The 66,957-nt window shown below is 54.0% G+C and overlaps 5 protein-coding genes and 1 non-coding gene across 12 annotated transcripts in view; 1 reads left to right on the top strand and 5 right to left on the bottom strand.

Moving 5' to 3' along the window:
• Positions 1–4,522, bottom strand: part of Mucl3 (mucin like 3) — a 6,890-nt gene extending 2,368 nt beyond the window's left edge. Inside the window, exons 1-2 of the mRNA XM_050131789.1 lie at positions 4,383–4,522; positions 1–55 (exon numbers count right to left, since the gene is read on the bottom strand). The exon at positions 1–55 is cut by the window's left edge and continues 673 nt beyond it. Coding sequence (XP_049987746.1) covers positions 1–55; positions 4,383–4,512 — 185 coding nt within the window. The 5' untranslated portion in view covers positions 4,513–4,522. The remainder of the gene's footprint in view (positions 56–4,382) is intronic.
• Positions 4,523–8,502: 3,980 nt separating this feature from the next.
• Sfta2 (surfactant associated 2) lies at positions 8,503–9,483 on the top strand. Its single transcript, XM_050131788.1, has 3 exons — positions 8,503–8,825; positions 9,013–9,101; positions 9,238–9,483. Exons 1-3 carry the CDS (start codon positions 8,765–8,767, stop codon positions 9,322–9,324), a joined length of 237 nt encoding a protein of 78 aa, XP_049987745.1. The 5' UTR covers positions 8,503–8,764; the 3' UTR covers positions 9,325–9,483.
• A 7,685-nt stretch (positions 9,484–17,168) lies between these two features.
• Positions 17,169–28,087, bottom strand: Vars2 (valyl-tRNA synthetase 2, mitochondrial). Its single transcript, XM_050131775.1, has 29 exons — positions 27,578–28,087; positions 27,386–27,467; positions 27,197–27,297; positions 26,834–26,955; positions 26,687–26,753; positions 26,493–26,590; positions 25,219–25,300; positions 24,990–25,109; positions 24,563–24,674; positions 24,020–24,108; positions 23,128–23,218; positions 22,912–23,039; positions 22,732–22,835; positions 22,436–22,517; positions 21,745–21,821; positions 21,590–21,665; positions 21,357–21,462; positions 21,198–21,268; positions 20,975–21,100; positions 20,786–20,890; positions 20,630–20,698; positions 20,462–20,540; positions 20,243–20,370; positions 20,017–20,169; positions 19,258–19,464; positions 18,026–18,137; positions 17,737–17,912; positions 17,509–17,631; positions 17,169–17,438 (listed from the first exon to the last, which is right to left on the bottom strand). The coding sequence occupies exons 1-29, from the start codon at positions 27,776–27,778 to the stop codon at positions 17,343–17,345; spliced, it is 3,183 nt and encodes a 1,060-aa protein (XP_049987732.1). The 5' UTR covers positions 27,779–28,087; the 3' UTR covers positions 17,169–17,342.
• A 140-nt stretch (positions 28,088–28,227) lies between these two features.
• Gtf2h4 (general transcription factor IIH subunit 4) lies at positions 28,228–33,650 on the bottom strand. Of its 2 annotated transcripts, none has more exons than XM_050131776.1 (14): positions 33,493–33,650; positions 32,407–32,549; positions 32,040–32,144; positions 31,185–31,316; positions 30,873–30,969; positions 30,652–30,740; positions 30,385–30,496; positions 30,197–30,265; positions 29,951–30,034; positions 29,627–29,759; positions 29,340–29,470; positions 29,127–29,174; positions 28,902–28,980; positions 28,228–28,513 (listed from the first exon to the last, which is right to left on the bottom strand). In XM_050131776.1, the coding sequence occupies exons 2-14, from the start codon at positions 32,544–32,546 to the stop codon at positions 28,341–28,343; spliced, it is 1,392 nt and encodes a 463-aa protein (XP_049987733.1). In that variant the 5' UTR covers positions 32,547–32,549; positions 33,493–33,650; the 3' UTR covers positions 28,228–28,340. The 2 variants fall into 2 exon arrangements, with proteins under 2 accessions (XP_049987733.1, XP_049987735.1); XM_050131778.1 differs by having other exon boundaries at positions 28,366–28,513; positions 29,627–29,808.
• LOC126494423 (small Cajal body-specific RNA 20) lies at positions 32,759–32,890 on the bottom strand. Its single transcript, XR_007590004.1, has one exon. It is a non-coding gene; the product is annotated as a small Cajal body-specific RNA 20 (non-coding RNA).
• A 5,725-nt stretch (positions 33,651–39,375) lies between the features above and the next one.
• Positions 39,376–60,247, bottom strand: Ddr1 (discoidin domain receptor tyrosine kinase 1). 6 transcript variants are annotated; one of them, XM_050131752.1, is made up of 18 exons: positions 60,227–60,247; positions 51,316–51,445; positions 51,120–51,222; positions 50,551–50,779; positions 49,151–49,298; positions 48,836–48,935; positions 47,752–47,938; positions 47,409–47,655; positions 46,097–46,180; positions 45,855–46,006; positions 45,148–45,313; positions 44,323–44,433; positions 43,162–43,406; positions 42,702–42,829; positions 41,779–41,997; positions 41,164–41,398; positions 40,393–40,542; positions 39,376–40,304 (listed from the first exon to the last, which is right to left on the bottom strand). In XM_050131752.1, exons 2-18 carry the CDS (start codon positions 51,401–51,403, stop codon positions 40,164–40,166), a joined length of 2,733 nt encoding a protein of 910 aa, XP_049987709.1. In that variant the 5' UTR covers positions 51,404–51,445; positions 60,227–60,247; the 3' UTR covers positions 39,376–40,163. The 6 variants fall into 6 exon arrangements, with proteins under 6 accessions (XP_049987709.1, XP_049987710.1, XP_049987707.1 ...); XM_050131753.1 differs by lacking the exon at positions 60,227–60,247 and adding an exon at positions 58,581–58,602; XM_050131750.1 differs by lacking the exon at positions 60,227–60,247 and adding an exon at positions 57,125–57,273.
• Between the last annotated feature and the right edge of the window lie 6,710 nt (positions 60,248–66,957).

Raw genomic sequence — 66,957 nt, 5'->3', positions numbered from 1 at the left:
TGATCAGATGTTGAAGGTTCACCGGTCTTCTGAAGTTCCTGAACTGTGTTAGCACCTGTGGAGAGAGAGACAGATGAGGGGCTTCCCTACGATCTTGCCTGCCTTGTACTAGGCATCCTCGGGATGCACAGCTGTCTTCTCTGGAAGGCTCATTAGAATACCGCACTGTTTAACCCCATTCTCACCTCTAGCCGCGGAACTTTTGCCCAAACTGCACCTTCAGCAAAAATGTAGTCTCTCTCCTTCCCCACACCCATACCTCAACTTTCATCTCAGCCTTCTGGCATCTCTCCTGGGTCCTCTTTAGATCTAGTGTCTCTTGTTGGTTAATATGGTCTCTCCCTCATACCCTGTGCGACACGTTTGGACTCTTGTGGTCCTCCCATTGGCTGACACATTCTCTGTCAAAAGCATCGTCATTGACTCCTCCAAAAACCTTTCGCTTGCTTGTGTGCCGGTCAACATCTACTTCCTACCACACCTGCCTCGGTCTCCCTTCCCATGGAATTGCTGAGAGGAAAGGGAATTCATGTCAGAATCTCGGTCTTTCCGTGGCATCCCAGTTCCATTCCAGAGGTGACAATGTGAGAAACTGAGGCACACTTCAGGCAGAACTTTCCAGGTTAGAGGTTGAGAGAGAAGGATGAGGTAGAAGAGGATGGGAGAGGAAAATGGAGACTTCCATTCGGGTGCTGAAGTTTGGTCTGAGCGAAGGGAGGTAGTTCAGCCCTTGTTTCTACCCTCATTGGGTCCCCTCTTTGTACCATGTCTGAGAATAGATGAGGGAGACTCGACAGAAAATGGTTTCTCCTGGCAGGTCCTGGCAGCGGTGAGCAATCAGCTGGATTCTGGGAGGGGTTCTGTTTAGGGACAGGGTGTGCAGGAGAACACCCTTATCAGCAGGCAGATATGGGCCTTAGTGAAAACACAACTGGATAGGGACAGATGTGTCTCTGACGCTGACCAGAAGAACGAGAGCCCGGAGATTACCAGGGAATAGAGAGACATAGCTGAGATTGTGGGCACTGTTAGCTCAGGGTGGCACCCAGGCTCAGGGCTGATTCCCAGTAGTGGGAGACAGATCCACCTGCCTTCCCGCTGGTGAGAATGGGGGCTGGGAACTCAGTCCTAGGAAGTGTGGGAAGAGCGGACCAGGAGGTGAGAATAGAGAAGCCCAAGTCCCATGAGCTGCAAGGAAGAGGCCTCACTGTCCCTCTGATCTCCCTTCCTTCGAAAGCATTCTCCTCTCAGTGGATTGGGAGCATCATTTTCCAGATGCCACGGTGTAGATCCAGACTGCCCCTAAAGGAGTTAAATACCTAGTCCCGAGATGGGCACTGCTGGGAGGTGATGGGACCGTTGGGAGGCGGGGTCTTATAGCACATTCCCTGGGAGAGACTGCTAGGCTACCGGCTCCTTTCTCTTTCCTGTTCCTGACCAATCAGGGAATGGCGTCACTCTGTCCCATGAGAACGGGTTGCAATGGGCTCAGAGCACCAGGGCAATCATCAAAAACTATGGCCCCAGACAAAACCTTTGCCTTCATAAGTCCATAACCTCTGGCATTTTGCTACAACTAGGGAGAGCTAACACAGCAAGCCAGGCACCTGATACCTTCACAGGTATTCACTCACCACAGCTGAGCTTCCAGCCCTCACCAGGCTCTTAGAAGCTGCCAGTCTCCCCGTTTTTCCATCTGTGGAACTGGAATCTCATGGAGGAAGTGCCCCCCCCCCCCCCCGCTTAGCAACAACAACTTTTGTTCAGTATTTCCTATAATCCTCATTTATTTGCCCCAAGGACCTTTTGCAGGTGAGAACTATCTTCTGTTCTCCGAGGGAACGGGGTTCAGAGTGGTTAGGTAATCCCTGGGATACCCAGCCAGTAAGAGGTGGAGTCAGGATTTGAACACACATCCTGGGATGCCAGCCCCAGACTAGGACTGGTTAAGACCTCAGCACCGACCCTGTGAACCCGGTCAGGCTCTCTGGGGAGGGGAGGGCCCTGCTGCAGCTTACATGTTTGTTTATTTAATCTTTTTCACAAACCCACGTTTTTACAGGTGGGGAGGAAGCTGAGATCTAACTACCCAGGCATCCACTACCCAGGCGTCTACCACCCAGATGTCCACTACCTTCCATGCTTCAAACACGCCAAGGGCTCGATAGAGACCCACAGAATGAACCAGTGAGCCACTCATGGCGGAGAGTGCTGAATCCCACTGCCCTTCAGAACTGAGGGACAAGCTTGAAGTACAGGCTTTGTCCCCATCAACTTTGTCCTCACTCAGGTAACCTCAATACTTGGAACTCAGAATAGCAGCTTCCAATAACAGGCAACATTTTAAAAACTTACTGAATTGTCAGAGGAAACTGCTGAAAAGACTTTAGAATGCCCACTGCCTTCCACTAAGCACATTAAGAAACACACACACAAACACACACACCACAATTTGTGGCTTCCACGGGCTAGAAGACTGAGGAGTGACATCTGCTCTTTTTAGTGACTTCCCGAGGTGAACAAGCAGGAGGAAGATGGCTATCCATCAAGTCTGGGGTGGGTGTCAGCTTTTTTATTTATTTTGAGGCAAGTTCTCACATAGCCTAGGCTATGAAGTTTTTTGATCCTCCTGCACCTACCTCCCCAGTGTTAGGTTTACAGCTGTGCACCACCACAGTGTGGGGAACCTTACTCAGGGCTTCAAGCATGCTTGCCTAGAACTGCACCATTGTAACGACAGCCCCAGCCCCTCTTCCCACATCCCCTGTCTGAACTTCCCTGGGCAGGCTCTGGAGTTCTGTGCCCTACCTGAGTCTGGGGACCAACAGGTCCTGTGGACAGATGCTGGACCACATCGGAACAGTCCAGGGGAATTTGCCCACCTTCTTTTTCTGCCATACACAGTCATGTGCCCCAACCCTGGTCCAGACACACACACACACACACACACACACACACACACACACACACACACACACACTTGTGTGCACATGCCTGTGTACCCTCCAGTCTCTCCCCGCATCCTGCCCCACCAATATCCAAGGGCACTCCCCGACCTCACCCATCATCACTGCTCCACCCAGCCTTCTGTCCTGATGCAAATCTCCAGGTGACTAGGGTGAACTTGCTCCCCTGCGCCCCCTACTGGTTTGTTGCACTCGTGCAGCAGCTTGACACCCAGGTGGGCATCCATTGGCACGGGCTCTCTAGGGCTGTGCCGCAGGGCTGTCTGGGTAGGAGCACGGGCATCAGCCAGGACCCTCTGGGTAGGAGCAGGGACGTCAGCTCAGGATGCCGACAGAGCACGCTGTAGAGGTCTGTCAGAGGCGCTGAAAGAGTCTCAGCTTCCAACCCTGCCATCCCACGGGAACCCCAGCAAGACCCCGAGCTCAGGGCAGGAGCCCCAGCTCAGTTTCGCCAGGTGAGCCTATTGGAAGAAGGTGCTGCCCGCCATGCCCCAGAAGTACCCACCCCCAGAACTCTGGTTTGAGGATCTCGCATCTGTTAGGGAGGTAGGAGTTCTGCACTTTTGTCTACATGATAAAGACGCCCCTGTAGACGTCCAGGCCCCATCAAAGTGTCCCCTGCATTTGGCATCTCTACTCCCTGTCCCAGCACTGTTTGTTAACTAAGTGAACTGACCTAACGATGCTACCTCCTTCCCTAGCGTCTCTTGTGTGCGGCAAACTTTTCTTATCCAAGTCTTGGGATATTTTTCACCTATCAGATGGGGACAGAACCTCGTTGAGCTGCTGTGAATTATTTATTAAATGAATAAATATGGGTGAAATGCCAGAACCATGCCTGTGCAGAGTAGGCTGTACCCCCATCACGAGCACAGGCTGTCAGCATCCTTCCTGCTGTATCATTGACAGGTGAGCTAAATGGCTGAGTCAAGTGGGTAAGCTGGGTCTCTCTTGAACCTTCCGGAACCCATCCTGCGCTCTTGCCCCGCAAAGACCCCCAGCTGTGTGACTCCTCCGCTAGAAGATGGAGATCATTGACCCTCTGGGGGATTAAGGAGACACCGGCAGAAGCACCACAAGTGTCAGTGGGTTCCTTACCTGTGGTAAGTGCCCAGGATGTGCGAGCTCCCTCCCCTGTCCCCCTAGAACTAAAGTCCACACAGCATCTTTATGTAAGCTTGAACCTCTAGGCAGGTGTAGCCCCCCAGACCATCTCAAAAGAAACGGAGCGGAATTGAGATTCCTCTCCTGCGTGTCGTGAACACACTAGGCAAAACCCTTCACAGCCATTTGTGCCGCTCGCCATGGTTCATTGCTGTGGCCGACCATCCAGCCCCATCCACACCAAGAAATAAGACCTTCGTGATTTCTATCCCCTATAGAATGGCGACCCCTTTACCTCTCTGAGCATCTTACCTGCCTCCCAAGAAGCTGGAAGGAAGAAGAGGCAGCAGAGGAAGCCAAACGTGGAACAGAGACCGCTGGTCAGTTGAGCCATGTCAGAGCTAGGAGGCCACTGAGGGACCACGGACCAGGGACCCTTCATCTTATAAGGGGTCAGGTTTGACGTCACGGGGGCTGGGGCTACTCTGAGCTAAGCCTTAAGCAAATGGAGCTGCCCCACCCATAGGGGTGCCCTGATAATGGGAGACCGCAGCTGTGTCATGAGCTAGGAACCTGGGTTCCACCAAAGGCGTGGGATCTGGAGACTCAGAAGGGATCTGGGTGGGGTAGCCAGGCTGCCTCCTTATCCAGCCCCTGCGGAAGGAATGGCTTGTATGGGGTGGCCTGCAGGCTCTGAGCCAATTCTTGTGTTCTAGAGGGATTGGACAGGGCACTGGACAGGTCCAGGCTCTGGGAGGAGGCTCATACTCACCCTCCTGTGTCTCTAGCGTCATCCAGCCCCACGCCCCTAACTCACACATAGCCAGCCACACTTTCTGCCCTGGGTGGAGTGTCCCCAAGTCTAGGTGAAAGAGCAGGGAAGGGGGCAGCCCTCACGTGGTCCATGACACACAGAAGCTTCCATTGCGTAAGGACAGGCTGTGGGGACAGCTGAGGCAGGGAACCCCAGGGCTGACATCACTTGTCCCCTCTGGGGACATCTGTCCTTCCTATGCCTCTCCTGCCATCCCAGGAAGCAGCTGCCTTGACCTCAAAGCTGCATCTGCCCCTGCTCAGAAAACTGCACCTCCTATTTCTAGACTTTCTGCCCCCCTTTCTCCTCATTGAAAAGTCTCAGTTGTGGGGCTCAAGGGGGAATCACCTTATATCCCCTATGAACCCCGTACCTGAGACTTCACTCTTTCCCTACCTAGAGCAAGTGTTAGCTTAGAGACCAGCTCCACCAAGGTTCTAGGAGAGAGGAGCCCCTACCCCTCCCTACAGCTGATCTACTCGAAGGCCTCCTACACTGTGAGCACCCTGGGGCAATGCCTTTGTCGTCACCCCCCCCCCCCACATCCACATCCCCAGTCTCTGGGGCAGTGCAGCAGACAGCCAGTCAGCGATTCGTTGCCAGTGTGGGGATGTGGCTCAATGGGGAGTGATTGTGTAACTCCAGCACCCTAAAAGATGTGAGTCCCCTGGCGGGATGGAAGCAGAGCCGTTGCTCCCTAAGGGAAGTGGGCAGCAGAGGGGATAGCGGGACCTGAGATCCTCAGGGAGGGAGCTGGGGCTGGGGCAGCTGAGGCTCCTGACGACCAGTGGTCCAGCATGAGTAGTGCCTACGCCCTTAGGGCTGGATCAGGAAAGGAGAGAGGTCAACTGCCATTAACTCAATTAACGGGAGATTAATGAGCCTCTGCGGTTGTGCCTAAGACTGCCGGCTCAGAGCTGGGCAGCCTGTGAAATCACAGCGAAGCCTGCAGGACGAGGACCCTCTCCCTGCGGCTCCATCCGGACCCTAGAGCCCCTGACAGCCTCCTTTTCCACTTTTCTTCTACGCCACGCTTCCTCTAGGGTCCCTAGCTCCAAGACACTGGCTCCCTGTGGAAAAGGCCAGTTTTGCCTCCCCAGGGGAGACTCGGCAATCCCAGGAGCATCCATGTCACAGAGATGCGTGCTGTGGGTATCTAGCGGGAAGAGACTAGAGATACTGCTGGCCACAAGAGTTTCTATTTGGGAGTAAACTCCAACCGGTGCCTGTGAACAAACACCCTCCTCCCACTGTGGTCACAGCTCACAGAAGACCCAGCTGTCTAGAGAGGAGGAGCCCGGCATGGGTAGAGGCCAACAGACTCTGTTTCTAGAATAACTCACTAACCGCTGTTCTTTTAAGTATGTTTTTTCATGTGCATGCGTGTTTTGCCTGCATGTGTGTCTGCAAAACAGTTGCGCAACTGGGGGCTGGAGAGATGGCTCGGTGGTTGGGAGCATTGCCTGCTCCTCCAAAGGTCCTGAGTTCAGTTCCCAGCAACCACATGGTGGCTCACAACCATCTATAATGAGATCTGGTGCCCTCTTCTGGCATACAAACATACATGGAAGGAATGTTGTATACATAATAAATAAATAATAAATCTTTAAAAAAATAAAAAAAAAACAGTTGCGCAGCACCCATGGGGGCCAGAATAGAGAGTTGGAGCCCCTGGGATCGGAGTTAGGAGTTACAGACAGTTGTGAGCCATCATGTGGGTACCTGGAATCAAACCCTGGTTCTTTGGGAGATCAGTCAGTATTCTCAGCCTCCCCAGCCCTAGGCACTCAATTTATCTTTTTAAATTTTTTTGTTGTTTTACTTGGCTTAATTCTCTCTCTCTCTCTCTCTCTCTCTCTCTCTCTCTCTCTCTCTCTCTCTTTCTCTCTCTCTCTTTGTGTGTGTGTGTGTGTGTGTGTGTGTGTGTGTGTGTGTGTTTTGCTTTACTCCAAACTGGTCTTGATTTTGCTATGTAGCTGAGGATAGCCTTGACCTCATGATCTTTCCCCTCCCACCTCCCATGTGCTGGGCTTACAGGCATGTACCACCATACCTAACTACTAAATTGTTTTGTTTTTAAAGATTTATTTATTATGTATACAACATTCCTTCCATGTATGCTTACATGCCAGAAGAGGGCACCAGATCTCATTACAGATGGTTGTGAGCTACCATGTGGTTGCTGGGAATTGAACTCAGGACCTCTGGAACAACAGTCAGTGCTCTTAACCTCTGAGCCATCTCTCCAGCCCTTGTTTTGTTTTTTGAGACAGGATCTTGGTATCTTAAGTTGGTTGTCCTGGAACTCATTATGAAGACCAGGCTGGCCCCAATTGGTGACTCTCTTTCTGCCCCTGCCACTTGGGTGCTGAGATTACAGGAAGACACTACCATGCCTGGCCCAAGATGGCATCTTAAGATCAGTCACAAGAGGTGTTGACTCTGTCTGAGTCGAAGGCAGGGGAGTCAGTCATGGGAGCCTCTTGTGAGAACTGACGAGGTCAGCGAAGCCATCTTGTTTTTCAGATGAGGGCAAACGGCGCGTAGCCATTTCAGCCTTACCTGTCATGAGCATTGCTGGCAGTCAGATGGTAGCAATGTAAGGGGTCACGGCTGCACCCCTAACTCATCTCCCCCAGAACTGGCATGTCTGTGAGATGAAAAATGAATAGGATGTCCTGATATGGAGGTCCGGGGGCCAACTGCCCGGATCTGGGCTCTTGCATGGAGTACTGCTTCCTGTGACCACCCAGTCGTCAGGGTTCTTTGCTGAGCAGGAGTAGCGGTGATTAAGATGCACTCATGTGATGCTCCCAGGGTCTCTTTGAGGTAGAGGCTGCTCCACCCACGGCTCAGTTCCCGCTCTGAAGAGTGTGCCCTCAGCACACAGCACCAGCTTGCAGCAGTGGTTCACACCTGCCACACGTTGTTACCGTTTAGGAATTATCATTGGTTCATTGGTAAAGTGTTTGCTGTACAAGCACGAGGGCCTGAGTTCTATCTCCAGCACCCACATAAAAAGCCCGGCATGGGGGCTGGAGAGACGGCTCAGGGGTTAAGAGCTCTTGTTGCTCTTCTTCCAAAGGACCTGATTCCTGTATGGTAGCTCACAACTGTCTGTAACTCTGGTTACAGAGGGATCCGATGCCTTCTTCTGGTCTCTGTGAGCACTGCACACACATGGTGCTCATACACACATGCAGACAAAACATTCACTCACAGAAAACAAAATAGAAATAAAATCTCAAAGATGGAAGCTCTCCGCTGCCCAGGTTTCCCACCTGGCAAGCCACAGGAGACTGGGCTGTCAAGACACCAACCCGGTGGCGCACGCCTTTAATCCCAGCACTTGGGAGGCAGAGGCAGGCGGATCTCTGTGAGTTCGAGACCAGCCTGGTCTACAAGAGCTAGTTCCAGGACAGGCTCCAAAACCACAGAGAAACCCTGTCTCGAAAAACCAAAAAAAAAAAAAAAAAAGACACCAAGAGGGACCCCGTGAGGCCCCACCCACCCCTCCCTTTGGGGTGCGCATTCCAGAGCCCTTCTCTGGCAGGAATGATGACCTCTAAGGACGGTTAATCATTAATCCCTCAAGAACCTCTGAGGGACCCAGGCTTGGGTGGGGCGTGGCACTTGCAGGAGGGCCCCCACTTGTCCCTACCTCTCTCCTCTGAGGTCTGAAGCAAACAATGGGGGGGGCACTCCTTCACATTACCCAGGAGCCAGTGAGTGGCCCTCTCCAGGGTCATGGGAACCACTCTGGGAGAACTGGAAAATCCAGTTGCCGGGTCTCTTGGTGCCCCCCACACCAGTGCTGAGGGCCCAGGTAGAGTGGCTGTTTCCCTTTCCCTTCTGCCGTGGGAGAAGTGAGGTAGCCACAATGGGGTCTTCGATGCCCGTCTTCCTCCTCCTGGCGCTCCTCAACACCTCACATGCAGCAGGTGAGGGCTGGAGGGTGGACATGGAGGTGTGTGTGGGGGGATTCCTTGGTACTGAGTCCCTGATCTGATGGGGCAGCACTGGAGGAAAGGGAGTCTGGGGCGGAGGCAGGGGAATGCCCCCCCACACACACCAGGAGGTATCATGACCCTGACTGCTGGGCCCTGAATCACATTTTTGGTTTCCCAGGGCCAAAGGTTATTCTGAAAGTAAAGCTGGCGGAGGTTTTCCAGGCCAAGGCCTCCCAGGACTCCAGCTTCCTGGGCATGCTCCAAAAGGTAGTTCTTAGAAAGGGGATGGGGTGCTGGGTGCTTCTCTGAGCTCCTGCGGGTCTCTGCTCGAGCTGCCTGAGTCACGGGGGGGGGGAGTGGGGTACCATCTGCAGCTCATCCTCTACTCACTTTTGTTCCCCAGATCTGCCTCCTCCTTCACCTCCCATCGGGGACCAACATGACCCTCCATCACAAGGGGCCACTACACCATCTCACCTGCAGAACCTGAGGGCAGCTGAATTCAGCTTTCAGCTTTGGGGAGTGGGTAACGGAAGTGAGCCGGCCTTGACCTAGCAGGCCCTCACCGTACCACATGCTAATAAACAGGTGGGATCTAATGACTGGCCTGGTGTGTGCAGTGGGTCTGTGAGCACAGGACATGCCAGCGTCTGGGTCTGTGAGCACAGGGCACGCCAGCGTCTGGGTCTGTGAGCACAGGACATGCCAGTGTCGCTGACTGATTCTCTGGTTCGCTGAGCAGAGGTGCTAACTCTCTCTGTATACCATGGAAGCCTAGAATATTAGGAGTGAGGTAACTTAGACAACAGACAGAGTAGACTCCAGAGGATGGATCGCAGAGCCTGCCATGCTGTAGGTGGTCACATTTGGGACAGACTGATGTCAAGAGTTCAAATCCTGCCAGGTACCCAGAGGTGTCTTCCTATTTTTACCCGACTGCCTCCCTCAAGATTATCTTGAGCTGGGTCTAGAGGTGATCCCAGCACATGGGAGGCAGAGGCAGGCAGATCTCTGAGCTTGAGTCCAGCCTGGTCTACAGAGCGAGTTCCAGGACAGGCAGGTGTGGGACCCAAGCAGCAGTGAGACCCCCCCCCCCCCGAAAGTAGGCCTGAGTTTCTGTTTACCCTAAGCAACACCTGACTCCAGGAAAGACCACAAACTGAGACCACCCATGTACCACCCAGGAATGGACCAATCAGCATCCAAGGGGACAGTACCTGCCTTTCCAACCACTGTAGATAGGATTGCCAGGTTCCTTAGCCCAGCACACATCCATCCCTTTCACCCAGACACCCCTAGACAAATGTCACCCAACCAGGGGTCCTGAACCTTAGGAATCTCCTCACTCCAACTTCTACTATGATGAAAACCCCACCCCAACTGGGCTCGGAGCGCTCGGCTCTCTTCGCTGCCTCAGACAGACTAAGCTCAAGCTTGAAATAAAGGCTCTTTGCCTTTACATACGGGGTTCAGTCTCCCTGGTGGTCTTTTGGGGGCCCCCATGATCCGGGCATAACGCCAAGGCTACATAGTGGAACCCTGTCTCAAAAACGGACTAAATCCTGTAACCTTAGACCTGACTGACCCCTTGGGAGGGTTGGGATGACTGCTACTGTCCTTCCCGGTCTCCACCCATGCCACGGTCACCCCACATAAGAGCACGATACTCCAGGAAGCCGAGGACGCACAGACGGGAAGGAAGCAGAAGCAGACATTGTGCTTTGCCTCTTTTCTCCTCTCTGGCTGTCTTGGAACATGTAGCATCAAGGAGAGGTAACCCATAGGTCCCCGGGGGACCCCGGTGTTCTGTGACTTGCGCTTGGACTGCCCCAGGAGGGAAGCGGCCCCCACGGGTCAGGCGTGCAGACTCCAGGTGAGCTAGGGGCTTGAGGAGCAGACAGACGTCTGTTCTGTCCAGCTCCTAGTGCTCAAGGCCTGGGATCATCAGCGCGTAGCTTCTGGATTCTTTCCCTAGAGCAGTGGAGATAACGCCTTGGGGTTCACCTTAGCTGTGAGGGGGACAAGGGAAATGAAAATCTCCCTGGGGTGGGGGTTTCTTGTTCCCAGAAGACATTGCAAGAAGAAATGGCAGGATGGCATGGGGGCGGGGCTTCTAAAAAGGGCCAATAGGTGAAAGGGGGCGGACCCAGAGACCTTATATAATACCCAAGCCAGCTCCCGTTAGCGATGATCAACTTTGGGGCTGTTATTTTTCTGATTCTGCAGCTTCGTGTTTTATCTTTCCCCGGTGTTCAGTTCTCCAGGGGACACACTCAGCAGCTCCTACATGACCAGCTAGAGATTTCTCTCTTGAGAACCACGGTGGCGGGTTAAGTCACCACTCCTAAGCAGAGACAAGACAAACCAGGCCCCAAGGTACTGGGGAGGAAGGGTTGCAGAGGGCAGGTTCCTCACTCAGCACACCTGAGAAAGGACCATGGGGTAGGGCCTTAGCTTTCTCATCTGCCTGGCTCTCGGGCCCTCGACCTAAGTGCGGGCACCTGGAGGTGGGCTGTATGGGGGTAGGGAAGACTCAGCTTTACCCGAGCGTTAGCGCCTGCGTTTGTGTGCCTGCGCCCCGCAGAAGCCAGAGCCATCCGCTGGAGTCACAGGCAGTTGTGTGCCCCTGACTTGGGTGCTGGGAATGAAACGTGGGTTTTCTGAAGAGCTGGGTCGTTTCTCTGCACTGCTTCCTAAGCTGTTGTAACTTTGGAGAATTCAGAGCGGTCTTGACGCAGAGGAAAGAGGTGGCAAACTTGCTTTGAGTTGGAAGTGTCTGAAAGTCGAGGCAGCGACAGGTGAGGCGGTCAGGGGTCTCTTAGGGGCAGGAAGGCTTTGTTGCATGCTGGTACCCCGACGGCTTTTGTTGTTTGTTCAGAACCCACATGGCTACTGTTGAAGTAACGGGACAAATGACCTCTCCAACCTACCCCATCCTCTAAATCAGGATCTCCCCCACGCCAGACATCCCCCACCCCAAGCCCTATTGTGTGTGCGGTGCCCCCCCCCCCTTGCTGAGACCCTGAACTTCGAGTGTCCTGTGGCCGGAAAAACAGGCTGTAGGGCTGTAGGCGTGGTTTAAGGGTTGAAGGCTTGCCTAGTCTTGCACAGGGCCTGGGTTCCATCCCCAGCACTGAGGTTTGCAGCAGCCCAGGGTCAGATTCTAGCCAAGCTGCTAGCAGTAACTGCTAGGCTCGGTCGGCTGGGGGGTGGGAGGCTCGGTCGGCCGGGGTGGGGGAGGTGGGGGGCTCGGTCGACCGGGGGAGGCTCGGTCGACCGGGGGAGGCTCGGTCGACCGGGGGAGAGGCTCGGTCGACCGGGGGAGAGACTCGGTCGGCTTGTGGGGAGGCTCGGTTGGCTTGGGGGAGGCTCGGTTGGCTTGGGGGAGGCTCAGTCTGCTAGGGGAGGCTGGAGCTGCGGCTTCACACCAGCTCTTTCCACCCCACATCTCCAAACCTCTATTTTTTTCCTCTTTGCTGCCTGTTTCTGCCCCGTCACACCCTAGGCACCTACTTTTGTTTTTAATTTCCAGTTGCTATAACATAAATAGGCAGGGGGGGAAAGCCTTCTGTATTCTCTAGGTCACAGGTACATGTGTTGAATAATTCACCCCAGGTGCTGAGCTTGCTTACAGATTATAGACTTGAGGGGGAAAGATGGTTCGATGGAATGTTTACTCCGGTTTTGTTTTGAGTGGTTTTTTTTTTTTTTTTTTTTGGCAAGGGAATTCATTAATCTGAATAAACCCCCCCCCCCTTTTCTCTTTGGTTCTATTGAGAAAGGAGAGGGTACAGGTACCCATACCAGGTCAGTAAAATCCCAAGAGGATGCTCTGGCAAGGTCTGGAAGACGGTTCAGTGTCTCTTGCCTACAGATGGCACTCATCAGCAGAGGTTCCCATGATCCTTCCTGGGACTCTGATCGTGGGTCTAAGAAGGGAACACCTGGTGTTTTTCTGCACACAGACCTGACCTCAATATAAACTGGAGGACTTTTTTTTTCCTAAATGGCCTCTAGTAGGAAATATCAGTATGTAAAAACCAAAAGAGAGGTCTGCACCTGTGCTTGGATGCTGGCGTGGGTGAGAGCTGGCTGGTGGGGGGAGGGGTTCCTTGCTGGTGAAGTTTGATAAACTGTTGCAGAATGTTGTCAATTAAGGAGGCGCTTTCCTGGCTGCACCAGAAACAAGGGGCACAGTTAGGGTAGCAGGGACTGCTGGCTCATGCAGGGTCGCAAAAACAAGGAGGCTAAAACAAGGAGACTAGCAGGGCCCTTTGAGCACCCACAGTCCATCCTTTCTAGGTTCCAGTTTCCCGGTTAGAGGGGAATGTAGCTTCTGACGGACTACCCTGTTCAGCCGGTCTTTTCCACCTCAGGTGCCATTCCTTAGTCAGCCTCTGTCTGGTCACTGTGGTGAAGGAGGTTGAAGGACGGCCTCTGTCTGGTCACTGTGGTGAGGGCAGCTCTGGAGGATGGCGGGAGGCCGGCCTCTGTCTGGTCACTGTGGTCGGGGCAGCTCCAGAGGTTGGAGGATATGACTAGTCTAGTTGTCAGGAGTGTCCTTTTGGTACCCATGTTTGTGCCATGGGCCCTTCTATCCTTGGGACCGTGACTTTTCCTCCCAGTTGGAAGACCCTGCCCCTCCAGGCGTAGTTTGAGGTCACTTTAAGGATCCCGCCCTGTGACTGCTTTCTGCCTTAAACCCTTGGCCTCATGACGAACAGCCAGTTCCTCTTAGTAAGTGGGCAGAGTGACTGGCAAATGCTCTGGTCTGGATGCAGGCCCAGCATGTCTGAAACCTTGCAGGCAGAATGCAAAAGAACTCATGCATGCAACCCGTTTCAGTGATACTAATCTCAGGTGTGGCGCTTGAATAACCAGTTCTCTCCAAAAGCCTCCAGCCTGCATGTCTGGGGACCAAACAGGAGGTGGGCACCATGGACACTGTCAGCTGTGGCTGATAATGAAGCAGTAGGCTTGGCAAAGACCAACGGCCATTCTCCTTCCCTAGGGCCGTGTAACTGAGCTGGTACCTGGCGCCTAAGGAACACCTCCTGCCTCCCTCTGCAGCTCGGCTGACTGTATGATGATATTCTATCCGACATGATGCGGGGGGGGGGGGGGGGGGGAATATCCTTGAGGAAAGGGTTTCCATTCCAGAGGGAAGTCCAGCCCTTCAAAGAGCCCCACGATACAAACCTCTGTAACGACATGCTTTATAACCGGACCCCTGCAGCAGCCGCTAGCCAGTTTGAGGGAACTCCTGCAGTTGAGTAGCTGGCCATGGCACAGCTTCCTACCTCACCCCTCTACTTTGGGCTTTCTTTTGTGTGCCCCATCTCAGCTTTTCTCTGAGGAACACTCTTTCCCAGCCACCAACTTGGCTATTCTTTTTTTCTCTCTCTCTCTCCTTTCTCCAGTTTATTATGAAAGCATTGCGGTGACTTGTGCAGTGACATCATCTTAGAGGAGGGAAACGGTTCCATCCAAACAACTCTCCAGGTTTTCTGACAACAAAGAACAAAGTGGGGCTGAGATTGGAGAAGGGGATAAACCGAGCGAGCGCAGACAAATCACACAATTAAACTAAATGGTATCCCTGAAAAGAAACAGCTAGAGAGGAGGCCTGGGTACTTATTTAAAATGTTCACCAAGCTCCAGCGATTGTTTGCTGCTGTTTACAGTCATGCTGAGTAAGCCACAGCTAAGTGGGAGTCAGCTGGACTCAGGTGTTAATGTTTGCATTCTATTTCTGCAGTCTCGCGAAAGCAAAGGTGACCACAGGTAGAAACTGGATTCTTGACCAACAGTGTCGCGTCAGCATGCAATGAACGGGTTTGTTCTAAAGCGGTCATGGCTGTTGATGACAAGAGGCTTTGTATTTTTATATATATATGGCACATCTTTTGATCGTTGTGAAAACAAGTTTTTTTGTCTTTTTTTTTTTTTGGTTTTTCGAGACAGGGTTTCTCTGTGGTTTTGGAGCCTGTCCTGGAACTAGCTCTTGTAGACCAGGCTGGTCTCCAACTCACAGAGATCTGCCTGCCTCTGCCTCCTGAGTGCTGGGAAAACAAGTTTTTTTGAATGTTAACTATTTTCTGACACTTTGGAGTTACTGGTGAGCTCTGAACACCAACATAAAGCTATTGGCATGATTAAATGTCTCAGAAATATCTTGGCCAAGGGTATAACCAGCTCCTCAAGGAAATATTCCCCCAGCCGCCACGGTCACCTGGATCTGACCACAGCAAGTCACACATTGGACTCTCATGAGGTGATCAAGTGCTCAGATGGGATCCAGTGCTGTTGGGGACTGCGGACCATCAGACCCTGAGTTTCCTGTAAACAACTTGTTTTCCTCTGCTCTGAGCAGCCTGCAGCTGCTCTGGGCATGAGACCCTGATGGCAGGGGAGTGATTTCTGGTGGGCCTGCAGCTGAAAGATCCCGAGAGCTGGGGTGTGGCCAGAGCCCCTGAAAACCATAAAGGCATTCTAGTTTCAAGGGTGCCCCGTGTCTCAGGGCTACAAGGTGTGTCTATGGATGGTAGACAGATCCGCCCATCCACCCAGGCAGTGAGAGGCAGATAGTCGAAAGGGTCTGAAGTATTTCCAAACGTTTGCGTTTCTGTATTAGCCATAAACTTGTGTGATCTGTCTGCTGTCGTGATTCCCTGGAGTACAGTACTCTCATGGAAACAAACCTTAAGAGCTAGCTACAAGCAACGTAACTGTTTTAACTTAGTATCCTCGTCCACATAGTCTCCCATAAACAAGTCGTTTGTATCTGATTTACCACCCATTCTAAAGAGTTCCCCGAGGTCATGAAATTGCCCAAGTACATCCCCACACAGTGACCAGACATGGAACCTCTGCAGGTTGGATTCCTTTGTCAGGATTTCTTTAGCTTTCCTGCAGGCTCTTGACCTGGGACTCGGAACGCTGCTTATGCTCGCTGCACTGGTCCAGCTCCTTGGTAAATAACTTATTGTCCGTGATGATGAACCAGCTGCCGCTCTGCCTTGCTCCGGTTGCTCCGGTGAGCGCGGCCCCTGCACCTGGGCCACAGGCCTCCACGCCCCATGCTTTGTGCGCCCCCTGGTGGATGCTAGGCGCTAGCACCTGCCCGGCTGGCCCACTACTGAGCCACTCCTCCTCTGCTCTCCCTCCCTCAGGACTTTCTGTAATGGCAGCCGCCCCAACTTGGCTATTCTTTTTTTTTTTAAATAATTTTTTTTTTAAAATTTACTATGTATACAATGTTCGCTCTGCACGTATGCCTGCCCACCAGAAGAGGGCCCCAGATCTCATAGATGGTTGTTAGCCACCATGTGGTTGCTGGGAATTGAACTCCAGCAACTCTGGAAAAGCAACCAGTGCTCTTAACCTCTGAGCCATCTCTCCAGCCCCCAACTTGGCTATTCTTGAACCTCCCAGAAGTCTTTGCTTAACCCCATCTAAGATTCTTGACCCTTTTATATTTCAACACACTCAGTTCCCTTGTCTTCCCTTTGTCCCTCGCGTTTGGTGACTTTTTAAATTTTTGTCTGCATTGGTGTTTTGCTATGGATGTTGGGTTCCCTAGAACTGCCATGTGGGTGCTGGGAATTGAACCCGGGTCCTCTGGAAGAGTAGTCAGTACTCTTAATTCCTGAGTCATCTCTCTCCAGTCTGCATTTGACGACTTTTAAATTCACTATCACCCACCGAACCCAGAGGGGGGAAAATCAGGAGACCCGTCTGCTTTCTTCCTTTGATAAGCATGCAGACGCATGACAGCAACTGGAGCTAATGTGTCAGGCGGCAGCCGAGTCCTGCCCTTCTGCCCAGCAATAGGAGCACGCGTCAGAGCAACCGTCATGTTTGAAATGTGGTTACTGCAACAGAAAGCGCTGTACCGGAGCCGGGGTGCCGGGTCAGCTAGGCTGAGTCCCTGTTGGTGAGCTGGGCGAGTTCCTTCCATTCCTGGCTATGTCCAGATGAAGCTAAAGCCCACAGGAGTGGGTTCTTAATATCAGGAGTGACAGAAGACCCAGCCACAGAAGGCTCAACACAAACATCTACCCTGAGCCCCTCCGTGCAGAGGGGCTGAGCAGGCTCTGAGTTTCACTGAGGTGAGGCATTTGGGTGCAGGTGGCTGCCGGCATCTGCATGGAACTCAGATACTGAGTACGTCTGTGCTCCCCAGAGTCCTTATCGCCCTAAAGCCCAGAAAAATATCAGCCTGTAGGCACAGGGTCACCAGGACCCTGCCTCTAACTTTAGGGAACCGTTGGGACCAGTGTCACACCAGAGCGCCAGGGCAGCCGCCCTCTTCCCAGAGCGAGGGAGAGAAAGGATCACACACGGTATATTGGGGGTTTCATCATTTTATCTCCCTCTCCTCATTCTTGCGTCGCGGGGACTTCAGGTCTGCTTCCTTTACAAGACAAGGAAGGCACACGAGGTCACTTCTGAGGCCGCGCTGCACCACAGGTCTGGAAAGGAAGGCTGGCACGGTACAAATGGGGCTCAGAGCTTCCTGGCGCTGGGCGTCTCTTCTATCAGTTGCTGGAGGTGGGAGGCTGCTTGGTCCAGCTTTGACAACTCCAGGCGGAGGGAGGAAAGCTGGATGAGGAGGAGGATGAGAATGGGTGAGCTGGCTCTGCACCATCCCCACCAGGGCTTCCTCACTTACCCTCTGCTGCCTCTCTGCAACCCCCTCTGACGCAGTCCGATTCATGAGGTCAGTGAGCTGTTTCTGTAACTTCTGCCTCCGGGCAGCGAGCCGAGGTAGCTGGCTCTGGGCGTCCACCAGGCCCTAGACATCGGGAGCGAGGGCTGAGACACTGGCAGCCTGCAGCTTCCACCCTGAGACCCTCCCCTTCCATCCTCTTCTGAGATCCCTCCAGTTTCCTCTGCTCACCTGCAGCTCCATGTAGATCTTAATGGTGTCATTCAGTGGGGCGAGGGCCCAGCTGGAGGGAGCTGCTGCCCCTGGGGGCAGGAATCCTACAGCCCCACAGTGGCTCAGGGTGCTCAGGGGCTCCAGGAAGGGCTGGAATAGGCCCTGTTCTTCTGGATCTGAGCTCTGGAGCAGCACTAGTGGAGGCAGGGACAGTGAGTCAGGGTCAGCAAGGCCATCAGCTCCCACCCCACCCTTGGCTGCCCTTCCCTGACAGCCCCTTCACGACGACACCCAGGACCAGCCTCACCTTGGGGTCGGGCTTTTGTGAGCTGGTAGGTGGCTCGGAGGGCCCGCAGTGCCTGGACAACCTCTTGGACCCTGGAGAAGCAGCGTTCCAGCTGGGGCTGGCGCCAGGACTCCTGGTGAGAAAACCCAGAGTCAGCATTGCTGCTGCTGTACCCGCTCCACCTGCAGGAGCAGGGCAACAGGTGAGGGCACCGCCATCCTCGGGAATGCACGACCAGTAGTTGATGACTGTACTCACTCTGCAGTACCAACCAATCCCCACTGGGCGAGAAATCCAAATACTATCAAGGCACAAAGCCCAGTGTCAGGTTCAAATCTAGAAGTTTTACTTTGTTTGAATATTCTGCAAGCATGTACTCGGTACAGCATATGCATGCCTGCGGGATCTCTTAGAACTGGGGTTACAGTTGAGGGCCACAGTGCGGGTGCTGGGAATCAAACCCTGGTCATCTGCAAGAACAGATGCTCTGAGCTGCTGAGCCACCTCTCTAGTCCTAGACTCCCCCCACCTCTTTGTTTTGTTTTTTTTGAGACAGGGTTTCTCTGTGTAACAGTCCAGGCTGTCCTCGAACTTACTGAGCTCCAGCTGCCTTTGCCTCCCAAGTTCTGGGGTTAAAGGCGCGCACCACCACTACCTGGCCTTTCCCCTCTATGTAGTCCTGGAACTTGATATGTAGACCACGCTGGCCTCAAACTTACAAAATCCTCCTGCTGCCGCGCAGTGGTGGCGCACGCCTTTAATCCCAGCACTTGGGAGGCAGAGGCAGGCGGATCTCTGGGAGTTCGAGGCCAGCCTGGTCTACAAGGGCTAGTTCCGGGACACGCATCAAAGCTACAGAGAAACCCCGTCTCGAAAACAAAACAAAAAAACCAGAATCCTCCTGCCTCTGCCTCCCAAGTGCTAGGATTAGAGGTACGAATCAATTTAGTGAGACAGTATAGAAACAGTAGTGCCCGACATGGTGGCACATGCCCTGAATTCCAGCACTTGGCAGAGAGGTAGGCGGGTCTATACAGTGAGCTCCAGGACAGCCCAGCTACATAGAAAGACCCTGTCTCAAAATGGGAAAAAAAAAAAAAAAAAGGCTGGGAAATGGCTCAGCAGGTAATGCCTGCCAGGCAAGCGTGGTAACCTGAGTTGGAACTCATGTGAAAAGCCCCATGGTTAGTGGCAGTGGCCCCACAACCTTCAGCCATCACAAGGCTACACCTCCACCCCTGACCCTGACTTACCAGGCTGTGGGCACTGGGGTAGGGGGCCACACAGATGCTGGGGGCAAGGGGACCACCTTGCCTGGGGGGCAGTCTTTGCCAAAGTTCTTCTGCCAGGAAGGGCATCAGTGGGGCGAGGAGGCGCAGACCAACATCGGCGCAGGAGAACAGGACCTGAGGGGGTCCTGGGGGACATGGAGCCTTCGACAACACTGGCTTTACCGCTTCCTAGGGAGGGAGCTGACAGGTAGAACGGCCACACCGCGTTTTGCCTGCCTGTCGCTGCTGTGCCGGTGGGGACCAGCTCCTGGGCTGGGGTACATGCTAAGGTCCTGAGCATCACCAACACCAGCTATCCCTGGATGTGAACAGGGCCCCATGCAGTGTTTCCCAGAAGTGTGGGAGAGAAAGTGGGACAGTTTGGGTTTTTCTCCCTGCAGTGCTGGGGACAGAAGTGTCCGATGCACCACGTCCTCTGCCCTGGAACAAGGCTGAGAGACAGCGAGGGAGACCAGCCCACAGCCACCGCTGCATGCCCTGAGTGACCCTGAGAGAGGAACTGAGGCAGGCAAGCACTCTGGGTGACTGTCATGGACAAAGCTTAGAGACCCTGGTCTGAAACCCACCACACTGTCCCCCCTGGACACATCAGCTAGAGTGGCTGAAGCAGCCATGACAGGCAGCAGCGCTGGGCTGCACTCCAGGGGCCAGGCAGTGAAGGAGGAACAGGTGCACACACCCCAGAACTCTGGAAACTCTAGGCCCTGCCCTACCACTCACCAGGTAGACATCACAGAGGTTGTGGAGCCAGAAATGATACAGGGTGTGGGTGACGAGCGATAGGTCCCGGCTGAGGAAGCCCCTCTCACACTCGTGGGCTGTAAAGGCCAGGCGGCTCAGAATCCAGGCATCCATGGCGGAGGAGGGCGACACCTGCAAGCAGGCGGCATGAGGACCCGGGTGGCTGGACCCCGTCCCCCGGTCACTCCAGGCTGCCGTCTCCCACCTTCTCTGCTGGCTGGGGTACAAAGTTCTCCCCCAGGGCACGGAGGATAAAGCGCAGGGCGTTCCAGAGCTTGTTGCAGAAATGGCGGTAGTTCAGGACCTCAGAGACAGACAGGTGCAGGTTGCCCCCTGGAGGGAGAGAAACAGTCTCCCTGTCCTCAGCAAGCAGGGCTGGCTGTCCACACAGGGGCCCTCTGCCATGCCAGCCACCAAGGCTCACCCAGGATTCCATGAGAGCACATCGCAAACCTCAGGGCATCTGTCCCACACTCAGGGATCCCATGAGGAAAGTCCTTTTTCTGCAAGCAAAGGAAGACGGGGTGGCCAGTGCCTTCAAGGCTGCAGGGAAAGCTGGCAGCCACGTTAGAGGCCTGGCCATGGGTCTTACCTGTGCTGCGGCTGCAATGGCCAGCTCTCTCGGGTCCAAATTGCCATCTCTCAGCTTGGCCTGTAGCACCTGGGGACGAGCGACGAGTGCATGGACCACGCTCCCTGTGCTCCCCTCTGACCTCTTCATCCCTTGAGCTGAAGTCTTTGTCCTTACCTGCAGCTCTTGCCCGCTAATGATATCCCGTGGGTCTAGCACATTCCCCAGGGACTTGCTCATCTTCCGGCCTTGCCTGTCTCGAACCATGGAATGGAGAAGCACCTGGAGACATGGAGGGGGTCAGCAGAAGGGCTTAGGGACCAGGGGCAGACCAGACCGGGCATGTGGGGCACTAGAGTACATTACCTTGCTGAATGGGAGCTGCCCAGTGAGCTGGGTCCCCAGCATGACCATGCGGCTCACCCAGAACAGCAGGAGGTCACTGCCAGTTTCCAACAGTGAAAGGGGATAGAAACGCGCGAGGTCTGGCGTCTAAGACAGGATAAGCAGTAAGGGCCGCGGCCGCCTTAGCCAGCTCTGTCCACCCGAGTGGTGCCCACCCTCATGCTTTCTGCTTTAACCACCTCACCTCTTGGGGCCAACCCAGGGCAGAAAAGGGGAAAAGAGCCGAGGAGAACCAAGTGTCCAGGACATCAGGGTCTGGGGACAAAGCGGAATGGGGACAGCTAGAACCTTTGGCTGCTGCTGCCAGTCCCAGTGCCCCTCACAGATTCGGCCATGCACTCACCCCTCTCCAGGGTTAGTTCTGCTCCTGGTCTCCCGGTCAGCTTTGCTGCTACAGCTCTGGCCTCAGCCTCTGACCGCCCGACCACCCAACATTCCTTCCCGTCAACCTGAAAAAAAGCACGGGATTAATGCGGCAGGCTCTCTAAAAGAAACACGCCTGGGGGTTCTGTCACACACTGGGCTCTGAGTGCCCCGCCCTGGGGCTTCCTTCCACACCAGCTGCTGCTCACCTACCTCTGCCTTCTCTCCAACCACCATGTAGGCCGGGATCCGATGGCCCCACCACAGCTGCCGGGAGACACACCAGTCCCTGCCAAAGAAGATACCAGCTGATGCCTCGATGTGCCCAGCGGCCCCCTCCCTCCCCACCTTCATGAGCACCCCCATACCCGATGTGGGAAAACCAGTGCTGCCAGTTCTTCTGGTGGAAGGCAGGCCAGAGCTCCAGAGCCCCTGACTCCACAGCCTGGAAATAGAGGTGGTCCATGCCTTTAATCCCAGTCACAGGCGGGCCTCTGAGTGTGAGGTCAGTCTGTTCCAGTCCCGCCAGTGCCATGGCTCAGCAGGCAAAGAGCGACAGCCTGAATTCTAGCCCCACAGAAGAACCCACTCCATACTTTAGCCTCTCATCTCCACCTGTGTACATAACACAGGCGATTAAATTGAGTTTTAGAACATTATGTCCAGGTATGTATACACACACAGAGGTCATAGGTCAACTTGTTCTCTTCCGGCACCAAATGTGGCAGCCAGAGCTTTTTGCCGGTCAAGGAAAGAAGCCAGGCGGTGGTGGCGCACGCCTTTAATCCCAGCACTTGGGAGGCAGAGGCAGGTGGATCTCCGAGTTTGAGGCCAGCCTGGTCTACAAGAGCTAGTTCCAGGACAGGCTCCAAAGTCACAGAGAAACCCTGTCTCGGGAAGAAAAAAAAAAATTCTGTCCAAGATGATTCTGGGCTAGAATAAGGGTGCATGGCAGCCTGCTCAGGCCACCTGCCTCCATCGCCACCAGAGCCTTTAGGACAGATCCCAGTCTGTGCTTCACCACGATCCAGAGGCTCCCCTCCCCATACTGGGCCTTACCTTGGCAGCTCGGTCCCCCATTTCCTGGCAGCGGACAAACCACTGGCTCTTCAGCAGGTATTCTACCACGTCCCCGGAACGGCTGCAAGGGTGGCAGGGTTAGGACCCATGTGCTAGGAAGCAGCTGGGGACAAAATCTCACAGGACCCTAGACTGGTGGCGCCCCTTTATAATCCTAACACCAGAGAGGCTGAGGCAGGGAGTTCCAGGCCAGCTCAGATTACACGATCAAGACCCCGGCACAGAGCCCACCCCCTTTCGGGAAGGCCCCCAGTGGAGGACTAAAATGGCCCTACCTGCAGAGGGGCAGCACCATGGGGTGCTCCTGCAGGCCCCGGAGCAACCCCCGCTCCCTCAGTGCACACATAATCTTTTCCCGGGCCACAAATCGGTGAAGACCCTGGGGAAGTGACAGACAGGATGAAGCGGGGTGGAGAGTGCCCACAGGAGATGGGTAGCACCAAGACGGGCCCCACCTGCAGCCAGTCTCCACACAGAGACGTCATTGTCCCATCCTCTGCGATGACACTCAGTGGGGTCAGGCTGTGCCGGGCCCCCATCTCGGCATCCGCTGGACTGTGAGCCGGGGTCACCTTCACTGCCCCTGGGGGAAGGAGCTGCTGTGAGGCGCCCGCTCGCATGACTCTCCCACTGTGTCCCCCCTTCTCCCTGAACCCTTGGCTTCCACACACCTGTGCCCACATGTGGCTCAACAGTGGTGTCTGTGATGAGCGGGAGGAGCTGTCCTGTCAAAGGGTGACGGAGCTGTCGCCCATGTAAATGCTAAAGGGAAAGGTGAGTGTCAGAAACAGAGGGTCCACCCATGAGACCCCAGAGCGAGAGGGACAGAGGGTCCGCGCCATGAGACCCCACAGCAAGAGGGACAGAGTCCGCCCAGTGAGACCCCAGAGCAAGAGGGACAGAGGGTCCGCGCCATGAGACCCCAGAGCGAGAGGGACAGAATCCGCCCAGTGAGACCCCAGAGCAAGAGGGACAGAGGGTCTGCGCCATGAGACCCCACAGCAAGAGGGACAGAGTCCGCCCAGTGAGACCCCAGAGCAAGAGGGACAAAGGGTCCCACCCATGAGACCCCAGAGCGAGAGGGACAGGGAGTCCGTGCCGTGAGACCCCAGAGCAAGAGGGACAGAGGGTCCGTGCCGCGAGACCCCAGAGCGAGAGGGACAGAATCCGCCAGTGAGACCCCAGAGAGTCCGTGCCGTGAGACCCCACAGCAAGAGGGACAGAGGGTCCGCCCAGTGAGACCCCAGAGCAAGAGGGACAGAGGGTCCACCCGTGAGACCCCAGAGCAAGAGGGCAGAAGGCCCGGCGAGTGAGCCAAGGAGCAGACACTCGGAACAGCTCCTCCGCAGGCAGCCATGGGAAGCACACGAGCCAGGTGGATACAGAGATGGGCAGCAGCGTGGTCTGGGGGCCGTGGTTAAGCCTGAGCGTGAGGAGAAGCAGAATAGCAAAAGAGAAGGGGGCATAGACTGGGCTGCCGCAGAGCTGGGAGGAGGGGTCTCAGAAGGGGAAACAGTGAGGAAAGGGTGCAGTGTGGGGTGCAGGCCCATTCTAGTTACTCACTGTGTATCGTGGGTCATCGGGGTGGACGGCCACAGCCACGTCTCCAGGCAGCGTCTCGGGCCTCGTGGTTCCCACCACAATTTCCACACCTGGAGACAAGCATTCAAGCCCTGCAGTCAGCCATCGCCCGGCCTTCCCCACACGGGTGGAGCAGACAAGGCCCGGCTGGCCCCATGCTGCCTCCTGCCCCCTTCTGACCAGCTGAAGCATTAAAAACTACATGTTACAGCTACCTTCCTTTGCGTTGCTTTCCTGAGACGGGGCCCAATGTCGCCCTGGCTGGCTTGGAACTTGCTAGGTAGACCGGGTGAGCCCTAAACCTGGAATCTTCCCACCTCTGCCTCCCAAACGCTGTGATTGCAAGTGTGCCATCATTAGAACTAACCTTTCACCTCTTTCCTGAGTGAACCCTAAGTTCCCAAAGAAGAGGACCCCCAGAGGAAGGACCCACAGCAGCAAATCTACCAGGGGCCCCAGAGGCCCAGTATGTGCTCGAGAAAATGGGGAGCAGAGGAAAGAGGGCAACTTTAGGCTGACACTCACCGGGCTCGCCATCCACAGGGAAGGCAACAGAAGCAAGGAGCCCAAAAGACACAGGGGTCGGGCAGCCGGGCAGCCGGAGCACTGTGTGGCCAGGCAGGGGCCGGCTCTCTACCTGGGAGGTTGAGGAGGCAGGTGAGAGGGCAGCCTCTCCGCAGAGCTCACATCCAGGATATCCACCGCCATGTGTCCACCCAAATCCCATCCAGAGGGCTGGCAAGCCCACGTCCACAGTAAAGTCACAGAGCTCAGAAGCCAAGGCAGCGCACTGCGCTGAGCACAAACTCTGTGAGTCTTTAGAGTGCCCCGCGAGGCAAGCGCCACCATCTGACTGAGGGGAGCAACAGGAGGTCTAGAGCTGAGACAGGCAAACACAGCTGCCGGCGGCAAGGGCCTGACCCTGCCAGCCTGCTTCCCTCCTCTTCCTCACCTCAATGTCTGAGATGGCCGATCTCAGAGTGCATGACCAGTTCACAAGCTGACGGCTCCGGTACAACAATCCCGAGTTGTAGAGTCGCACAAACGCTTCCGTCACAGCTGCTGAGGAGCCCTCGAAGGATGACACCCGACATGCTCCCTCAGCCGAACCCAGAGGTTCCCCTCGTTCCTCTCCCAACACCCTCCCCAGAAAACCCACAGGGACTATAACGTGAACTCACAGCGTCCATGGTGAAACACTCTCGGTCCCAGTCCAGAGAGGCACCCAAAGTGCACAGCTGCTCATAAATCTCCCCTCCTTTCCTGTACCAGAGATTCCTATCAGTAAACATGACCAGAGCACCTCCCGCACACTAACCAAGGATGCTCACCAATGCCAGGTAGCAGGTGGCACTGGCCCAGCAGAGGCTAGAAGCCGATGGAGACAGAACCACACACCCAGGGTGGAAGCTGATGGAGACAGAACCACACACCCAGGGTGGGGCTTTCCAGGGCTTTAAAAACTGCACAGAGGTCTCCCCAGGGGTGTCTAAATTTCTGGCTTCTCTGAGCCATGCAGGATGAATAACTGCCTTGGGCTATACCCTGTGGTCCCGGGTTATGAGGACATGGACATAGACACATAGACACACACACACACACATACACACACTGCAGCCCATGGGTTGTGAGAGCACACATACATTCATTTTGCACAACACCATAACACGACACTGCTTTTTGCACAACACCGTAACACGACATTGCCATCTTGAAAGTTCACATTTGAGGACTGTGCAATAAAGCAAAAGAAAGAAACCACACACACAAAACAAGTCCCCAACGTGTTTTAAGTAAGTTTACAATTGGGGGCTGGAGAGATGGCTCAGAGGTTAAGAGCATTGCCTATTCTTCCAAAGGTCCTGAGTTCAATTCCCAGCATCCATATGGTGGCTCACAACCATCTGTAATGGGGTCTGGTGCCCTCTGCTGGCCTGCAGGCATACACACAGACAGAATATTGTACACATAATAAATAAATAAATATTTAAAAAAATAAGTTTACAATTCACAGCTATGCTAGGATGCACGTGGCCCACGGGCCACAGGTTGTATATGCCTGCCCAGGAACAGTCACACGGTGAAAAACCTAAGAAAGTGAGAGAGACAAAAACATGTGACAACAGACGTGAAGGAGACGGGCCCGGGTGCAAGGGAGAGGACGAAATCCAAGAGGAAACAAGACAAGCAGACAGGATATAAAAAAAAAAAAAAAAAAAACCCCAACAACACAGATATGTGCATAGATCCATAATATACACATACACAATATTTACATTCTGACATAAACACAGCATGCGTGCGTACACACACACACAGAGCTTGGACACCCGGTCCCTCAAACGCTGAGTCCCAGAGCTTCTGCCCTGAGGCGGTTTGGAAGAACCGAATGCTACCAGTCAGGAGAAAGCAAAGATTCAGCCAGTCAGTCACGCAAGTGGCCCCGCCATCATACTCATGTTTCCACTGCCACACGGCCTGGAGGAAGTCTTCCCGGCTCAGCTCGTGTCTCCTCACGCCCTGCTCCTTCCACAGGTGTTTCTCCACCACAGCCTGGAGTGGGATCAGGAGCAGATGAAAAGCTGGTCAGGTGCTTTAGATAAAGGCTGCGCCGTTGACCGAGAAAGGGAACCGGGACCAAAGACCCACCTGGGTAGCAATTCCTGCGTGATCTGAGCCAGGGACCCACAGCACGCGATCCCCACGCATCCGGTGCCTGAGACGGAAACACCAGAAGGGACCCTTGAGTTCACTCACCCTTCCCTTCAGAACTGCGGCCACCCCAAGTCCTCTCACCAGCGCACAAGCGCGTCCTGTATCGCTACTGTGAGTGCGTGACCGATGTGCAGGGAGCCAGTGACGTTGGGAGGTGGGATACACATGGAAAAGGTCTCCCCTGTAGCGTGGGGCAGCCGCGCCTAGAAGGAATGAGGAGGTCTGAGGCACAAGAAAGGACTGTGTGTGACCTGGAGGGCAACAGCACCCTCTGGTGTGCCCAGGTCAAAAAGAACTTCAGGAGGCCAGGTGTAGTAAATCACACCTTTAATCCTGGCTCTCGGGAGGCAAAGGCAGGTGGATCTCGGTGAGTTTGAGGCCAACCTGAACTACATGATAGAGACCCTATCTCAAAAAAAAAAAACAAATCATGATGATACTGACCTGATACTCTGGCTTGAAGAAGCCCTCTCGCGCCCACCACTGGTACCAGGCCGCCTCAACATATCGGGGACTGTAAGCAGGAGGCAGGGGCCCAGAAACATCTGTACAAGCAGAAGAGAGAGCCACTACTGAGCTGTATTTCAGCAGACCACAGAGCAACAAAATCGCAAAAACATAACCACAGTTTACCTTTCTTTTCACCTGGCTCGGTGGGGATTTCATACAGTACTACCTCCTTGTGGCTCCAGGCCTTGGTGGGCACTGCAGGTGACTATGGGAGGAAATGGGGGGGGGGTTTGCAGATCGCAGTAAGTATACCACAGTCATCTGGATCCCCGCACCAGATCGCCTTCAGTCCCTTCCCAAGAACTGACCCCTGACCTTGCTCGTCTCAGCTAGTCCAGCCTCCAGGGCCGCCTGCTTCTCCCGCAGGCGCTTCTGTTTGGCTTCTCGGTTCTTCCGAGAGAGGGGCGAGCCTTGGAGCTCTGGCTGTGTACACAGTGGCTGGGGCCTGGACAGACCCCAGGAGGGCCTCAGCACCCAAAGCGGTGGCCGGAAGGAGGCCAGAGGTAAATGAGACATGGGGAGAGTTTGGGAAGAAGTCAGGTGCGCTCATTAAGAGGCCGGGGTGCAGGAAGTCACAGCCCGTCACTCCCAGCCCAGCGGCTGGACCCTCTCACTCTGTCCTTCCGCCTGGGGGCGGAGCGCATGGTGTCAACACTATTCTGGGTCGCTGAAACCTTGGCGTCCAGAAGGCAGGGGCTCTGGCGGTCACCCTGCGTTGACGCGGACACGCGGAAGAGAAGTCTGGGGTTCGGAAACCAGGAAACCCCCAAACCTCCAACACGCCACTATCCTGAACTCCGCAGCGGATTCCGCGTGCGGACAGGCAAGCCGCCGAGTGTGCGCACGCGCGCAGGGGCGGGGTCACGCCGGCGCGTGCGTAGAAGACGCTCGCTCCGAGGGTTTACTGTGTAGCCGTGGGTACCACCACCTCGGATGGGAAAACGCGGGCAGGTGTCCGGAGCCGCTTAGCTTTTTCCTTAATTTTATTAAACAAGAAATGTCCCGGTGTGTAAACAAAATACATCTGAGTTGGAAAGCTGCCCGCCCGCTCGTCCGCCCGGGCCCAGACCCGGCCGGCTCAGGAGCTGTGCTTCTGCCGCTTCCAAAAGCGCTTGACGTCGCTGTGCCCAGCCGGCGTCACCACCATCAACCGCTTGGCCGAGTTCTCGAACACCAGCACGCCCAGCTCCCGCGCGTGGGCCAGCAGCAGCTCAAAGTCCACTTGCGACAGGAACTGGTTATACAGGACGCCTGGGGTTGGGTGGGACAGGCAGGAGGTGAAGGGATGCAGTGGCCTCGGCCCCTTCCGGCAGCATCAGGGCAGAGGCAGCAGACCAGAGTTTTAAGAACGAACTCGTGCCATCCAGACGTTCGAAAAGACAACGGAATACCACAAGAAAAACCATGCAAACCTACTCAGGGAGATGACTGAATGACCCTGCTTCTTACCCTCACCTAGATCGCTTAACCCAAACTGCACTGAATTGGGATCTATTTCCTGCTACCAATATATCAAAATAAAGGATCAGCTTTCCTTTCCCTCTCTGTGAGGGAAACAAATAAGAAATGCCCGAGACCCTTTTCATTCACCATGGCCAAACTGCTGGCCTTGCCTCTTAGATCAACAGAAGCCACGCACCTTCAGTGAAACGAAGTCTGTCCCTCTCCAGCTCCCACAGCCGAATCTGGTCTGTTATGGTGGGAGGCAGCACAGGAGTCTGCAGGAACAAGGGTGGGGCTATAGGACCCAGGGCAACAGCCCAAAGCAGTCTCTGTGGTTTAGATGCCCCTTTCCATCCATCCTTCCGTCGCTAGGTGCCCAGGCTGCCAGCCTCCAGCATCTTGGTACCCCACCCACCCATACCTGTTTGAGCATCACTGGATGGGCCCTTGTCCTTAGGAAATGGATTATCTAAGAAAACACAAGAATGCAGAAACCTGTCTGAGCGGTCTCTGTCACTGAAACAGAAGCATCTCTTGCACTTGCTAGCCACGAGCCCGACAGAGCTGAAGCTATGCTTCCATGACAGGAAGACCTTGTCCCCCATCTCCCGACCTCCATTCCAGGTAGGGATACCTGCTGGGCTGTGATGCCACTGGCAATGGCCTGCTGCACGCTCTCCCGGGTCACCTGTGCCACCACCATGTTGGGGAACCGATAGAGCATCTCGGAGAAGAGGGCGATGAGAGCGATCTGCAGCTCCGACTCTGGCCAGGGATGAAGAGGAATGAGGAGGTGCCCACTCCTGCCTCCCTCTAGCCGTGCCCTCCTGTGTTAGACGAAATACCAGAGCGCTCCTAACCATAAACATGGCATAACTGGAATCCCTCCTGTGTCTCCCCTCCACCTCCATCCAGCCTCACCGGTATAGGCATACAGTCGGTAATTGGTTTCCACGACAATGAAGCCCGGCTGGTGCACAGTGCCCCCAGCCCCAGAGACGCCAGACGAGAGGTTGATGGCTAGGCGCGTGGGGTAGTAACGCCGGGACTTCCTCTGGAAGGGCACAGGAAATAGGGTCCTCTGTCACCACCCTAGCATCTTCCTGATAGACAGATCCCCAGGTTCAGGGTGCAAAACCAACCCTGAATTCCCCCCCCAAATGACCCAAGCACTCAGTCCTGGCAAGAGCTTTCTGCACCCCAACACCCCACTCTCCTAGAAGCCAGGTGGCTGGGTGTGCGTACCTTCCTCTGGAAAACGAGTCCGAACTCACGCAGGTGTTGCAGGAAGTTCAACAAAGAATCACTCATACCCTCTACGGAGTAGTCCTGGGGAAGAAACGGCCAGCGAGGGCTGGGCACACAGCCCACCACTGGCCACCCAGCCCCTGCACCGCCCACCTCATGCCTTCTCAGGCCCTTCTGTGGTCATTCTTACACTCCACTCTCCATAACCTCTCTTTATCTCCCTGTCCTCCAGCCCCTACTTACCTTGCCCAGAGTAGAGAAACTGAGCTGGAAGAGGAAGGAGAGAATCTCCACTAGGTCCATGCCCCGACTCTGAGGAGAAAGGGGAGGTGAGAGAGGATATGAGGCAGAGTGGCAGGAAGAGGGGGTTAAGGAGCGCAGTCTAGGGACCAGAGGAGAGTGGACACATGGTCATCAGCCCAGGCTCTTACCTGCGCTGTCTGCAGATACTGCAGCATGAAGTACCAGAGCTGGGCAGACGTGTCCAGCAGCAGGAACTGGAAGCCAGCAGAAGTGATGCAGGGTGGCTCTCCAGGTTCAGCGCTAGAAACGGAGGGGCTGATGGTAACGGCACGCAGAGGGGCTGCCTGTTTCTTATACCTACTCAGACCTCTTTCTTTTCAATCCTTCCGAGCACTGGACACCCGCTTTATCTGAGACCCAATGAGCAGGGAGCTGCTGTGTTCTGTCCTCCTCACCTTTTCATAAGCCCAGCCTGGCTGAGGAGCTGGGCCAGGTCCTGGCTGACGGCTGCACTGGGGGAGCCTACCATGAAGTGCAAGACCACCTAGAGACAAAGGGGTCAAACTGGAACTCAGGGCTCCAGGGATGGGGGCAGAGCAGAGACGAAGGGGTCGGACTGGATCTCAGGGTTCCAGGAATGGGGCAGAGCAGAGGCACACAGAGGCCCGGTCCTCACCTCCCAGCGCTCCTCGGCGTACTTGTCAAGCGAGGGGACATCCCGGGCGTGCTTGTCTGGTCCCAGCTGACTTGTGTCATCAGACCAGGCCTTGCCCCTGTGGCCAGCCAGGATGAGCAGGAGTAAGGAGCCCTATCTGCTTCCCCATGGACCACAAGGAGGGGGCATTTCCTACACCCTGCACCCACACCCGGTCCAATGTATTTTTGAAGGAGCTTCCAAAGGGGGAGGGGGCCTCTCAGGGGCTTCTCCTCCATCGCTGCCATCAGCAGTTCCCCTGCCCTAGCTCAGGAAGAGAGGGAAATGACATACCCACCCAGAAGGGCAATTCGGAGGTTCTGGCGGAAGATGGGGTTGAGGATGAGGCCCTGGAGTCCACCAGGGAGCAGCTGCGTATGCCAAATGCGGAGGCCACTAAGGAGCCCTGTACTCTCCTCCTGAGCCCTGGACAGAAGCAGAGGCAAGGGGCGTGTTACGAGCAGAAAGAGACCTCCAGGGGTTCCATTTCTACCTTTTCTAAACTGGCAGCCCTTGGAACAGCGTCCCAGAATGAAGCTGTGTTTCTAACTACAGCGCTAGGTGGAGCCTAGTTTTTCTTTTTCTTTAAGACAGGGTTTCTCTGTAGCTTTGGAGCCTGTCCCGGAAGTCACTCTGTAGACCAGGCTGGCCTCTGCCCCAGAGATCTGCCTGTCTCCATCTCCTGAGTGCTGGGATTCAAGGCGTGCACCACCACCACCTGGCTTGTTTTCTCTTCTTTTAATCACTGTTTGTTTCTCTGTTTCATTTTCTAAGTCAATCCCTTTTTTCTCTTTTTTCCTTCTTTTGTTTTGTTTTGTTTCTGAAAGGGTCCTATGAAGCTGGGGACAGCCTCAGACTTACCATGGAGCCCTTGAACTTCTGCTCTTCCTAGCTCTCCCTCCCAACTCCCAGGACTGCTTCTTTCTATTCTTTGCTCTCTTTTTTAAGTCAGCTTACAACCAGTTAGTTACAGAAATCACAACCTCCAAAGGGGAAACCACTGTAAGTGTACTCTTGGAGGGTATTCCCTGTGCGGGGCAGAGCCTGCGGAGAGGCCCGAGGTTTGACCCCTAGCTTCTCGTGTATCTTAGCAGTGCAGCTTGAGAATGCAGCTGCTGGGCAGCCGGCACGGCTGTGCTCAGGACTCACTTGCTGAACTCTTTCTTCACCCACAGGGCCACTGCAGCCTGCGGCAGAGGCTGCTCCAGAAAAAGCATCCGCATCACCCAGTTCTTCGCCAGAGAAGGGAGCTCCCTGAAAGGATCAGAGGCCAAAGGTTACCAGAAGCTGCCTCACGCCTGCACCTCGGCCCACATCTGCCTCTGGAACGTCTCACCCCACCTCCCACCTCTTTACCAGTCCCACTGCCCCCACACTCTGTTTTGCATTGCCACCCCGTGTGGTAATGTCTAACGCGCCGGTGCTCACACTAAGCTAAACCTCTCTCCATAAGATTCCAGTCTGCAGGCCCTGTTACATTCCCCAAACCACGGTCCTTGCTTTGAAAGGCTCTCACCTGAAGACAGCCAGACAAGTGGCTGGGTGCCCATACAATCGGTCCAGCACCCCAGGGCTCAGGCCCCCTAAGAACTCCTGTAGATTCCTACATTGTAGGTGTGCTCGGTTCAGTCCACCCCTTGCAGGGGCGCTCTCCATCACCTGAGAGGTACAAACATCAGAGGTACTCCCCCACGATCCAGGCCAGTGTCGCTCTGCCTTCAGATCTATCAGGTCCACCATCACCCACCATTTCTACACCTTCCTCTCTGGTGCTACTCATTCCTTACTTCTCCCAAACCCCTCATGTTCCTGCTTCTTCATCAAACAGCCCAGGATCACCTTAAACTCCCCCCCCCCCCAGCTTCTGTCAATGTCTGAGGCCAGAAAACAAGGCTGCCCGCTCATGGCAGTCCAGACAACGAAGCCTCTCACAGATCATCTTGGCCTCCAGCCCTGGCTGAGGAGGAATGTGTTCCCCACAGCCCAATGGACAAAAGGCCCACACCTTAAACTTGATATGTGGCCAAGGATGGCTTTGAACACCAGATCTTTCTGCATCCACCTCCCAAGTGCTGGGGTTACAGGAATGTAGCATTGCTGGCTTTTCACCCCACATCTCCCCTAAAGTTAAACCTCCTCTCAGTCTCCAACTGGTGGGATTATTCCCACTTTTGTGTGTGGTCCTGAGGAGCATGTCTAGATCCTCACCAACGTGGCCTGGTGACAGAATCATTTATTGTTCCGTACTTGCAAAAGAGTTTTGCATATTAACGATGCCTCAAATTTATCGCAGCAGTGACAAAGATGCTTATTTGAACCCAGCCCTCTCCCTCCTCCACCCTCCTGGTCAGATCGGTCTACAAGCTCCAAATCTGTCAAGTCCTTAGCTCTCATCTGGAGACGCGGCTATAAACTACCTCCATGCTGATATAAATCCCTTTCTATCCCTTTTCCCCCCGCGCCAGCCTCACCCTCTCACCGTCCCACACCGTCCGAGCTCCTCACTTCTTCCGGGCTTTCCTTTCACTCCACCTCTAGCTTAACTCTCTCTCCCTTATCTCTCTCATATCGCCCCCTCGCCACTCGGATCCCCCTAGCATACCCCGGGTCACGAGCCGTCGCTTAATCAGAGCCAATGTCTCGCATTGGCTTCTGAAAATAAAGGATGAGAAAACGGTGGGAGAACCACGAAGTCTTCCACACACAGGAACCAGCCAATAACCAGTCCAAAGGGTAGGGAGCGCAGAAGTGTTAAGAGTAAAGGGGATGAGAATAGGCAATGCACTCCCTTGCCGCGTGGCATTTTGGGAATTGTAGTCCTTTCCTTGCCTGCATTGTAGCATCGTGAGGACGGTTTGACTACAATTCCCGAAAGGCACCGCAAGACTACCAGCCGAGAGAAGCTGGTTTTTTATTGAATTCCCTAAGAACACCCTACGACAGACCTTTTAGTTCCACTTCTCTCTTTCCCTTGCCTCTAAGGCGAGTCCTTGTCCCGCCCAGACAGGAGGCGGCAACCAATCTGGAGATGCTCCCGAGGCCTCCAATCAGAGGCCCGCTGAGGCCAGTGTTGGATTTGTCAAGAAACAGGGTTTCTTGACGTCTGCTGTTCCCCACGAAACTGAGATACTGTACCGCGCAGAGCATTTTCACGAGGCGAGGATTACCACATTCCAGTTCGCCCTTATTTGACAACCAAATGCTTAATCTTAATCTCTTCCTCCAGGGTCCCTCCAGCTCTTAAACAGTTGGAAGACTCCATTACAATTTTTTTTTTCGAGACAGGGTTTCTCTGTGGCTTTTTTTTTTCCCTCGAACTCACAGAGATCCACCTGCCTCTGCCTCCCGAGTGCTGGGATTAAAGGCGTGCGCCACCACCGCCCGCCTTCCATTACAATTTTTAAAAGAAAGCTGCCATTTGCTCTGATTTGGTTGATGAATTTACCGGAGAGAAAGGCAAGGCAAGGGAAGACATCCACCAAGGTCAACTATAATTTCTCCAGTTCTTACGAGTCAAATTCTGATTTTTGGTCTTTTGTTTGTTTTTTGGTTTTCTGTGTATCCCTGGATGTCTGGAACACGCTCTATAGACAAGCCTGGTCTTCAACCCAGAGATCCTCCTGCCTCTGTCTCCCAAGTGCTGGGATTAAAGGCGGGCGCCGCCACCACCACCCGGCTTAAATTCTGTTATTCTTACATCACAGAATACCAAGCCCAACAAAAATAAAGAATTTGCACAAGAAATCCCCAGTGCTGGAATAAGAAACACATTTACAATGGACAAAAGATGGTAGCCCATGTAAGACTTTGTTATGACTTATTATGCCCACTATTTACCAGTCGGTATCTACAATTAGCAGAGCATCACGAAGCTGACAGCGCTTTTCAGCACACGGTACCGTGTTTGTATATTTCAAACACAAGAGTCACGGTCTGGGAAGAAATGTTGGATGAAATGGGCAGAACTGAAAGAAAGCACCTCTTAGGGAGCAATTAAAAAAGACAACAAGGGCTGCGAGATGGCTCAGTGGGTAAAGACTCGCTGCACTCACCAGGTGACCTGACTTCTCCATGCATGCCATGGCAAAATGAAGCCCCCCCCCCCACTGCCTTTGCCCTCCTGCACTCACAGGAATAATGAATGAGTAATTTTTTAAAAAAAGAAAGTCATTTGACATTGTCTTGTCTGTCAATGTTAAAGTAAACGCTGTGCCAGCCCCTCCCCCCCTCATTGCCCTTGTCAAACTCGTTCGTCCACGATGACCTTCATCCTGATAGCAGGGGGAAGGCAGTTTCTAAACTTAAATGACCTTGTCTAGAAACAAAAGAGGGGAAACCGAAGGCTGGCACACAGCCCCAGAGGTGGATTTAACTTCCCATTCCGCAGACCTCCTCTATAAAGCCCAAGCATCCCTTTCATCTTTGGCAGACACCCTCCTTACTGCCATGTCTGCCCCTCTATGTTTGAAGTAAGCACTTCAGTCTGTTGAGGTCCATTTCCAGCCTCTCTTCTGCCTCCTGTCTCTTTAAGATGCTTCAAAAATCTAACAGTAAAATAAGGAAAGAAGAAACATACTAGATTAGCAAAAGAAATAGCAAGCAATAGTAAGAAATCCCATCTTGTAAAGAGATGGGAAAGTTTTGATTTGCAATTAAAGGTGGTGGGAGGAATGGAGACTGGAGAGGGAAAAAAAAGAAGCAAAAAGAATAAAAACAACGCCGGAAGTGGTGGCTCATGCCTTTAATCCCAGCACTCAGGAGACAGAGACAGGCAGATCTCTGTGAGTTCGAGGCCAACCTGGTCTACAAGAGCTAGTTCCAGGTGGTAATGCTTGCCTGGAATCTCAGCCTTCCAGAAGCGGAGGCAGTAGGATTAGGAATTTACAGTTTACCTGGTTTTTTGTTTTGTTTCTTGAGTCAGGGTCTCTTTATGGCTGTCTTGTAACTCTCTCTGTAGGACAGCCTGGCCTTGAATTTACAGAAATCTGTTTGACTCTGCCTCCTGAGCACTGGGAATAAGGTGTGCTCCGTGACTGCTCCTGACCCTCCTGCCTCCACCTACCCACCCAGTGCAGAATTACAGGCCCATAAAGCCACACATAGCGTTGTTCTTTTTCTTTCTTGCTAAAATTTGGTTGCTTCTTTAATTTCAGTTTTATTTATTTATTTTGGTTTTTCGAGACAGGGTTTCTCTGGAACCCCATGGGCTGAAGAGCATTGGTGGAGATCTGGTCTGACCAGAGGAGATTGCTGAAGGCTAGCAACACACAAAACCCAGGGAACAGTTTCTGGACAAAGGCACGTCACAAAGGCCCCGTGTTAGGACGGTCTGTGGCCTCGGGGAAGCTGAAAAAAATGGTGGTGTGTGCAGGAGAGTGTGCTAGCCCAGAAAGTCAGCCCTGGACAGAGCAATCAAAAATGGACTATAAGCTTTCAGGAGACTGAGGCAGGAGGATTGCTAGTAGTGAGATTCTTATAGCAAACAGCACAGGCCTTTAATTCCTGAACTCAGGAGGCAGAGGTCCATAGATCTCTGAGTTCAAGGACAACCTGGTCTACATAGGGAGCCAGGCCAGTCTTGGCTACACAGTGAGACCCCATCTGAATAAAGCAACAGAAAGATCCACAAAAGCGACTAGGGGTACAGCTCAGTGGGAGAGAGCTCGCCTAGCGTGTGCAAGACCCTGGGTCCAACCCCGGCATTGTACTCATCACCATTATCGTCATCACACATACATAAACATAAAATAAAATATAGTAAAAAACAATTTAAAGGGGCTGGTGAGATGGCTCAGAGGTAAAGGCAGTTGCCACCATACTTGAGTTTTCTACCCAGGACCCACAAGGTGGAGCTAGAGAACCAATTCCTGCAGGTTGTCTCTAACCTACACACACAGACACACACAGACACACAGACACACACACACACACATGCACACATACACACAGACGCGCACACATGCACACACATGTATACACAATTCCGCACACATGCACGTACACTACATAGATTTAATATGTAATAATTTTTGAAATACAAGCTACAGAGGACCCAGCACGGCGTTGTGTGCCCGCAACTCTAGCACCTGGGAGGTAAAGACAGAGCATCCCATCCGGATTATTCTCTGTTCCACAGCAAGTTTAAGACAAGTCTGGGCCACGTGAGACCATAAGATCCAGCCTCAAAACAAAGGTCACTGTGGCTGCAGAACTAAAAACAAACTGGAGAGGGACAGAAGCGGTCCTGGGTGACTAGCTAGAACACGCCAGTGTAGCAGCCTGTGCCCGGGAAGGGTAATGTCGAGAAGAACGAAGATCTGGCAGCGGACCTATGAGCTGCGCACTGGACTGGACTCAGCATCGAGGAGGATCGAGGGTGCCCTTGCTGCCGCGGTGGGAGAGGGGCAGGTTTGGACACGCTGTCCTGAGCTTCACAGGAGCCAGAGTTACATAGCTCCAAAGCTTACTCAAAGCAAGTCTGGGCACAGAACCCTGGGAGCTATGGCTCCCTGCCAGGAATTCCATTGCTTATTATTCTAACGTCTGACCTCTGAACTCTAACCCATCAATGTCTGTCTTAATCGTAAGGCAGTAGCCTGACCTCCGCAGCTTTAACAAGACTGTTAGATTTGTGACCTGGGCCCTAAGAGCCCATTAATCCAGCCTCAGATTAAATTATCTTTACTGTTGTCCTCTCATTATCTGTTTGGCTCACTTTGTGAATATCGTCAGCCAAAACCCCAGGGTCCTTGTTTCACAGAAATGGCTGTGAAGATGGGGCTGCTTTCTCCAAACCTGCAACTTGATTGTTTTTTCCTTGCTTCCCAAAATGAACTCTCAAGCTTGCCCAGTGGCTGCAGCTTGTCCTTGCAGGCCTGAGACATCCAGGCTCATAGCTGTGGCTTCCACCGACAGCTCACGGGCAAGAGTCATTCGAATGCTCCCAAAACCAAACCCAGAGATCACCTGGGTCTCCCCAACCCTTGGGATCTGAGAATTGGACAAGGAAAAGAAATCACACCCTTATTTTGGATACCCTTAACCCAAAATCTATGGGGACTGAGAGAACTCCTGGTGGTTTCTGAGGTAGCTGTTGACTGCCACCAATCAACACCACTGGTTTTTCTTTTTTTAATTTTCGTTTTTAATTTTACATATCAGTCCCAGTTCTCTCCTTCCCTCCCCTCATCCCACTCCCCCACCACCTTCCCCTCACCCCACCCACCACTTGCTCCTCAGAGAGGGTATGGCCTCCCATGGAGAGTCAAGGAAGTTTGAGGCTTGACCAAGGCACTCCTCCCCCACTCCCGTGTCTAAGCTGAGGTGCCCCTCTCCCTCCCCCTTCTCCCCCCTCCCCCTTTTTCTTAGCTGAGCTAGCTTCCCCTCTCCCACCCTCCCACCTTGTCTAAGCTGAGCAAGGTATCTCTCCATAGGAAATGGGCTCTCAAAAGCCAGTTCCTGTACTCAGGATAGATCCTGGACCCACCACCAGTGGCCTCATAAACTGCCCAGTCCACTGTCACCTGCATTCGGAGGGTCTAGTTCGGTCCTATGCAGGTTCTACAGCTGTCAAGCTGGAGTCCGAGAACTCTCATTAGCTCCGGTCAGTCATCTGTGGGTTTTCCCATCGTGGTCTTGACCCCTTCGCTCATACCGCCACCCCTCTTCTCTTCCACTGACTGCAGGGGCTTGGCCTAGTGGTTCGTTGTGGATCTCCATATCTGCTTCCATTGGTTACTGGATGAAGGTTTGACGGTTACGGTGGTCCTCCATCTGATTACAGGGGAAGGCCAGCTCAGTCTGGCTCTCCACTATCACTTAGAGTTTTATCTGGGGTCACCCTTGTGTACTCCTGAGAATTTCCCTAGTGCCAGGTTTCTCGCTAATCCCATAATGACCCCCTCTATCAAGATATTTCTTTGCTTGCTCTCCCTCTTTGTCCTTCACCCAACCTGACCTTCGGATCCCTCACGTTCTCCTCCCCACCTCCCCTTCCACCCCCACCCCTCTCTCCCACACTCACTCCCAATTTACTCAGAAGATCTTGTCTATTTCCCCTTTCTAGGCAGATCCACGGATGTTTCTCTTAGGGCCCTCTTTGTTACCTCGCTTCTCTGGGGTTGTGCACTGTAGTCTTGGACACCACTATTTATTTATGTTTGATTTTAATTATTATTTATGTGCATTGCTGTTTATGGTGTCAGACCATTGCAAGCTGCCATGTGGGTGCCAGGAGTCCTCTGGAAGTGGTCCTAACCACTGAGCCAGCTCGCCAGCCCTCAGTGGACGTCACTATTCTCCCTGCAGAGCATCGGAGTGGACAGGGCTCTCAGGGCCCAGCGGGCATAGGCCTGAATTATGTGACCACAGACCAATGCTAGGACAGGCAGGATGTGGGACACGGACTGGGGAAAGAGAAGACAGCAGGCTGGGAGTGGGGGGGGGGGGCAGACGTTACCCAACCCCCAGGAAATGTACCCGCAGCTGTGGAAAAACTCAACTTTTATTGTTACCTGCCTAGTGCAGGAGATTAAAATTGCCTCAAGCTAAGTCCATATATTAGTGTAAAAATCTGTGTCTCTCCCCCCAAAAATGTACAAACCCACGTGATTATAGAAAAACCAATGTGGTAGCTACAATAGAGATCCCCGCCCCCAGCCTTGGGCTATTGATCCCTCCGTCCCCCATCCTAGTATTTACTCCACAGAAACATATAGGCTTTGAGAAGTTCTAGCTGCAGCACAGAGGGTGGGAAGGAGGGGCGTGTGATCGAGGATCAGGTCAGGGATCACCCCCGGGTCCAGTGTGTCAGGGGGCAGAACAGAAGGAAGCCAGGGCTGAGGATCACTGTAGGGGTTAGGCCTCCTTGTCCACCTCGTCCCCCAGTTTCTCAGCTGGCAGTGTCCAGTGTGTGACAGGAAGGCGGCCGGGGCCACAGCCACCTCCCCAGGAACCAGTGTTGTCCAGTGGGGCCCATGTGCTCCAGTGGGCCTCGTCCAGTGTGCGCCCTGCATTTGCCCCCATCCTTCCCCAAGGGGTGGCTACAAGAAGTCAGGCAGGGTCCCAACCCCAGGGCCAGCTGGGTGGGCGGTGCTCAGGAAGGAACCAGGAAGGGTGCGTGTCCAGTGACAGAGGCTTCTGCTCCTTGGGCAGGCCCAGCCCACCTGCAGAAACGCTGCCTCTCGGGGATGGAAGGGTGGGGTGCCATAGGCTTCTCTCGTGTCCGGCGTCCCCTGGATGGCTCCGGCGGGCGAGGGCTGCAGGGTCCTGAGTTTACACTGTGTTGAGCGCATCGTCTGCCAGGAACCGGTGAAGCTGGGCAAAGGGCGGCCGCTGCTCTGGCTCCCGGCTCCAGCACCGCAGCATCAGCTCATAGAGGGTCTGCGGGCAAGCGGGTGGCCGGGACAAGTACACCTGCGAGATGCCCGCAGTGTGAACGAGAGTTAGGGACAGGTACCCTCGCCACAGGGTCCGCCCCGCTCGCTCCTCCCTCAGCTCTGACCTGCCAGCCCTGGTCCCTGAAGAACTCCCCCGCGTTCTCGATGACCTGCTCGTCCGTAAGTTGCCCGAAGGGCTGGGACCTGCAGAGCATCAGCACCTCCCACAGGGTCACTCCGAAGGCCCACACGTCACTCGCTGTCGTGAACTTCCCCTGGCACACAAGAACGCAAGGAAGGCAGAGGAAGACCTCAGATGGGATAGACTCAAAGTCTACCTGGGCTGTCCTACCTGACTCCCCGCACCTGCTTCTCTGTTCCTGGCTTCCCCACCCCTCCCCCTGCTCTGGTCCTATCCCTTTCCACCTGCCTTCCACCTGCTGGTCCTGAGTCTCTATCCTACCCCTTCTAGCCCATTTCCAACTCTTACCCCCCAGCCCAATACCCACTCTTGGCTCCTGAATCTCGTTTCTTCTATTCCCAGTTCCTTGATCCAGGGTACCCTCAATTTTCAAGGGAGAAAAGGAGAGCCCCAGAAAGGCAAGAGGAGTCACAAAATTGGCAGAGGGGCAGCCAGTGCCCCCCCCCCAGTCTGCTCCTTTGGGATGCTCACCATGGCAGAGGGGCAGCCAGTGCCCCCCCAGTCTGCTCCTTTGGGATGCTCACCATGGCAGAGGGGCAGCCAGTGTCCCCACACACACACCCCAGTCTTTGGGATGCTCACATGGCAGAGGGGCAGCCAGTGTGCCCACACACACACCCCAGTCTTTGGGGTGCTCACATGGCAGAGGGGCAGCCATTGTCCCCCCCCACACCCCAGTCTTTGGGGTGCTCACCATGAGGATGCACTCCCAGGCCATCCACCTGATGGGCAGCACTGCCCGGCCCTGCACACGGTAATAATCCCCAGCATAGAGATTCCGGCTCATGCCAAAGTCGGCGATTTTGATGGTGAAATTTTCCCCAACCAAGCAGTTCCTGGTGGCCAGGTCCCGATGCACAAAGTTAAGTGTGGCCAGATACCGCATGCCCGAGGCGATCTGGGCTCCCACGTGCAGCAGCATAGGGTAGCTGAGAGAAGCAGAGAAAGTCACAGAGCAGCCCTGGCTCCTCCCCACCTGACGTACTTCTGTCTAGGAGAGGGAGCGGAGCCCACACCCCAGCCACTCGAGAAGTCGCTTCTGATCCTGGCAGGGAAGAGGTTCAGAATGGGGCGGGTCCTACTCCACCCATCCAATCCCAAGGAGTTCACGCTTTGTTAGGCTGAGGCAAGAGAGAATCATGGAGGCTGCAGTCTCTTCACCTGCTCCTAAGAGCTCAGCCTTCCCGGCCTAGTTCACGGATTACCATGGAGATGAGCTCCTCATCCTAGGCCCGCCCCCTGCTCCCCTCCTCTCTCCCCACCTCAATGAGGGTCAGGAGACCCATCTGGGGTGCTCTGGGGAAGGTACCTGATTGTGGGGCCCTGGTCAGACTCTCTGTCCCCAGGCACGCCCTGTGCTGCCTTGTTCTCCAGCTGGTGGGCACTGAGGAACTGGTTCAGGTCGCCGTTCTCCATGTAGTCGGTAATCATGCAGAGGGGGTCGTCCTGCACACACACGCCTAGGAGTCGGATGATGTTTGGGTCCTTCAGCCGGGACATGATCTTCACCTCCTTCAGGAAGTCGTTCCTGGGGAAGCAGGGAGGAGGCTGGAGAAGGGCCATGGCAGTGCATCCTCCTTCCTCCCCCAAGGGCCTCCCTCCCTCCCAGACACCAGGCTCTGCTGCTCCCTGATCGCCATGGCATCCCCCCCTTTCTAGACATCACCCCTAGTCCTTACCTAGCTAAAGTATGACTACATCATCTCCCCTCCCCCCTCCCTCCAACCTCTCTAGGCTCTCCATCCACCTTACTCTTCCTCACTCTATGGCCTCTCCTTAATCATTCTTTAATTGTTATTGTGGTTTTTTTTTGTTTTTTTGTTTATGTCCTGAGACAGGTTTCTCTGTAGCTTTGGAGCCTGTCCTGGAACTCACTCTTTAGACCAGGCTGGCCTCAAACTCACTGAGATCCACTGTCTCTGCCTCCCGAGTGCTGGGATTAAAGGCGTGCGCCACCACCACCTGGCTAATTATTATTGTTATATATACGTGTATGGATAAATCTACGTGTGCACTCTGCCCAATCCATTTAGTGTTAAAGTATGTATAGGTTGTAAGGCTGACCACTTGGGACTAGATAACCCTTCAGAGGGCTGAGCTCTGGGGAGGATGAACGCTCCCTCTCTCAGAAGTTGTTGGTTGTCTGTAGCTCTCCACCTACGAGTGGGGCCCCGCGTGGTCGCCCCCGTTCACACTGGCATGTGCTATCGTTATTGCTGCCGTGGGTCTCACCTGGCATTTTTGGTGGCATCTGGCCGGAGGATCTTCACTGCCACCAGCAAGGGGTGTCCCTTCTGCACACTGATAGGGAAATCACTACTGACGAGATCTTGAGGGTTCTCTACTTCACACAGGTGCACCTGGAGAGGGAAGGTCATTCACTGAGTCACAAGGTCCTCCAAGGACATGGTGTCAGAGGGGCATCACAGCACAGTCAAGGAAGCATGCAGCCGTGGTGACAAAGCCCTAGTCTGGCTCAACACTGTGGAAGCTGAACAGGCGTCCTCCTTACCTCCCCAAACTGGCCCTGGACAGGCGCCCTCCTTACCTCCCCAAACTGGCCCTGGACAGGCGCCCTCCTTACCTCCCCAAACTGGCCCTGGACAGGCGCCCTCCTTACCTCCCCAAACTGGCCCTGGACAGGCGCCCTCCTTACCTCCCCAAACTGGCCCTGGACAGGTGCCCTCCTTACCTCCCCAAACTGGCCTTCGCCAAGCTTCTCCTTGAAGCGGAGCCGGGACCGAGGAAAATCCACTCTGGGGGGCCCATCCCCAACTGCCCCTGGGGGCAGGGCGGGCACAGCATAGGTGTTGCCCCCAGTGACGCCCTGCAGGGTAACAATGTCAGCCTCGGCATAATGGGGGACGCTGTTCTGGGGAGGTGGGGGTAGCAGCGGGGCACCGGGCTTCTCGGGTTCCATATAGTCCCCACTGCAGGCTGGAGAGGTGAGGGGAGAGAAGACAGCATGAGGCTCCAGGAGCAGCCCCGAGCGGTACAATTCACGCCCCAATCTCCCAGAGGTCCCAGCCCCTATGTCCCCTCTGTCCCAGCCTCAAACCAGAAAAGGCCGGTGCGAGAACTGTGCGCCACACCCAAAGGCTTTCGAGGCAGCACAGACAGTTAAGCAGAAAGTACCTGAAAATTTCCCCCTTTGGGGGTTTCCTGGCACAACCCTGACCACTAGGTAAGCCTGGGCTGGAAGAGGGACTCCTCCACCCAGCATCTGAGTCATGAGTCTCCTCCATGTTCCAAACCCTCTTCCCACTGATCACCAGCTCCTGCTGCTGCCAGCCCAGCCCCTCCCAGCCACAGTGGCTCCCAATCCCAAACACACCAAGCTCAAAGACAGGCAGAGACAGGGCACACAGAGAGGGGAGGGGGGAAGGTCCTCACAGGCAAGATGTTTACAGACAGGAGGGAGGCAGAGCTGTCCCCTCTAGGCCCTGGGGAAGGGGCCACAAAGAGGAAGCCACACAGAAAAGAGGAGCAGACAGGAGGGGCGGCGTGAGCCTTCACCTCTGGGACTGCGGAGAGAGGACACAGGGGGGAGAGGGCAAGCGCCCAGGGTGAGGCCCTCCTCCTCGCAGCTCTAGAGAGAGGGGAGAATAAAGGCGGAGTTACAGAAGAGCGGCACCACAGCAGCGCCCTCTCTAGCTCTGGAGAGCAGCGCGAGAGGAGGAGGGGACAGAGCTAAGCGCAGTCCCCTTGGCTCCAGGGGCCACAGAGCTTCCAGCTGGGAGCTCAGGAGAGCAGAAAAGGCCACAGTGGGGAAGTGGATAGTGCAAGGTGTGAGGGCTTTCCCTGCCCAGTAGAGGTCCGGGAGCCTGCAGAGCCCAGCAGCAGAGGGGCTTACCCTGCGTGTTGGTGGGTTTGGCCCAGGCGGGTGTGGGGGGGCCCGGGCCTCGAGGGGGACGGGCGTAAGTGGCCAGAAGGAGGCGGTAGGCCGGATTGGAGAGCAGCAACGCTGTCGGGAGAAGGAGGGGGGAGACACGGGGAAGGGATGAGACTCAAGGCTGGACAGACAGGGAGACCTGGAATAAGGCAAGCCTGGGGCTTATGGAACTGAAAGTGCGGGAGACAAGAGATCGAATCACTGAAGGCCCTCAAGAGCAATGGAGAGCTGAGTGGGTGAGATGATGGATGTGTATGCGTGGATGAGTGGATGGTGGATGACGGATGCGTGGATGAGTGGATGGTGGATGACGGTGAGTGCAAAAACTGCTGTCTGAGGCTGAATGCTGGAGAAACAAATGGGTTTTTGAATATAGATGGATGGACAAGGTTGGGTGGGTAGGTGGATGGATGGATGGATGGATGGATAGATGGATGAGTGGGTGGGTGGATGCGTGGATGGGCGGGTGGGTGGATAGATGGATGGGTGGATGGGTGGACAAGTAGATGGATGGGTGGGTAGGTGGGTGGGTGGATGGGTGAGTGGAAAGAACAAATGTTGAGGGGTCAGGAGACAATGACGGCACAACAGAAATCTATGACACAATGACAGGGTGAGACCACTGGCATTCTGGGTAATACACAGGACAACCTTGGGGAGACTATATGGAGGTACATAGAAATAAGAAAATGAACTGGGACTGGGCATGGACAGTAAAGGAGAAGAGGGGCTAAGACAAGAACACAGGCAGAAGACAAGGCGGGACAGGAACAAGGCAGGCCTTACCAGAGCCATTGGGGGCACAGGGTGCAGAATGGGGTGGAGTCCCCCGAGGCCGAGGCTCCTGGTAAGGGGGTGGCTCTCGGGGCCCTGGGTGGTTGTTGATGAGGATGGTGTCCCCAGGGACAGACAGGTGAACGGTCAGCTCCTCCTCCAACACCCGGCGCTCAGCCTTGTCATGGGATTAGACAACATTAATTGAACTACTACTTAACATGGCTTCCTGGGTGTTTGGATTAAAGTCGGTCTATTCTCTCCTCATGGCAACCCCGCTTCCCTGATGTCACCCCACAGCACCCAACCACATCTGACCAGGCCCTAATTATCAACTGTAATGAACATCACCCTCCCAGACGTGGGAAGTCCAGGTGGCCTGACACTCGCCCCCTTCACTCGCTGGTCTCCAGCTTCTGTTCCCAATATTGATTGGGCTTTGAGAGAGGGACCCCCGGCGGATAGAGCTTGGCTGGAGGACAGAAAGTGAGGCTACATTCTGCTCTGGAAGGCTCTGCCTGTTTCAAGGTACCCTCTAAGGACTCTAGGTTCTTGGGCCTCCCTAGCTCTGGTGAGGTCTCACATGCCATGCTTACTCTTGAGAGGGGTCTCTGTTTGCGATATTAATCCAAGCCCTATAGATGCCACTGACCCTGACGGTGCGTCTGTCCCCGCCCACACACGCCATGCCCCGCCCACACACGCCATGCCCCGCCCACCTTGCTGAGCAGCCGGCGCCAGTGCAGCCTCCAGAGCATGAGAGCGATGATAAGCAGTAGCAGCAGGATGATGGCCACCAGGCAGCCGATGAGGATGGCAGTGGGGCTCCCTTCCGCCTTGGCCACTGGCTGTTGGCCCCGGGGCTCCAGCTCTGACAAGGGAGAATGGTCAGCACCACAGCAGGAGTCCTGCCGCACCAGAGGGGGAGGCCCGGGAGGTACTGCGCCCGAGGACTGCTCACCGAAGTTGCTGAAGTTGGTGGGAGGTGGGCCAGGCGGCCACCAGGGGGCCGGTGGGAAGGAGTCAGAGGAATCATTCATCACATCTGGGGAGAAGGAAGCAAAGAGGAGAGCTAGTCAGAGTGGGGGACCCCAGGGGATGCAGGTGCGCGAGACATAGGGAACTGAGGGGCAGCGCGGTTAGCCAGCTGGTACAGCAGTATGGAAGGTCCCTGGCTGAGGGGAAGTGGAGAGCTCAGGGAGGGGCCTCGTGGGTCTGCAGGCTTAGAGAAGAAGCTCTTTCTCAACGAGGCCCAACAAGAACCGGTCATCCTCTCTCAGATGGATCGGGAATGAGGGACTCATACAGGAAAGAGAGAGGGGAAAGAGAGAGGTCTGGGGACAACCGAGATCCTACACATCTATAATCCTATTTTTTGTTCATATATATACCTATATATACATATATATGATATTCTGTCTGTGTGTATGTCTGCAGGCCAGAAGAGGGCACCAGACCTCATTACAGATGGTTGTGAGCCACCATGTGGTTGCTGGGAATTGAACTCAGGACTTTTGGAAGAGCAGGCGATGTTCTTAACCACTAAGCCATCTCTCCAGCCCCACATCTATAATCCTAATGTGTGGGAGGCTGAGGCAGGGGGATAATAAGTTTTAGGCTGGTGCAGGTTACATTATAAGACCTGTCTCAAGAAAATATTTTCTAAAGATGTATTTATTAAGTTTATAGTGTTCTGTCTGCGTGTATGCCTGCATGCCCAGTGAGGGCACCAGATCTCATTACAGATGTTTTTTGAGCCACTATGTGGTGGCTGGGAATTGAATTCAGGACCTCAGGAAAAGCAGGCAGGGCTCTTAACCTCTATGCCATCTCTCCAATCCACCCCCTACCACAAATAATTTTTAAAAAGAATCTTTAAAAGTTAAATTTAAAAAAAAAAAGAGTCTACCTGGATGTGGTAGCACATGTTTTAATCCCAGCACTCAGACAGCAGAGGCAGGCATGTCTCTATGAGTTCTAGGCCAGCCAGGGCTACATAGTGAGACCTCATCTCAAAAATACAAAAAGATAAAAAAAGAACCTACAAAACACCAAAAACAAAATAAAATAAAACAAAATAAAATAAAAACCCACTGAAACCAAACAAATGAAAAAAGACTCTACAGAGGATTGGGGTCTGATTCTTTAGCCTCAGTTTGAGAAGTCTCACGGGTGACAGGTGATATACCAGGAATCCATATGCTGGGGACACTACAGGGTTAACAGTCAGATAAACCTAAGGACTACAGAGCCGGGTACACTCTGGGACTTACTCGAGATGAAAGAGATCTCACTGAAGAGTAACCAGGGTCCTGCGAAGAGGAATCGGCACTGCAGGAAGCGGCCCACGCGGCCACCCAGGGTCACTGAGATGGCCCTGGCTCTGGGGTCTCCGAGGCTGCCCCCCAAGGCATGGCGCACAGGCTCTCCCTCCCAGGCCGTGGCGGGGCCTCTTTTAAATCGGCATTCCACCCCGCCGGGGAGGCGGGCTCCCAGCGTGTGCATGTTGTTACAGTGGACCTGAGAAGAGAGCAGAGGGACACGGAGTCGTGGCCAGGAAGCTGCAGCAGCACCGTCCCCAGCCCCGGTATCCTCAGGAGGGTGGAGCTCGCTCACCTCCATGGTCTGGAAGGTCCTCAGCCTGTCGAACTCAAACTCCATCTCCACATAGCCACTGGGGAAACTATGGTTGCTCCATCCGACATAGTCATAGCCTGGCCAGACCCGCAGCTCCTGGCTCTGCCTGAAGTCATCCAGCCCTATCACACCGTCGGCCAATTGGCCCAGACCACCATACTGCAGCCTGATTGGAAGGAATGGGAAAGGACTGTTCACACACACACACACACACGCACACGCACACGCACACGCACACACGTGGCCTGAACAGCCGATTCTCACTCCGCTCTCCCTGCCCAGCCCACACCAACGTCCTGCAACCCTCTCCCCTCTTGCATGCATCGTACCCCAAACTATCACAAGGTGGGTCACACACCCTGCTGAAGAGCCACCACGAAGGCACATGGGTCAGTCTATAGTGTGTATATTTAATGTGGCAATTCTCAACAGATGTTCCTAGCTGTGGTGGTGCCTTGCTTTGTTTTTAGAGAATGTCTGACTGGCCTAGAACTTGCTCTGATGCTCCTGCCTCTGCCTCCCAAGTACTGAGATTGCAGTTCCAGATGCCCTGCGGCTTTTCTTACAAGGTGATCTTTGTCTGCACTATGGGACACCTCTTTCTAATCCAAACAAAGTGCCCTTTGGGCTAGTGGTTGCCTTACTGTCCTTCATTCCTGGTCTGATCTTTTAGACCCCACCTAACCGGCATTCTCTTCAGCTCTTCCATTTCACTGTTCAGGCTACTCCCTGCTCCACCTCACCTCTCATACACACGGACACCACACACACCATACACACAAACACACCACATACACACAGACACCACACACACGCGCGCAAACACACACACATCTCACACACACACGAACACCACACACACATATACACATCACCTCTCACACACAAATACCTACACACCACATACATACACCCCACATACACACGAACACCACACACATACACATGCAAACACCACACACACACCACATACACACCATACACACACGCACCACACACACGCACCACACACTCAGCTACAGCTCTCTCCCATCCCGAGCCCCGCGTAGGCCATCCCTCTTACCCGCCAGCCGTATATCCATCATAGGTGGAGTCGTTGAGATATACCGCCTCAGATAAGTACATGGTCTGCCCCACGGGGGCTGTGTACGACAGGAGCCCATCTGGGAGGGTAGAAAGAGGGGAGTCAGAAGGAGGCATCAGGCCTGAGCAGCTGATTTCGGCCCCTTCTTGTTGATGTGGAGAAGGCAACACTGCATAGCCCCTTTCTCCTTGCTCAGTGACAGTCCTGACAGACAAGGACTTCTGATGCCCTCTCCCGTCTCTATTTCTTGCTTCCAGGCCCGGAAAGGGGTTCTTGTGGGGCTGAGCTACTCACCCCGCCAGAGGCAGCCATACAGCTCCACCCGCAGACAGACGCTCATGACTCGGTCAGCCCGGGGGTAGAAGCGGACCATCCGGGCCACCATGGGGGGCCCAAGGTCCTTCAGCACCACTCCACCAGGATCCTCATTACCTGAAATCACCTGAGGGCCAGGGAGGAAAAGGGTGGATGGCTGGGTAGAGCTACAGGTCAGACCTAAACACCAGGCTTCAAAGGCTCCCTGCCTGCAGCCTGCAGGGGCCACCGAGAGGCTGGCGAAGGGGGACATGCAACACTGTGGAATGCAGCTGGGCATTTTCAAAAGGAAGTTCTGTAGCAGTGGGCACTGATACCTCTCGAGGCTCTATAGGTCTGTCCTCAGTCGTACCCTACCTACCCTCTCCCCTGCCTGCTCCTATGTGTCCCCAAGCCATTCGGGCCACTGTGCCCAGACCCTTGCCCAGAATCCTATCTCAGCACCCCTGCCCACTTCACCCCACTCCCTCTGTTCATTCAGAGGACATGATCACCCTGGACCGGACATGATCTAAGTGGTGAAGTCAACCCCTCCTCCCAGGACAGCTGTGATGAACAAGAGGCAGTATATGGGGCAGAGCCCCGAGGTGGTGCCCAGAGCAGATCTGCAGGAGGAGACATCTCCGAGGAGAACTGGATGGAGTGAGGGGGAGTCTCTGGTGTCGGGAGGAGCCTTGCCAGGCACAGCGAGCAGCAGGTGATGGTCCCTGACTGTGGGGAGGGGCCCTGGGCTTGTCCCACAAACAGCAACAGAGGCCGTATGGCAGTGTATGTACATGTATGTGAGTCTGGACACACACATGCAGTGTTTGTAGAGACCAGAGGAGGGGGCAAGATCCCCTGGAGCTGAAACTGAGTTCACCCACATGCTTTGCACTCAAAGAATGGGTTGTTTTGTTTTGTTTCAGTGCTGGGCTGAGAGCTGGGTGTGGCCATCTGATTTACATCAGCTACTGTGTGCTGTTCTCTGAGGAAGGGGTTTGGTAGGTTGTAGAGAGGGACAGAAGCAGCTGGAATAAGGTTTAGACTTCATCTCTGCCGGGCGAAAGAACACACGGCTTAGAGCTGGAAGCGGGGGGTGTACAGTGATGGGGTTCAGAAAATGCCACAAGGTGGGCACAGAGAGGAACAGACAGACAGAGAGAGAGAGAGAGAGAGAGACAGAGAGAGAGACAGAGAGAGAGAGAGACCAATACCATCTTAGTTTGTGGTCATGCGAGGGGGGGGAGGGGTACATTTCCCCGAACTGAGAACAAGAAAAAGAAACAGATTTGGGATAAGAGTGGAGACTGAGGTCCACTGGAGAAGCCACAGGATGTTAAGAGGTGGCCAGGCTGGCAAGAAGAAGAGTAATCATCCATCATCCCCAGGTGCCTCACCTCCTGACCCCAGCGGTCCTTCCAGTCCATCCAGCGGCGGCCATCTCGGGAGTAGCGCAATCGGTAGCTGCGGGAGAACTCTTTGCCCAGGCCCCCAGCGTGGCGGCCCTGTGTGCCCACCAGAGCCACCAGGTGCAGCCTCCGAAGGTCCACCTGCAGGTACTCCTCCTCTTTGGGGAACACGGGCCCTGCAGGGCACCATGCGCCATCTCCGTCACTGCTCTCTAGCCTGGGGAAGGAGGTTTTTATTTTTGAGACAATGTCATTTGCAGCTCAGGCTGGCCTCACTATGTAACCTCAAACTTCTGTTCTTCCTGCTTTTGCCTCTTGAGTGATGGGATTATAGCATTCAACACCACACCCATTTATGGGTGCAGGGAATTGAATACAGAGTTTCATAGTAGCTGGGCACCTTAACTGAGCCACACTGCCAGCCTAGTCGTGGGTCTATGTGGAGCCTATTTCCACTACATGGCATACATCTCGCTGGCCGGGACTTTCTCAAAAGCCCCTTGGCCTGTGCAGAGGGGGGTCCATTTAAGAGCTCCCCCACCCCCCGTTTCAGGTACCTGCTGTGGCGGGCAGCAGTGGAATCTGACCAGGAGCTGGACACGGAGATGTCGCTGTCGGGAATGGTGCGGTCCTGCATGCCCAGGGCATAGCGGCACTTGGCTGAAGGACACAGACACAGGATGGGTCAGGGTCCCCTCAACGCTCTGACTCCCAAGCTGTATTCCTCAGAGACCCAAGATTCAGTTTCCTTACCAGGGTCAAAATGTCCCTTCATGTCAGCATCTCCAATGGTCACCAAGAGTAGCAGCAGCAGTAGGGATGAGAGGGTCCCTGTCCCCATTGCTCCTGATCCCTCCAACCTATGGAGGAGGGGACAGCATCTCTGCAGGGGACAAACAGGGAGGAGGTCTGCTCACCAAGGGATCTAGGTATAGACATCAACAAGAGACAGACAGGAGGGCAGCTTTGGGGATGAGAAGAGTAAGTTGCTGTTTGGAGCAAGGTTCTACTTTTAGACTGCCTCCTACACATCGGGTCCGGCTGAGCCTTAAACCAGAGTCCATAACTTCATCATCAGCCACTTTATAAGGTAGATGTTATGATCTATATTTAACACACAAAGAAACTAGATAGAGATCTGTTCATTAAATAACATGCCTAAAGTCCCACCCCCAATCAATAGAGAAAATAAAAACAAAAATAAAAGTAAAAACAAAACAATGGCTTCAAAAATGTAGGCAATACACAGAAGAGAAGGGTGTAATAGTTATAATAAACTAAGAGTTCTTATAAATAGATAAAGAAACAATTTTAGGGGGCTGGAGAGATGGTTAAGAGCTCTGGCTGCTCTTTCAAAGGTCCTGAGTTCAATTCCCAGCAACCACATGGTGGCTCACAACCATCTGTAATGGGGTCTGGTGCCCTCTTCTGGCCTGCAGGGATACATGCAGGCAGAGCTCTGTATATATAATAAATAAAATTAAAAAAAAAAGAAACAATTTTATAAACAACCCAGTATAGAAATGGCCCAAGACTCTTCATAGAAAAGCAGAGCCAACATGTTTAAAATATATATTTTAAAACATATCCAAGTTCACTGGAATTAGAAAAATACAAATCAGACTGACAAAGGAATGCTTCTTTTTGTGAGACAGGGTCTTCTGGTGTAGCCCAAGATGGACTCAAACTTACTATACATCCTAAGGCTGGTCTTTTACTTGGCAGAAATCCTCCTGCCTCAATATCCCAAATGCTGAAGTTACAGATACACATTTGACACCTAACCTGACACAGTATTTTTTAAGATTTATTTTTAGGGCTGGAGAGATGGCTCAGAGGTTAAGAGCGTTGCCTGCTCTTCCAAAGGTCCTGAGTTCAATTCCCAGCAACCACATGGTGGCTCTCAACCATCTGTAATGAGGTCTGGTGCCCTCTTCTGGCCTGCAGGCATACACGCAGAAAGAATATTGTATACATAATAAATAAATGTTAAAAAAGAAAACCTATTTATTTATTTTATTTATTTTGGTTTTTCGAGACAGGGTTTCTCTGTGGCTTTGGAGCCTGTCCTGGAACTAGCTCTGTAGACCAGGCTGGTCTCGAACTCACAGAGATCCTCTTGCCTCTGCCTCCCAAGTGCTGGGATTAAAGGCGTGCGCCACCATCGCCCGGCAAGAAAACCTTTTTAAAAAGATTTATTTTTAAAATTTTTATGCATACCAGTGCTCGTCTGTATGTATGTATGTATTATGTATGTGCTTCGTGCATGCAGTACCTAAAGAGGCCAGAAGAGGGAAGCAGAGTTCCTAGAACCTGAGTTACAGATCGTTGTGAGTGGTCACCACGTGGGTGCTGGGTCCTCTGCCAGAGCAGTAAGTGCTCTTAACCACTAAGCCATCTCTCCAAGGGTTATATCTTCCATGGAAAGAGGAACAAACGGGAAACCACCATCCGGGGGAGGGGGATGTGCTGTTATAGTATCAGAATCTACTTGGTAAGCAATCTAGCAATATGAGCATGCCAGATGGTGCAAACATAGGGAATAGGAGAAGTAAGAACTCAAAACTGTCCCTAGATGTCCCCAGAAATCCCTAAACTATGTGAGTGCCCATGGGGAATAGGAGAAGTAAGAACTCAAAACTGTCCCTAGATGTCCCCAGAAATCCCTAAACTATGTGAGTGCCCATGGGGTTGTTCTAGGGGCTTTGGGGGGGTTAATTTTCTATGTAGCCATGAAAACACAAAAAGGGGAGGGCCAGAGAGATGATGCGGGGTTAGGCACTTGGCTCCAAGCTCAAGGACCTGAGTTCGATCCCTGGGACTCACAAGTGGAAAGAGAAAATGGGGTGGAAGGTGAAAACTGACCCGTCTTATATGTTTCTGAGATAGGGTCTCTCTACATAGCACTGGCTAGCCCAGAACTCTGTAGACCAGGCTGGCCTTATGCCCCCAGAGCTTCACCTTTCTACCCGCTGAGTGCTGGGATTAAAGGTGTGCGCCACTACCAGCCATCCTCGGACCCATAGACACGAAAATAAATGTAACTAACATGGCAGCTCACAACCATCTGTAACTGAAGTCCTAGGGGGATCCCACGCTCTCTTCTGGCCTCCAAGGGCACCATGCATGTGTGGTGGTGCACAGACATACATGTAAGCCCAGACACCCATACATATAAAATAAATAATAATAATAATACATTTGAAAGAAAGGCAGGGTGTGGTAGCATACACCGGCAATTCACTCGAGAGGTGAGATACCAGGAGGTCAGCCTTAGCCTCGTTCTAAAGTCGAAGCTACATAATACCCCGAGTCAAACACCAAAACCAAAAGCCAACAAAAGTAACGAAGTGAGGGCTGGAGAGACGGCTGAACAGTTAAGAGCACTTGCTGCTCTCACAGAGGACCAGGCTCAGGTCCTGGTCTCCATACCACGGCTCACAACCATCCAGAACTCCAGTTCTAGGGAATCCAATGCCTTCTTCTGAGCTCCGTGGGTACCAGGTACACACAGACATCACGGACATGCAGGCAGGCAAAGCACTCATAAAGAGAATGAATACATACATATTTATATTAAAATGATTTCAAATTGAAAATAGTATGAATCTGACCTGGCATGTGTCCCCCATGTCCCCCATGCCACTGCGCAACACGGAAAGCCAGACTCAGAACTATGGGAACTACTCCACCCCGAGAAAGCAAAGGACAAACAAACCCACGTCTGTTTGCACTCTCACACGTATGTCTAGTGAGGCTGTGCGTGACCGTGAACAGGGAAGCGCACATGAAGAGGAGAGAGGTTGGCTGTGTCCGCTCTCTAAACTTGTGAGACGGTAGCATGCATCTATGCAAAGCCAGGTAGCGTATAAACCAATGTAAAACTTAACTCTGGTTTCCAAAACCTAAGTCCTAGAGAAGTTTAGTTGGCTTATTGAGGAAAATACAATAGAAATACCAGCTAGCCTGAGCCCCTCAAACCTCTAAGGACGAGACTACTACATCCGTGTCCAACCTGATGGTCCCCGTGCGGTTCCTTACGTTGCGGTGGCAGTCAGACCAGCAGACTGGACATCCTCTGACGGTTGTCAGACTCAGGACCCCACCTGGACCCTCAGGGTCAGAGTCTCCATGTAACAGTTTCTTTCTCTGTTCCTTCTGGGGTACAGGCATCCTCTGTCCCAGGGAAAGAGAAGCTCTCCTGACACCTGGCAGTGCCTGAGGTCTGTACTGAATTTTAAAGATCCTGGAATCTAGAGGGACACCTACTGAGCCTCTCACAGCCCTGCCACCAGGTACCCCCAGCTCTCCTTGCTCTGCCTCTAGCATCCCAGTTCCAAGTTCCAACTTACTGAGGGTAGCAGAAGGGCCTTGAGCAGAGAAGACTGAGTTGCCTTGGAGATGAGGGCGGGCTTAACTACGGGGAAGCCAGGTCACCCCAGGAGGTAGGAGGAGTTGGGGGGAGTCTCCCCCATCCCTTTGTCCTCCAGCTGCTCCCACAATGCTCTAGGGCAGGAATGTAAGAGGCAGCTGAGACCCCCCCCCCATCATTGAAGCAGCAGCTGACTGGGTTGCCAGAAGCCACTTGGCTATCAAAGGAGAGCCTAGAACCAAAAGACACCATAACCAGTCCCTTGGGGGGTACAGCCCCATGGTGCAGGGGAGTGGGCTGCTGGGCCTGGGAAGCCTGGCAGGGAATTCCTGGGTGCCACTCTCCACCCCCACCTCTGCAGAAACAGCAAGGCCCTTGTTCTCCTGAGTAACCTTCATGCCTATCCCAGATGAGTCATCAGAGCCAGACAGTGCTGAGAGGAGCCTGGGGCAGAGATACAAAGCCAGGCGGGGACAGGAGGCAGGGGGAGAGGGAGCAGAAACACAAAGCTGGAGGTAAACAGAGCAGGGCACCTAGCCAAGCAGAGGAGCTGCAGAAGCATGCCGGCAAGGTCTGGGGCAGTCCCTTTCTCTGTCCCCTAGGTCTTGATTCCCACAGCCAGACAGGCTTGGGAGTTCCACCTCACTGGCACCTGACCTGGCCCTTCTTCAACCAATTACAAGCCAAGGGTCAGGACTGTCTGCCTCGGGCTCTTCAATCTTTCCTGAACTCCATCCCCCCAGTCCAGAGCACTCTGCCCACACAGCTCTACACAGGTACACACACAGGTACACACACAGGTACACACGCAGGTGGAGTGTTAACAAGCCCACTGGAAACACGAGTAAACTAAATGACCACGCTAACATCTCCAGGTGCCTCACCACCTCTCTCTCTCTCTCTCTCTCTCTCTCTCTCTCTCTCTCTCTCTCTCACACACACACACACACATTTTTCTTTTTCTTAACTCCTGACCCTCCTGCCTCTTCAGCATGTCCCGCTGAGACCAGCTCACATGCGACTCTTATCCACTCCACGCACACCTTAGCATCTTTTGTTGTGTGTTTCATTGCTTTATGTTTTTTAAGTGGGCAGCTGGTTGATTGGCTGGAGGAATTTTTGTTGTTATTCTGGTTCTTTTGAGACAGGGTTTCACTATATAGTCTTGGTGGGCCTGGGACTAGCTAGGTAGACCAGGCTGGCCTTGAATTCATCAGGAGCCCCTTGCCTCTCTCTCCTGAGTGCTGGGATTAAAGATGCATTCCACTACAGCAAGAGAGTGGGTTGGTTTTCTGAGACAAGGTCTCAAGTATTGAAGCCTCCAAACTCACGATGATGCTAAGGCAGGCTGACCTTTAACTCTTGATTGGACTGCCTCCACCTCTCAGGTGATTACAGGTGTGTGCCACGCACCCTGAGGTCATCCATACAGCCAGATCTCACCGTTTAGCTAGCGAGTTGCCACCTTTAGACACCTGTGAATACTAACTGGCAGACACGGGCTGCGTTGGTCAGAAGACAATGGGAAACCCACTCAGGATTCCCCAGAGAACTGCCCCTCCCAAACACGCATGGGTGACTAAGCCAGAGGGAAGCCGAGAGCAGGTGGGGACCGGTGGAACTGGGGTGGGAAAAGCAGCAGGAAGCACGAGGCCATTTCTTCACTTTCTCACTCATTCTGCCGTGACCTGTCACTACAGTGCCGCCAGGGTCTGGACACACCTCCATCCTCCTCAGCCAGTCAGTTCCAAGTCTGCTGGGCGGTGGCTGGGAGAAGGGGTGCTGGACAGGAATGCCCGGCCAGAGGGTACCCTGGGAGCGTTGCTCATTGGGCGGTGATTTCGTCTCTTGGCACGACCCGGCAACCACCGAGTGTGGCTGGTCTGGTAGGTTGGGCGTCAGGCTGGCTCCCTCTGGCTGGCTCAGCTTAACAGAGCATGCTCGTAGGCACGGCACCGGGAACACGGATAGGATGACTCAGTGGGCTACTTATGCGCACCTGTCCTCTTGGGGCTCGGTTCTCCCCTCACCCAGGAAAAGAGATCCTTCCCTACACAAGAAAACACTTTCTCCTAAAGTCAGGGACCTCTCTGTTTCGGATGGAGAAACCGAAACCCCAAGCGGCGGACCAAGCTGGGGCTTCCCAACCCGCGCCCCGTGCCTCCTGCGCTTCCCCACCTCGCCCCCTACCTCTCATCGCTCTCCCGGGCCGACTCAGGCGTCCGGCCCCGGTTTGGGGCCTCCTCGGCGGCGGGGCACGGGAGGGGAGTTCAGGCGCCGGCGGGGCTCGGGTGTCGGGAGGCGGCTCCCGCGAGCAGCTGTCGGGGGCCTGTTCCGGGGAGAGGAGCCAGCGCGGGGCCGGATCGCGCCCAGGCGCCGCCTCCCCGCGCCCGTCCCCCGCCCGTCCTCCCGCCCCGGCGCCCGCGCTCCCACGCCCGGCGCCGCCCCTCGTTTCTCTGCTAGCACGGAGCCCGCCCCGCAGTTCCCCCTGCGCGCCTCGCCTCCTCTAGGTGATCCGCACGCCCATCCCCCGCCGCCCGGGAGGCTAGGGTACAGCAGCACCAGCAGGACCCCCACGCGGTGGCCCCGCGGGGAGATGGTTCCCCCCCTTTTCTGGGCTCGGTTCCTGGAGAGAGGGGGAGAGAGGCACGGAGGAGCAGCCCCAGGGCACGCAGGAAGCAGCGGGTTCCCACAGGCCCAGCACGGGAGCGAGAGCGGGAACCCGGCTGGGGGAAGGGAGCCGGGCTCACCTGTCTAGCTAGACTCACTTGGTTCTCACCCCACCCCACTTTGCTACCTTTTAGCACCCCCCCACTCCCAACCTAGATTACCCTCGAGCCTGAGGGTGGGACACACTCTTAGTCTCCCCTTCTCTCCGTCTCCTTCTTCCAGAACCTCTCTCCAGCTCTGCAGCTCCCCCCTGTTCTCTCAGGAGCTCAGAAGTCCAGACTTCCAGGCTCTGGGTCCCCCTGGGCTCCCTCTCCATCCAGGCTAGCTTTGGAGTCCTCCTCAGGCAAGCCTTCCTCAGTTCCCAGCCAGCTCAGTCCCTAGTGGGAGCCGCAGAGTCTGGTTTCTGGCAAGGAGAAGCGCAAAATGGAGCCAGGACGAGGTGGGGGGGGGGGTGGAGGAGAAAGATAGAGAGGCGCCCTGAAAATCACATGCTGCCCCAAAAGACTGGAACGCAAGACCCAGGGATGCAAGAAAACAACGATGGGGGAGAGCTGCTGAGCCTCGGAAGGCAGAGATGAGGGCAGAAGCGGGGCGACAACAGAGCTGGTGTGGGAGGTGTTCTGTCCCGTTCAGCACCACCTGTGAGTCCTGCCTCTCTCTACAATGTCAGGTCACAGTAAAGTCTCCAGCAACCTTGCCGGTCTCACCACCCTGTTGCACCTCCTGATTCAAAACTCACACTCAAAAGCATTTCCAAAGACTCTCGAGAAAAACCAGACAAGAACAGAAAAAGCTACCAGGAAGATAAGCGGCCCCTAGGGAGAAGCCAAGGCAGGCTAGATATCCAGTTTACAAACCAGGGACGCTCCCGCTGCTGAAGGACCTGCTAATAGCCCTCATGGACACTGGGAGAATTGCCTCAGGCCTTTCCACCGAGCCCTTAGGGACACTGCTCCCCCCACCCCCAATTACGTACCCCTCTGCAGACAGCAATAGGAAATCTGGGCCCTGCAGAGGCTGGGCGGGGTATGGAGTCCGACTGGGGGTGGGGCCAAGGCTTCACTGTAACCTCACCTGCGACGGTAACAGCCCCTCCTCCCAGGAGAGACGCTCTGGTGAAGCCCGGGATAGGCGGAACTTGAGCTCCTCACACCCCGTGGGACCTTGCACGCCCCAGACTCACACTGACCAGTGAAGGGTCCATGGGAGGGATGGAGCAGGCCAGAGTCTTGAAGCCTCTGACCCTCTGACACCCTACCAGGGAAAATTCCTAGTCGGTGATGCCCACCTCGCCCCAGTCCAGGGCTGGAGAAGTAGGAGGGACACAGGGCTGGGGCCCAGCGGAGTCAAGTGACAGCCGAAAGGGAGCTGGAGCCGGCTGGAATGTGCTGCTTGGAGCCCAGATTCCCAGGGGCCAGAGAGGGAAATCCCAGCCATTCGGGGGCCTACAGAGCTGAGCTAAGAACGAAGAGTGTGCCCGCCCATCTGTGGCTCCCCAAGCCCCCACCGTACCCTAGAACCTGGGAAGGGCTCTTGGCTTCTCGCTCTTGCACACTCTCCTATGCGGGGCTGATTTTTTTCCTCCTGCAAGCCCAGGAAGAAGAGGGGAAACAGCTGGGGGAAAATATGAAGAAAGGCACGCGGGAGAAATAAGAGCTCAGCCGCGGGCCTGCAGACCACCCGCCACTGCAGAGAAGCCGGCCAGAAGCAGGGAGAGGAGGGTGACCGGATGGGCCCACCCTCACCACCCCCAACAGACACTAGCCACAGTCCCTGCCCTGAGATGCAGCTGCCTCCGGGGAAGCAGGTTGGGTCAGCAGCTGGGAAGAGTGGGAAGCCTCTGGTGGGTGGGTGGGGAGGGGCAGGATAGGAAGCTGGAAAAGACCCTAGCCTTAGGTCATATTTTAAAACCACTATGTTCAAATGGGAAACTGAGGCCTGGGGTATGGGGACAAAGGAAGATAAATCTGGGGCATCAAAGGCATAAATTAGGACAGAAAAAGGAGAGAGATTAGCCGTGGCTAGGATAGTCTGGGAGAGGGACCCAGAAGGGATGGAGGACTAGGAGAGAGAGACAATGGTGACAGGACCCAGCAGGGGGGAGCACAGAGCTGACTCCCAGAGAGGGGAGTAAGGCAGATGGAGCCAAAGTGGAAGATGGGAGGTAGAGGAAGGAGAGAGGATTGAATGGAGGGGAGCTGATCAGACACAGAAGGAAAGCAAAGGTTTGGGAAGGGATGGAGAAAACAGAGAGGGAAGGTTGGAATGAAATTAAGATATGGGGGAGGCATGGAGTTTGAATGAAAGAAAAAGGAAAAGAGAAAGGGAGGAAGGGAGGGAAGGAGGGAGGGAGGGAGAACGGGGGGGGGGCAGACCTAGAAAGGAAGGACAACCTCAAGATAGATAGAAGGCCCAGAGATGGAATTGATCCTGTCTCCAGGCTGCCGGCCACCAAGGCCCCGCCCGCTGGCTCGTCAACCTGTTTCGGCCCAGGGCCTCCATCCTTTTCCCCTCCTACCACGCCTCCAGGCCTACCTGGTCCCTCCTCATAAAGGCAAAGGCCGCCCAGCCCCAAGGTCTGCTCCCGTTCTCCCAGGTGAGCTCTGACTTCCTCCTTCTCACCTCCAGGTTCTCCTGGGTTTCAGTGTCCCTAGGCTCAGGCCTTTGAGAATCCAGATCTGAGGCCGTTGAAGCCTTCCGGCTTTGTCCAAGCTCCAGCCTCAGGGGCCCAAGAGCAGCTGCCCTGGCCAGCTGCGGCTGGCTTCAAGGTGACCATGGCAACCCAGCCCCGCTCCCCTCGCTGAGCCTCTCAGCCCCCGCAGAGAGGGAGGGGACGGCCTAACCCAGAGAAAGGGAGGGGAGACAGAGTGTGAAACTGGACCAAAAGGGTCTCTAGACAAAGAGACCCCCAGACAAAGGCCGCTCGGGAGGTGAGCAGGCGCTGGCTGCAGCCAAAGGCTTAGAGCTGAGTTCGCCCTGCAGAGCAGAGGACAAGGTGGGATGTGGGGGCTGAAGTTGGAAACAGAACGGTTTAGAACTAAGGGTGGTCCTTTTGGGACCTCCTTCTGAGTCCTCAACAATGCACCCCCTCCCCCTTTTCTGGAATTTTGGTTTTGTTCCCTGAGAAGAATCCCTGTTTCTTAACTGGCTGTCACAAAAGCGTTCTACTGCGAGGGCTCCCCTGCTTTAGCAATGGCCCACAGAAGCCCCCGAAGCCAAAAGGCAACTTCAGTTTCCAGGAGTTGGTCTGCTCTATGAAAAAGGCATCTTCAGAGGACTCTGGTCAGTGGTTTGAAAACTGAATCCCAAACCAAAAGACATTGACTGATTGGGCCGGCAGGGGGTGGGGCGGGGAGGTGACAACTCTCAGCACGTGAGAGGGAGCCGGGCTCTGCGCTTGCTTTCAGAAAGGTTGACTCCTCGTCCCATCTGCCTTCCCTTGGCTGAGTCTCCACAGTGCAGTTCCCTCCCACTAAGATGAGGGGCCCCGGAGTTCGTGTGGGCGGTAACTGCGCTGGCCTCAGCTTCCTTTGCGGCTTTCCGAAGTGTCGCCAGGATCTCTGAGTCCCGCCTCCTAATCCATTTCACAGAGTTGGTAAGACTTTGCACGGGGCAGGACTCTGATAGAGCTCAGAGCGGTTGGGATGGAGCGTGCTCTCTTCAAGGGCTTCGCCTCCAGGGGGAGAGTGTAGTAGGCACAGAAGGCAGGGTCCATGTGCCGTAGATAGAGCTGGAAAGAGCTACAGGAGCCAGGAGAGAGTCGGGATGTGTTCTCCTGAGAGGGGTGGGAGGAGACTGAGTGAGGCCTCTGTGAGAGCACAACTTCAAGCAGGTCTAGGTGAGGTCAAGATCTGCGGATGAGGCAGGGCCCCTCCTGGCTGAGGCGGCACGGGGTCTGAACCGCAGCTTTAGCAGGAAGTCTGGTCCCAGGAAGGATGACCAGCACCGCAGCTTGGCCGCTCTCATCACTAGCTTGGCCCTACTCTGAAGAAGAGCGCTGGGGCTGTGAGCTGGGAAATGACAGGATTAGGGTGCCCCGCCCCCCAGATGGAAGGAAGAAAGTAGGTAACCACAGCTTTATCCTGGTGGCTCACCTCCCACCCCAGCCAGGAATGAAATGGCCCATGGTGGCAACCACAGTCGTTGGAAAGCAATACACGTGGTATGTCCCTTCTCCAGCCTTCCATTCTGTGTTATCTTCTCCAGCCCTCGGAGGAGGGTGGCCAGGGTTCTTCATAAAAAACAACCAACCAGCCGGGCGGTGGTGGCGCACGCCTTTAATCCCAGCACTCGGGACGCAGAGGCAGGCAGATCTCTGGGAGTTCGAGGCCAGCCTGGTCTACAAGAGCTAGTTCCGGGACGGCCACCAAAGCTACAGAGAAACCCTGTCTCGAAAAACCAAAACCAAAACAAAAAACAACAACAACAACAAAAAACAACCAGAGCCAGAGATGGTGGAACTTGCCCTAAGTACAAAGCAAGTTGACTCTTCCCTCTCAGAGCTTCTGGATTCTTCCATATCACTTTTCCAAAATGGGGGTGGGGATGTAGCGTGGCTCCCTGGACGTAATCTTCCCCCTCTTGAGTTCTGGGCACTTGACAAGCCTCCGTATTGATACTCTGTCTTCCATGATTTCCCAGTGATAGCAACGAACAAGAAAACCACTGGGGGGCGCTGCCGCGCAGGTGACCTAGACGACCGCGACCGGAGAAGAGAAAGGCCTGGGGTGGAGAAACTGGCAGAGCGGGGGAGGGTAGTGAGGAGCCCCAAGCCACAAATACCGAGGGATGGGTCAGAAAGGATGAATGTCAGCGCCAGGGTCGCCAGGCTGTTTACGTTTGTGCTCCAAAACGAAAATGTCAAAATGTCGCTTTCTCTCCTGGTGTCATTTGCTAAGGGGCCCTTAGAATCAGTGGCCAGTCTATAATGTACCAGGCTGCCCTCAGGCCCTTTCCAGACTTTCTCAGTTTGATCCACGTGGCAGTTCTATGATGGGGAACTTTTGTTTTGTCTTGTTTTGGAGACAGGGTCTCACTATGTAGCCCTAGTTGTCCTGGAACTCGCTATGTAGACCAGGCTGGCCTAGAACTCAAAGTCATCTGCCTGCCTCTGCCTCCCCAATGCACCACCAGGCCCTGCTGTGATGGAGAATTTAAAATATGTTCACTGCTGCCAGACATGGTGGCACAGGCCTGTAATCTCATCACTAAAGAGAACAGAGAGTTCAAGGGCTCAGAGTTCTAGGGGTCAGCTTGCTCTATGGATCCACTTGCTGGAGGCAGGGCTGGGGAGATGGCTCAGCGGTTAGGAGCACTTGTTCTCCCAGAGGACCTGAGTTTGTTTCTCAGCACCCGTGTGAGGTGACTCATAAACACCTGTAACTCAGTTCCTAGCAATCCAGCACTCTCTGGTCTCCGTGGGCACTCACCTGTGCACAGACTCAAACATAAAAATACAGTTTTTAGACAGAACTCTAAATTGCATATGGAGGTGTACACCTTTGATGCCAGCACTCAGGAGGCAGAGGCAGGTGGATCTCCGTGAGTTCAAGGCCAGCCTGGGCTACAGAGCTAGTTCCAGGACAGTCAGGGCTACACAGAGAAACCCTGTTTTGAAAAAAAAAGAAAGGAAGGAAGGAAGAGATAAAACAAAGATCGCTGGGGGGCTGGAGAGATGGCTCAGTGGTTAAGAGCACTGCCTGCTCTCCCAGAGGTCCTGAGTTCAATTCCCAGCAACCACATGGTGGCTCACAACCATCTGTAATGAGGTCTGGTGCCCTCTTCCGGCCTGCAGGCATACACACAGATAGAATACCGTATACATAATAAATAAATAAATAAATATTAAAAAAAAAAAAAACAAAGATCGCTGACCTTAACTCTTTCCTTCATCTCTCAGGAGAATGCTGTCAAGCAACTTCTCTTTCTTGTTTGTGCACAGAGAACGGACAGAGATCTGAACACGGCCAATAAGGGGCTGGGGGAGTGGCTCAGTGGTTAAAGGCACCTGCTACTCTTGCAGAGGACCTGGGTTATGTTTCCGGCATCTACCTGAAGCTCAGGACCATCTGTAACTCCAGTTCCAGGGAATCTGATACTCTCTTCTGGCCTCCATAGGCCCTGCACACACATGACACACTTACACACGTGCAAATCAAACACTCATAAGTTCAGCTGCGTGCTCATAAGTACACATAAGTTCAGCTGCGTGCGGTGGTACATGGCGCACACCTTTTAATCCCAGCATCCAGAAGGCAGAGACAAAGGATCTCTGAGTTTTAGGCCAGCCTGGTCTACCAATGAGCTCCAGGCTAGTCAAGGCTACATAACGAGATCCTGTCTCAAAAAAACCAAAATGCTATTACTACTAATAATTAATGGTAATAAATTTTAAATGACAATTAAGTGGCAAATGATTAACTTAGGCCACACTGGAAGTCCAGGTCAATGTCTCCCAACAAAAGTCAGAGACTTCTGTGGGTCTATGTGAAAATTATTCGCTTGGTGTTTTCATTTCTCCAGAAACTGAACATTAAAGAAAACACGTGTGGATCACGTACAAAGACTCTGCCTGCACGAGAGCACCTGACTCACGTGGGTGTTTACCCTGTGCAGCCTCAACATCTTGTTGCTTTCATACCAAGCGAAAGCCACAAGGCCAGTACTAACGTATTTCTTGGCAATTCAAATAGACCTGACCCAGGGAAGGAGTGAGTCATTGCTGGGCACACAGCAAAACACCCTGCCAAGTTCAAAAGAACCTAGCACTGGGCGGGGTCCACGTCGCAGCAGCAACCTTGTTTCAGGCAAACAACACTATTCATCGCCTTAAATTGGTGTTCATCTCCAAGTTGTCTTTTGCTTATGTTAGTTGCTACTCTGTTTGCGGTTTTATCGCTGTTTAATTGCTAAAGTATCCAGAATTCATAGCTAGCTGATTTTGCACACATGATAAAAATAGCTTCAGCCAAGCTCATAAAAAGGACTGTTCTTCCAAAAGCGTCTGCTCATGCAGCCATGCGTGTTTCCCTAGAGTCTCCTCACTGCAGGACTAACGCGAACCTGGGCCTCAGGAGACTCCAGGGGGAGACTGTAGTGTTGGAATCCCCAGTGAAGGTCAACGTCCCCTGTGCCCGGCTCCTGCTCAAGACTAAGCTCAAGAGAGTTGGAACCTGGGGCAGAGTGGAGATGGGGTGAATGCCAAGGTTTAGAGAACAGACTCAAGAATTAAAATGAGGGGCTGTGGATGCGTCTCAGTTGGCAGGGTATCTGCCTCGCATGCACGGTGCCTTGGATTCAAGCCCAGCAATGTATAAAACAGAGCTGTCGAGGCCAGACACAATTGTGCACCCCTTTAATCATGGGAAGGAAGAGGCAGTGGAGTTCCAGGTCAGCCAGGCAGCTGGGGCTACACAGTGAGACCCTTTTCTACCTCTATCTCCTGGCTGTCCTGGAACACATTGTGTAGGCCAGGTTGTCCTGGAACCCAGGGACCTCTGCCTTTGCCTCCTGAGAGCTAGGATTAAAGACATTCACCACATTTGGCTTTTTTAAGCCATTAAACTTTTTTTTGGGGGGGGGATCTCTTTCTCAAAACAACAACAAAACCAACCTGAACTATCTAAATTTTTCCTAAATAAATATACATGCATTATTTTTTTCTTGTGGTAAGATAGTATCTCCTATAGCATAAGCCGGCCTCCATCTCGTTATGTGGCCAAAGACGACTCTGATCTTCCTGCTTCCATCCCCAGACAGGATGAATATGATGTCTGCTTTATGTAGCGCTGGGGACAGAACCCAGGGCTTTGTGTATGATAAGCAAGCATGTTTCCAACTGAGCCTGAGACCAGCAACCGTGTATGCTCACCTTGAAGGGCTGGAGAAAGATACAGAATGTATTGTGGTTGGTCGGGCAAAACGGCGCACGCCTTTCATCACAGCACTTGGGAGGCAGAGCCAGGCAGATCTCTTGAGTTCCAGACTAGTTTGGTCTACAGAGCGAATTCCAGGACAGCCAGGGCTACCCAGAGAAACCGCTGTGGCGGTGAGTATAAGAAGACAGTTAACTAAGGATGCCGGAAGGTTCTGACTTCGGACGTCGTCAGGTCACAGCTGTGGCGGCGGCGAGTATAAGAAGACAGTTAACTAAGGATGCCGGAAGGTTCTGACTTCGGACGTGGTCAGGTCACAGGGAGTTCTCTCCCTGCTGCACGTATGGAGACTCACTTCCTGATGCTGACCAGACGCCTTCGTTACAAATAGCACATCCATTTCCAGAGGCAGAAGATCTCTCCCAGAAGTGCCCTGTGGACTCCCCATGTCTCTGCAGTGAGGGCTGGGTGCAGGTGACTTGTCCCTGCAGGGAGGGCTGGGGGCGGGTGACTTGTCCCTGCAGTGAGGGCTGGAGGAGGCTGACTTGTCCCTGCAGGGAGGGCTGGGGGCGGGTATACAGTGATGAGCTACCCAGCCACCTGGCTTTTTTTTTTCTATTTTAATTTACTTATGTATACAGTGTTAGCACCAGACCCCATTACAGATGGTTGTGAGCCACCATGTGGTTGCTGGGAATTGAACTCAGGATCTCTGGAAGAGCAGCCAGTGCTCTTAACCTCTGAGCCATCTCTCTAGTCCTGGACTTTTTCTTTTTTAAAAGAAAAAAAAAGTGGCTGGGACTGACTTTGAACTTGTTATGTATTGAAGGATGCCTTAAACTCCTAATCCTCCTGCTTCCTCCTCCCTGCTCCTGAGGTGGGGAAGGAGCCACTCTAGACTTAAAGTGGGTGTCTTTGGAGACCACTGTCACTTTCTGCACACTAAGAGTTAATCTCCTGAGGGAAGAGAGGAGCCCTGGCAGCCTGGGGCGGGGGAGGGGCGCTGTCAGGGCTGATCTGCTTGAGAGCTCACAGGCTTAGCACAAAGCTCGCCCAAGCAGAAGCAGAAGCAGCAGCGAAGCCATTGACCCTAGAGCTTAAGTGCTTTTGGTTGCTGCTTATACATGGGTTGCTTGGTCCCAAACTGCACGTGTACAGAGACTGTGTTTATCTTGTGCACCCTGTGGTGATCCTGAAGGGGACACCAGGAAACACTTGCTGAAAAGAAGGGGTGAGTGCACGGGGCTTGCCACCACTGCCAATCCAGCCCTGCCTCCACCTAAGCAGAGGAGAGTGGAAGCTGCAAGGCCCTCTGATTGACAGCGTTCCTGGGGGCGAAGCAGAGCTGCGGCGCGTCTGGGTGGCTGGACTGCTGACCGCGGATGAACAGGGTGTGAGGGCGCAGTGGGTGTGGGGCCAACTTGGGCTACTCAAGACCCTGTCTCAGCAAAGAGAAGGACAGAGAGGACAAGAAGGAAA

The sequence above is a fragment of the Alexandromys fortis genome, unplaced genomic scaffold (genome assembly GCF_014885135.2).
Source record: "Alexandromys fortis isolate MF-2015 unplaced genomic scaffold, M_Fortis_MF-2015_v1.1 scaffold_390, whole genome shotgun sequence".
Lineage (NCBI taxonomy): Eukaryota > Metazoa > Chordata > Mammalia > Rodentia > Cricetidae > Alexandromys > Alexandromys fortis.
The sequence above is the reverse complement of the archived record's forward strand: the minus strand, read 5'-3'. Positions and strand labels throughout refer to the sequence as shown.

What these genes read in the sequence shown, in the direction of transcription:
- Sfta2 (XM_050131788.1), top strand. Translation starts at nt 8,765, where the DNA reads ATGGGGTCTTCGATGCCCGTCTTCCTCCTCCTGGCGCTCCTCAACACC. An exon ending in CAACACCTCACATGCAGCAG is followed by an intron (nt 8,826 to 9,012) that starts GTGAGGGCTGGA and finishes TTGGTTTCCCAG; the next exon opens with GGCCAAAGGTTATTCTGAAA. An exon ending in TCCTGGGCATGCTCCAAAAG is followed by an intron (nt 9,102 to 9,237) that starts GTAGTTCTTAGA and finishes TTTGTTCCCCAG; the next exon opens with ATCTGCCTCCTCCTTCACCT.
- Vars2 (XM_050131775.1), bottom strand. Translation starts at nt 27,778, where the DNA reads ATGTCTCATTTACCTCTGGCCTCCTTCCGGCCACCGCTTTGGGTGCTG. An exon ending in GTGTGGCAGTGGAAACATGA is followed by an intron (nt 25,301 to 26,492) that starts GTATGATGGCGG and finishes TCTCTGGTACAG; the next exon opens with GAAAGGAGGGGAGATTTATG. An exon ending in CACTGGTTTTCCCACATCGG is followed by an intron (nt 21,666 to 21,744) that starts GTATGGGGGTGC and finishes CTTCTTTGGCAG; the next exon opens with GGACTGGTGTGTCTCCCGGC.
- Gtf2h4 (XM_050131776.1), bottom strand. Translation starts at nt 32,546, where the DNA reads ATGGAGAGCGCCCCTGCAAGGGGTGGACTGAACCGAGCACACCTACAA. An exon ending in ACGCCGAGGAGCGCTGGGAG is followed by an intron (nt 30,741 to 30,872) that starts GTGAGGACCGGG and finishes CTTTGTCTCTAG; the next exon opens with GTGGTCTTGCACTTCATGGT. An exon ending in CAGACTTCGTTTCACTGAAG is followed by an intron (nt 28,514 to 28,901) that starts GTGCGTGGCTTC and finishes ACCCAACCCCAG; the next exon opens with GCGTCCTGTATAACCAGTTC.
- Ddr1 (XM_050131752.1), bottom strand. Translation starts at nt 51,403, where the DNA reads ATGGGGACAGGGACCCTCTCATCCCTACTGCTGCTGCTACTCTTGGTG. An exon ending in TGAGATCTCTTTCATCTCGA is followed by an intron (nt 46,181 to 47,408) that starts GTAAGTCCCAGA and finishes CCTTCTCCCCAG; the next exon opens with ATGTGATGAATGATTCCTCT. An exon ending in TCAGGGACCAGGGCTGGCAG is followed by an intron (nt 40,305 to 40,392) that starts GTCAGAGCTGAG and finishes GGCATCTCGCAG; the next exon opens with GTGTACTTGTCCCGGCCACC.